At 43.0% G+C, this 70329-nt stretch overlaps 5 protein-coding genes across 8 annotated transcripts in view; 2 read left to right on the top strand and 3 right to left on the bottom strand.

The window, feature by feature from the left end:
* samhd1 (SAM domain and HD domain 1) overlaps positions 1–15177 on the bottom strand; it is a 19829-nt gene extending 4652 nt beyond the window's left edge. Inside the window, exons 1-12 of one of the 2 annotated variants that reach the window (XM_062540676.1) lie at positions 14839–15177; positions 13561–13627; positions 13294–13366; positions 12783–12943; positions 12323–12438; positions 11876–11946; positions 9154–9348; positions 8932–9032; positions 8608–8716; positions 8049–8140; positions 7370–7485; positions 6819–6958 (exon numbers count right to left, since the gene is read on the bottom strand). In XM_062540676.1, the coding sequence (XP_062396660.1) occupies positions 6819–6958; positions 7370–7485; positions 8049–8140; positions 8608–8716; positions 8932–9032; positions 9154–9348; positions 11876–11946; positions 12323–12438; positions 12783–12943; positions 13294–13366; positions 13561–13627; positions 14839–15043 (1446 nt within the window). In that variant the 5' untranslated portion in view covers positions 15044–15177. The remainder of the gene's footprint in view (positions 1–6818; positions 6959–7369; positions 7486–8048; positions 8141–8607; positions 8717–8931; positions 9033–9153; positions 9349–11875; positions 11947–12322; positions 12439–12782; positions 12944–13293; positions 13367–13560; positions 13628–14838) is intronic. The other variant, XM_062540677.1, reaches the window with a different exon arrangement.
* Positions 15178–15981: 804 nt separating this feature from the next.
* Positions 15982–21358, bottom strand: gss (glutathione synthetase). Its single transcript, XM_062540675.1, has 13 exons — positions 21145–21358; positions 20619–20830; positions 19969–20114; positions 19547–19622; positions 19183–19322; positions 18966–19082; positions 18741–18821; positions 18460–18537; positions 18271–18340; positions 17798–17992; positions 17393–17474; positions 17039–17228; positions 15982–16794 (listed from the first exon to the last, which is right to left on the bottom strand). Exons 2-13 carry the CDS (start codon positions 20751–20753, stop codon positions 16671–16673), a joined length of 1434 nt encoding a protein of 477 aa, XP_062396659.1. The 5' UTR covers positions 20754–20830; positions 21145–21358; the 3' UTR covers positions 15982–16670.
* Positions 21359–26247: 4889 nt separating this feature from the next.
* LOC134087273 (myosin-7-like) lies at positions 26248–47813 on the top strand. Of its 3 annotated transcripts, XM_062540672.1 has the most exons (43): positions 26248–26365; positions 26639–26775; positions 26901–27004; positions 27488–27631; positions 28468–28624; positions 29033–29060; positions 29275–29371; positions 30485–30577; positions 30675–30738; positions 30884–30982; positions 31095–31198; positions 31922–32060; positions 32423–32541; positions 32961–33110; positions 33368–33538; positions 33643–33822; positions 33974–34106; positions 34225–34295; positions 34771–34858; positions 34968–35085; positions 35340–35463; positions 35739–35875; positions 37550–37805; positions 38104–38346; positions 38655–38831; positions 39113–39258; positions 39404–39494; positions 39823–40212; positions 40656–40782; positions 41079–41197; positions 41746–41942; positions 42245–42428; positions 42730–42895; positions 43212–43336; positions 43632–43747; positions 44004–44196; positions 44631–44834; positions 45237–45362; positions 45658–45828; positions 46030–46134; positions 46243–46338; positions 46569–46703; positions 47228–47813. In XM_062540672.1, the coding sequence occupies exons 2-43, from the start codon at positions 26676–26678 to the stop codon at positions 47237–47239; spliced, it is 5799 nt and encodes a 1932-aa protein (XP_062396656.1). In that variant the 5' UTR covers positions 26248–26365; positions 26639–26675; the 3' UTR covers positions 47240–47813. The 3 variants fall into 3 exon arrangements, 2 of the variants coding, with proteins under 2 accessions (XP_062396656.1, XP_062396657.1); XM_062540673.1 differs by lacking the exons at positions 26248–26365; positions 26639–26775; positions 26901–27004; positions 27488–27631; positions 29275–29371 and having other exon boundaries at positions 28562–28624; XR_009939811.1 differs by lacking the exons at positions 44631–44834; positions 45237–45362; positions 45658–45828; ... (2 more) ...; positions 46569–46703; positions 47228–47813 and having other exon boundaries at positions 43637–43747; positions 44004–44143.
* A 475-nt stretch (positions 47814–48288) lies between these two features.
* LOC134087274 (short transient receptor potential channel 4-associated protein-like) lies at positions 48289–62548 on the bottom strand. Its single transcript, XM_062540674.1, has 19 exons — positions 62405–62548; positions 60888–61016; positions 60570–60686; positions 60023–60080; positions 59845–59900; positions 59483–59611; positions 58667–58868; positions 58025–58213; positions 57384–57526; positions 56797–56925; positions 56336–56394; positions 55037–55138; positions 54858–54941; positions 54610–54700; positions 54234–54374; positions 53982–54093; positions 53709–53821; positions 52666–52872; positions 48289–49269 (listed from the first exon to the last, which is right to left on the bottom strand). The coding sequence occupies exons 1-19, from the start codon at positions 62528–62530 to the stop codon at positions 49132–49134; spliced, it is 2325 nt and encodes a 774-aa protein (XP_062396658.1). The 5' UTR covers positions 62531–62548; the 3' UTR covers positions 48289–49131.
* Positions 62549–65655: 3107 nt separating this feature from the next.
* On the top strand, positions 65656–67176 carry LOC134087000 (amphoterin-induced protein 3). The gene has a single exon (XM_062540199.1). The coding sequence runs from the start codon at positions 65656–65658 to the stop codon at positions 67174–67176; it is 1521 nt and encodes a 506-aa protein (XP_062396183.1).
* The last annotated feature ends 3153 nt before the right edge of the window (positions 67177–70329 follow it).

Here is a 70329-nt window from a genome sequence, read left to right as displayed (position 1 = left end):
TACTTGGTTTTAGCTAGCTCGCATTACTAGTTTCAACAGCTAGAGCAGCCAAGCAGCTACAGCGCTACATGCCCCCAGAGTGCAGCACTGTAGCAGCCTGGCTACTTTAGCTGTTGGAAGTAGCAATTCAAGCTAGCTAAAACCAATTAAACACACAAATACAGAGAGACAGAAAGATGTCTTTACTGTTTGCATGTGGTCATGAAGTTAATTACGTTTGGAATCTTGGATCAGGTGGAGATGTGTGTGTGTGTGTGTGTTTCTTCTAGGTGTGACCCTGTTAGCAGCTCATCTGAGATAATGACAGGGTTAAGGGAGGACATAATGATCTGTGTGGTGAATAAGGACAGTGTGTGCCTGCCACTCTGAGATACTACTGTATGCTCATGCTGTTTGGGTTGGCAAGTGTCTAGGACACTTTGGCATGCTGCTGGCCATCGCTATAAACCTCTAAGCCTTTCTGGTCACAAGAAGACACATGCCCCTGATCATCTCCTGCCCAACACTTGGTACTTAGGGGTGTTTGTTTCCCCACACTAGCCACAAACATCCGTCCCTCCAACACGCCATCTTATGGTGCTGCAAGACCCACAGAGAAGGTGACTAGAACCGGCACTGCAGAGCTTGACAGGCGACACAAATCCACAGAAGACAAAAGCAGGGCTTGTAGCCATAAACAACATTTCCCATGAGTCTATCAAAACGCATCATCCCATAATCTCCATTGTTATTGTTTATTGTTATTTGTGGATCCCCATTAGTTGACGCAAAAGCGGCAGACTAGTCTTCCTGGGGTCCAATTAAAATCAGAGCATAAAAATAATAGATTATCAATCACATGTTGTACATTCAAATACATTCATAGTCACAGTGACATTAGATCAAAAAATAAAAACTCAATTCAATACAGTGAGTGGGAGTCTAGAGTTCATAACTAACATGCATAAAAATATGATTTAATTAGCCTTTTGAATTCTTTCTGTCCAGTTACAACACGAGTTTGCAAAGGGAGTGAATTCCATAAAGACAAGGATCTATAGAAGGCTGTTTTCTTCATTGCATTCGATCTACAGTGAGGAAGTAAAACTCGTCCTGCTGTTGCAGATCTAGTCCCATATGAATGAGCATCAGAGCAGAAACCTATTTCATTAGATAGAGTTCTAGGAACACGAGTGGAAATCACATTCTTAATAAATATCAAGGACCTGATGGATAACCTATCAAGAACTTTAGGCCACTTCAGATCAGAGTGCATTCTGTCAACATTAGATCTGTAAGGTCTATCAAGAGCAAGTCTCGCAGCCCTGTTTTGTACAATTTGAAGTTTGTTTAAATCAATCTTCGAGACAGAGGCCCAGATTATAGTGCAGTAGTCAAGATGACATAAGACTAATGTTTGAACAACCTGTCTCCGTAGATTAGCTGGTAAATAGATGGCACATTTCCGGACTGTAGCAATGCTTCTACTCATCTTGGCAGCTATCTGCCTAACGTGATGAGTCCAGTTTAGATTGTTACAAATGGTCAGTCCTAGAAGCTTTAACTTACTCTCCTGCTTGACTGGTTGACCAGAAATCTGCAGATCAAGCCTAGGCTCACTGGCTAGACCATGCCGTGATCCAAAGACAATGCTCAAAGTTTTTGATAAGTTTAAAACAAGTCTATTTGCTGTGACCCACTTAACTACTGCATTCAGATCCTGTGACAGAACAGATTTAAGTTTACAGCATGTGGATGCAGAATGATACAGTGTAGAATCATCAGCATATAAAACCAATGTGGATTCTTGAATAACAAGAGGTAGGTCATTTGAAAAAATTTAAAATAAAAGCGGACCCAAACAACTTCCTTGAGGCAAGCCACAGTGAGTGGTAATGCTATCGGACATAGTACCATTAAAAAAAACCTGTTGAGTTCTGAATGATAAGTAACTCTCAAACCAAGAGATTGCCATAGGTCCAAAACCATAGTGTGTAAGTTTATCAATCAACAACTTATGGTCAATAAGGTCAAAAGCGGCACTGAAGTCCAACATGACAGCACCAGATAACAATGAATTGTCAGTCCCCCTTAACCAATCATCTGTCATTTTTACCAAGGCTGTGCAGGTGGAATGACCCTTTCTGTAGGCATGTTGTGCATTACTTATCAAATCAGTTTTAGACATATAATCATGGATTTGGTTATATACAATTCTTTCTAAAATTTTACTCAGAACAGGTAGGATTGTTATAGGTCTACAGTTAGGACCACTGAAAGTAGATTTTAGGTCTTTTGGTATAGGAACAATTTTTCCTTCCTTCCATCGTTTGGGACAGGTTCCATTTGATAGACAAGAATTAAATATATGACAGACAGGAAGAGCTATATAATCAACAGCTATTCTAAATAATTTACCATCAATATTATCTGTACCAGCAGAGTTGTCTCTATCAATGGACCTTAAGAGTGTTTCAACCTCCTTGATTTCAACCAAGTTGAACTCAAAAGTACAATGTTTGCCTCTCATTATGATATCATCAATGAGCCTACATGATTCATTGTTTATTTGTACATAAGCCCCCCCTTAATTTTCCCACTTTTTCCACAAAATAATTATTAAGGTAATGCGACATATCCCCAGGCTTGGAAATAAATACACCATTATCAGTTTCAATAAAGGATGCTGACGTATTAGTACTCTTCCCCATAATGTCATTCATCACCTTCCATAATTTCTTGCTATCATGTTGGGCTCTATCAATCCTTTGCCGATAAAAATCTTTCTTTTTTACTCTGTTCACTTTCGTGACTTGATTTCTAATTTTACAATATGCTCTTTTATCATTAACTGAACCAGAAGCAATATAACATCTTTTAACCTCATCTCTTGATGTCATTAATTTCTTTAACTCATTGTCAATCCAGGGAGCTCCATTAGGCTTGACAGTGAATTTCCGAAGTGGTGCATGTTTGTTTACAATAGGTGTAAACAAATCCATGAAAATACTTAAAGATTTTTCAGCATCATGTTCATCACAAACTTTAGACCATTGAGCATACTTGATATCTTCTAAAAAAGCTTCGTCACTGAAATTCTTATAAGACCTAGCACAAATTATCTTTGATTTTGCTTTTGGGATTTTTGACTTTCTGGATACAGCAATCAAGTCATGGTCACTGAAGCCAACTGGCAGCAACAATACCTTGGAACATATGTCTGGCACATTTGTATAAATATGATCTATACAGGAGGATGAACGAACTCCGTCTCTATATAGAACATTCCTAGTAGGTACAGAAACTATTTGACTCAGATGACAAGTATTGGTCATAAAAAGCAATCTTTTCTTCATAGAGCAGCCATCTTCAAGCCAGTTCACATTAAAATCACCTAGACAGTACATTTCCCTATTTTCATCTGTAACTCTGTCAAACATGTCACAAATTACATTAAGATATTCTATTCTAGAGTTGGGTGGTTTATAGCAACAACCAATCAGTATTGGGCTGATTTGGGGTAAATGCACCTGCAACCACAACGCCTCAATGTTGTCGTTCATCAAATCAGATCTTAGTTTTACTGGTATATTATGTTTCAAGTAAATTGCCACACCCCCACCAAATCTATTTCTGTCTTTTCTGAACATGGAAAAACCTTCAATTGATACCAATGAATCATCAAACGTGCTATCCAGATGAGTTTCAGTTATAGCCATGACATGAATTCCATTGTCCATTAGAGCTGAAAGTTCATGTGTTTTATTCCTCAAGCTGCAGATGTTTAAATGAGCCAATGCCAGGCCCTTAGGAAGATCCAGCTTGGAGCAAGACCCATTAATGCTTGAACTAGCCATTAAAGTCAAGCATGCCAATACACAGGCTTACTGGAATTATGACATTAAAATAACCAGGGAGTAATGCTGGAGTCTCTGAACAGTTGGTTATTGATGTATAATTTGTCAACTACCAGGGCAACGTGTCTGTTTTGGTTCCGATGTTCTTTCATGATTGGGAACAATACTTTACGCCTGTCATGTATCTCAGGAGGGAATTGGTCATTCATGCCAAAGGTGGTGTTCCTCAGCTCTCTGCCCCTCCTCTTGACAAGCTCCTTATGCTGATAGTATTCGAAACGAGCCAGTATTACACGGGGTCTGTCCTTTGAGGTTCTACCCATTCTGTGCACATGTGAGAATGTAATATCCTGAACCGTTTCACTAGGCATGTTAAGCTGGTCTGACATAAACTCCCTAATGACTGTTTCGCAGTCCTTACCCTCCATCTCTGGTATCCCAGTAAACACAATGTTTTCTCTCATAGAGTGACACTGTTCATGCAGACGTGATTCCTTTAATTTCTTGTGTTCTGTTTCAATAGTGTCAACCCTGGCTTCCATGAGTTCCATCTTGCCCTTTAGCTCTGCATTATCTTTAACTAACTCTGAAATCTGTTCTTGACTGAACTCTAAGCTCTCTTTGAGGCTCTTTATCTCCTCCATCATTGAGTTCAACATATCCAGTTTGTCAAGTTTCTTGTTGATGGACTGTAATGTTATCGTGCTGTCCCCCTCACTAATTGCCAGTGAAACTAATTGTCTAACATCTGTTGGATAGTCCTCATCCCTCTCCGCATCGGAGCGTATCCTTTTACGTGGAGACGGCTTAACATAGTCAGTGATCTTCAGTGACTTGGTACCTTGTTTCTTCTTCTGTTTGTGAGGCCTTGCAGCACTCATCTGTGATATACTCATGTTGTCGTAGTGATACACTATAAAGTTCTCAAGCTCACTTATCTGTTCTGCCAGATCCAGTGTACCTCTGGTAACCCTGGTAGTACCAAGGAAGTTGCAGTTCAGATGGTTTGAGGCTAGTGGCTGGAGCACCAGGCTAGCTTGGTAGTAGAAGGCTGTATACTCAAGCTTGGGGCTGGCTGCTGAATACTCAAGCCTGGGGCTAGGTGCTGGAGAATGTAGGTGTCCAGTGGAGCTTGGAGATAGCACTAGCTCCAGGAGCCTTTTGCTGTGATGGTAGATCTTCCGTCCAGGGGTGCGTTTCCCGATAACGATGGATAGACACTCTTACGAGGGTTTTCTACGATTCATCTTAAGATCGATCGTTAGGATTTGCCGACTGTTTCCCGAACATGCTCGTAGCGTGAACGCGCGTGCACTGATCTTACGATGCTCTTAAGGGAGCTGTCCACGAGATAGGTTCTGAAATATCCCCTAATTTGATTGATGGTGATGTCAGGTGACTGCACGTCACAGCTAAGCCTACCGTCTGAACTTCGGATCTATACATTAATTCACATCAATACGAGAATAGAAAACCTTTGACATCTTGTAAGCATTCCAAGTAGCCTAGGCCATTATACCACACACAGGCATAGCCTACATACTTTTTATTATTTAACATTAGGTTGTTGCCCCGTTTTTATGTTTGTTAGATAGGATATGTAACATATTAGGCTTCGGCTAGCTTACTCCTACATCGTTCATGCCAGTTTTTTGCTAACCTACTTGTGAGAGCACGGTGTGCTGCCTGTGCATAATGTTTCGAGGTGTCACGTTTGAATAAAGAGGTTGATAAGAAAATGAGGAAATGTGTAGGCTTAAATAACATAGCCTAGGCTTAGATTTTGACGCAGCACAGACTATATAGCCACATATTCCTTTCTCTGTTTTTACCTCATAAGCCTAATAAAACTTAGCCTAACTTGTTTGTAGGCTATTTTTGTCCGGTTTTGATAACATCATTATGTCCATTGAATGAATGCTATTTTGCATGCTAAAATCTGAATCATCACAAGTAAATACAATAAAGAATGGTAAATTGCATTATAATCTTAGTTGTAATCCCCCTGCATATCCTGCTGGTGACTCCACTGAGGCTATACGTTACGACGCTCTTAGTCAGCAACGAGAACTCTGGAACACTCGTAGATCTACGAGTGTTTTCACGATGCTCTTAAGTTACAATGGCTTCGGGAAACAGTCGGCAAACCTTAAGACGGTCGTAAGAGGGACTTTACGATCATCGTAGGCTTACGATGCTTTCGGGAAACGCACCCCAGGCCTGTCTAACAGGCCTGAAAACTCCCACTCAGACAATCACACCAAATCTTCATAATTAGTTGGTCATAATCCACCATATCCAGACAGAAAACAGATAATGGACCAATGATTACTGTAGCTGGCAGTGAGTTAAAAACTTGCAAGGATTTCAAAGATCTAAACTGGATTCAAAAGAGCTAGATTTTCAGAGCCTCTGCGTGGCAGCCATCTTGTAACTGTAGTAGATAGTCCATCTAAAGACTTCATAACATCAGGCATGTAAGATAGCCCAAAGAGTATAGATTACCACAGAACATGTGCAACAGTCAACAGAGGACAGGATTCTGATACAGTCATCTCTTCCTCTTTCTTAGAAACCCTGTCCTTTAAAGAGAACACTCAGTGTCTTCATACCAACCATACACTTCGTGGTTTAGAGTTCTTTTTACCCCCTCTCTAACCACGAACATGCAGACCACACAGGAAGAAGACCACACGCTCGAAACGTCATTATGCTGTGCTAAAGAAAATAAAATAAAACTAAAAAGAAGGATTTCAAGTGTGCAAACCTTTTTCCATTTTATTTTCCAAATGTATGACAACCTAGGAAGAAGAAGGCAGGCGGAGGTAGCTGCGCTCTCTGAGTGCTTTTCTAGTTATATAAGTTTTTAGTTAGTATTATAAACTTTTACTAACTCCAGAGATGAGTGTACACGGTGATCCTTCAATAATAAATAACCCTGTGCACGAGCGCAGGCATCTCTTTCTCGAGGTGTGTGTTTACCTGGGACACGTCCATGTGATTGGTGGGGTGTGTCTGACCCACACACTTGTACAGCCGCCGGCAGATGATGTTCTGGAGGATCTCTCGGGCTTCTGCCAACTCCTCAGTAGACGAATAGAGGATCTGCTCAAACACGTTGTCTGAAAGACAGACACAGAGAGAGAGAGAGAGAGAGAGAGAGCTGCTTTAGGACAGTAAAGTAAAACGAACCTCTGTATATCAGTACACATGTAAATCAAGGCAGGAGCATGATGAACGATGACACTGAAAGTGCATTCAATGCCAAATGATCAAAGTTCACCAATGAACAGAATGACAAGCTCCAATATATTAATTACATCTATCTAGCATCTATGCTATCTACAACATAATCTGCAATACGTCATTACAGGGTTTCTTAGGTAAGCATAATCTACCAATATGTAGGAATGTAATCAGTGAAATGGTAGTCTATAGATCACAACTCAAGATAAGGGTACAAATTAATCTCAAGAAACATTTTGAGCAAGTCATTGCCAGGCTTGTTTGGCTGAGGGGTGGTGCCATCTTACCTGTGAGTTTAGTGTAGGCATCCATGTCATCTATGGCTGTGGAGAGAGTGAACATCTTCCCTCCTGAGCCCTGGATCTGGATGTAGGGATCTGCCTTTACCAGAGCCTCTGTAATCCTGGAGAAATGCATCACAAGAACACAAAACTTACAAGACAAGGAGTGTTTCCAGGTGCTGCAGAATTTTTTTTACACAGATACATGTATATGTATGCAACAATTAGGGCAATTAAATGAATCGCCAACTTGTTTTGGTAATCAATTTTTTCAGGAAACCACCTCAAAGTTCTGATTGTACATCTTTAAACTTAAATATGATCTGGTTTACTTACTGCTCTGTTACAGTTTGAGGACAGATTCATCGACTGAAAATAGCTGTTAGTTGCAGTACTATTATTTAAAATAATATATGCCTGCAAACAATTGCTTGTAAAACTATGCTGCTTGGTATTCTAACTGTTAGATGAACACACTTAGCAAAATGCTTGTTTCAAGTAGGCTTTCTTCCTAATCTGTGACTCGACCTCTGCGCCCACTGGCAGTGGAATGGGGCCATGCGATTGTTTACCCTGATGGCTGCCCTTGGTACGCTACCATGCCATTGTTTACCCTGATGGCTGCCCTTGGTACGCTACCATGCCATTGTTTACCCTGATGGCTGATGGCCCTTCATGCACTCACATGGTCTCAACGATGTTGCCAACCTTGTGCTGGTAGGCTCTGCGATGGAGGCAGTTCCGTGTGTGGAACATGTCATACAGGTTCCCCACTTCCTGCAGAACAAACAGAACACAATAAGTTGCCTTGGAGATCCCGGTTTAGTTGGCAACAAATGTGTTTACACCTGCTAGGAACAGGCGTTTAGAGCTACACCAAAGACAATAACACATCAATGCAAATATGAAGAGGGTGTAACATTTTTAGGTGGAGTAACATCTAATACAGATGACTAATGACAGAAACTTGAAGGTATGGCTACTTTGTACGTTTTGATCTCTCATCTCAAACATAAATCAACAACAGAACAGGTTAGGAGTTCAGCATAAGATAGTGTTCCTCCGTTAAAAGAGAATCACATTCGCATCACTGAAAATCCAGGGTGAAACCTGAAGTTACTCTGATAACCCTCAAATTCTGCTTCATAGCACAGGCCTCAGATCTTATACAGGCTCATTTGATCTGATGATCGTGTGACATCCAACTGTGAGCAACTCTGAGAATAGGAAGTGACAACAGGAACCTTTTCTCTCGTGCAAATGTGCTTCGTCCCCTTGACGTCGCACACGCGGGCAAACTTCAGGAAGCGCCGATAGTCAAAGTTGTTCTGGATACCAAGGTGGTAACAGTCCCTACACACACATTCACAAACATTCACACACACACACACACACACATACAAACACGCACAAAGTGTCAATCAGAGCTTCAGAACATCTGATCCACAGAGACAACATCCCCAATGAAGACAAAAAAATGCCACAGATAGAGGCACTCCACTGCAATTACTTTTCTGTTTTCAAAAACACAGATTAGAAGACAGGGACTGTCAAGTATGCTGAATCACCTCGCAAAGTAGTCCCACTTGTCCACGTCGATGCCGTTCCTTTTGTTGGCCACGATTTCGTACAAGAAGGACTTCTCCTCAGGTCTGCCTTTGTAGGGCCACTGGGTAAAAATGCATGTGTCACTTACAAAGCAAACACACACCTTGACATGTAGTCTGCACGCAAACAAGCACAGGTCAATTTAAAGCCCAAATGAATACATCAAATAAAGCATTCCATACCGCCATAGGGTTGCCATGGCAACTTACAGGGGCCTGGCCTTTGCGAGCCGGGGCGTGGTTCTCCAGGGGTCCAGCGATCTGCTCCTTAATGAACACCAGGTCATCGGGGAGGGTCAGGCCGTGCTCCCGCATCACTGGCTCCAGACCGTTCTCCTTCACCAAGTGGTCAAACATCTTTACAGAGGCCATCTCGTGCTGCAGAGAGGGCACATACATGTAAACATGTTCATACAACATACATGCATGCACACACACACGCATGCACACACACACACCATGATGCCATGCTAAAACAGGAATATAAAATCATCATTCGACAATTGATCTTAATGCCCAAATTGGCATGGTGCTTTTTCCAGTAGGCCTATAGCCTGTTTGATTTGCATTGCATTGAGCTCAATAGAGCTCCCCAGTCCCGCCCACAGCCTTGTCCGGAAGTAAAAATCCAATACAATTTCTCCATTGACAATTGGAGAATAAGCCATAACATCGTAACCGTCCATGGTAGACTTAAAACCAGCTACGATGTGACTAAGCGATTATACCTGCTCATATAGATGTCAAAAGTTAATGGGGGCATCAACCTTGTTTTGAGAAAACAATGCTTTATTCACGATTTAACGAGAGAGTACTACACTACCCGACACCCTAACGTGTAAAACTGGTGAAAGCAGAGCCTTTGATTGGTAGAGATCGCCGTTGCCATGGCAATGCCAAACAAACTGTACTCAGCTTTTCCCGCGCCTATCGTCCAGCTTCGTCTCGCTGGAACTTCAAAACTTAAAATGGCTGCAGGGCTGATCAGGACCGATGTGTGGTCTTCCGAAAAATAACGGTTTTCTCATCTTGAAGGTTGAATTTACTCAATGGAAACGGTAGGAAGTAATCATCTTCTTTTCTCAGATTAATATGGAACCATGTTAAACTATCTTTAGGCTGCAAATGTTGGAAATGTGTGTACGTTTGCAAAGCATCCTGGGATTTGAGTTCTCTATCTCGGAATTTAAGATATGTACACAGTCTTGTACCTTTCGCTTTTTTTACATTTTCTGTTCATTTTTTCACTCGAAATTATAAGTTATATGCTTATGAGTCACATCGTATCTGGTTAGCCTAAGGCATGGTCTAAAACTCTTTATATCCGAATTTTTCCAGAAGTCAATGGGAGAAATGAATGAGAATTTTACTTCCGGACAAGCACCTCTCTCGGAGGAGGGGCGGGACTGGGGAGCTCTATGAGCATCAAACAGGCTAATGGTTATGGTTATGGTTATGATTATGGTTATTTAGCAGACGCCTTTGTCCAAAGCGAACTTCCCAGCCTACTGGGGAAAAGCACCATGCCAATCTCTAGCTATGGTGAAGGGTATGTGATGATGTGGGGCTATTTTAACTCCAACGGCCAAGGAAACTTTATCATGATGCATAATATCCTGGATCCATGAAATAGCTGGCCTTAAAAAATAAAAATCTGCCTGCCCCTATGTTAACCCTATGTGTTAAATTCCCATAGGGTTACATAGGGGGTCAAATACTTCATTCCACCTAGCATTTAGGAAGAACATTTATTTATTTACGATACATTCTTTGTATTTTTATTTATTTTTACTCATTTTTTTTAATTAAGACATTAAGATCAATTTTCAAATGATGATTTTATATTCCTTTTTTTAGGTAACTTTAGCATGGTATCAAATACATTTTCTCCCCACTGTACATGGGAACACACCAGGATGCCCACTCGCACATGCACACACATTTTACAGCAGTGTGATTACCTCAGCAAGTGTGTTTATCTTCCCAGAAGCGGTCATAAAACCTCCACTGTTAATCAAGTGACCCTTCACCTGAGGATTCCTGTGTGAGACGTGCCTGGTACAGGACGGGTTTCAGTGGAGCCTCCTCACACGCTCATCCTCCTCAACATCTGACTCTTAAGACTCTGAGATCCAAGCCTCTGGCACTAATAGCACTAACAGTACACTCGTTTTTCCATTTCAGTCCATTCCATTTTGTGGATAATCTACCATTATCGAAAAAATCTGCGTATCTGAGTATGAGACTTAAATTCTGAAAGCCTGGGTACATTGGCATCACCAAACACATCTTGAATTTCCCCTTGGGGATCAATAAAGTATCTATCTACCTATCTATCTATCTATCTATCACCAATGGCTTTAGTTTGGGGTACCATCTATGGTCAAGCTGACGTGATCATCTTATGACTTATTACAAAAGTAAGTAAAATACATCAACACTGGTGGTGCCTTCTTCAGTTGTAGATATTTTCTTTCATTCAAACAGAAAAAAAGTCTTGCATGTGTTGCAAAGGGCTTCATGTCATGTGACAACTGCAATAACTTGTCTTCTAGATCTCTTAAAGCAACAACTTTTACCTGACATCTGTTCTACGTACATAATGGTTGAAGTATGACTCTGCTTTCATCTACTCAGAACGAAACCCACTGGTGGGAAGTAACCTCAGATCCATGTCAATGTGTTTGCATGTCTGTTTTATGACGCACACATTATCACCACTCTCTCAAGGAGAATACGCTCATAACCACAGTCTGCCCAAGGCCAGTGGACACCTGCTCCCACCAATGCCCTTACAGTACTGGGCTATCAGTATGTGTGCGACTTCAGAGTGAAACTTACAACCTAGATGTTGTTAGTGATTTGTGCCACGCTTCCAGCTGAAGGGGTACTTTCGTTCATTTACCTTCCACTTGCAATCAGGCCGAACTTTGGGGATGAACATTCCATCATACATGTGTGAGAAAGGCCCATGTCCTGCATAAAATAAAATAAAATAATAGTGATAAAATGAATAAAGTACCTAGTAAGTATAAACTAAATTTGCTATATAGTCAAAGTAAATAGAGTGTCTGTAGCACTGTCTGTGCTGGAACTGACTAGCAGTGAAAGAAAGACTGTATCCTAGCTTCAGGATAGACTTAAGTCTGATCCCCACCCAATCCTGCTCCTTTCTCCACAGTCAACAGAGAGAAGCCCTCTTTAAAAAGCCCTCTCATCCAACAAAAGCTGAAGACCTGTAAAGCATCTCAGAAGGGAAGTCTGGTTCTTCTGGAAGTCTGAGTGGAGGTGTACTTTACGTGGTGGTACATGTCAGCTTCTCCCTAGCTTTCTGAGTTTGTGTCATACTAACCCAAGTCATGGCACAGGCCTGCAATCTGCACACATAGGATGTCCTGTTTGGTTATGAGCAGCTCCGGTTGTCGTTCGTTTAGGGCTTGGACCAGCCGGCCAGCCAGATAGCCAACCCTGTGAGGCACATACGCAATGCCATGTGAGCAGGGGAAGGAAATACTTACGTTAGCATTGTCGTGCCCTATCATACTTCTTTAGGACAAAACATGAGCCAGGCTGTTCTGCTTCCAAGGTGACACAGATATGGTTTAAGGTCTGAGTTCAGGGTATAGACTGACTGAGGTTTCAGTTTCATAAGAGAAGCATTTACTGCATCTCCATCTCTCCTACAGACACACCCACAAGAACACTTATACACACAAACACACACACACACACACACACACACACACACACACGCAGTATTCAAAATGGTTAGGATGTCCTTCTCTCTCTCTCTCGCTCGCTCGCTCTCTCACCCGACAGAGTGTTCAAAGCGGTTGTGGGACGCCCCAGGGAACACCATGTAGGTCCCACCCAGCTGTTTGATGTAGCGGAGCCTCTGGAACTGAGGTGTGTCGATGATGCACACCAGGAGTGGGTGCAGTTCAATGTGGCCATGGATGGGGTCGTTGAAGACCTGTAGGGGACAATACACTACTGTGTCATATATGCAACAAATCCGCTAGAGAGAAAGACTCAAAGGATTCAGAGATTCAGCTAAGAAAAAGTCTCTCATAATGAGAAACACTCCAGTCAAATTAAACTCTGCCTGAGAGAGAGAGAGAGAGAGAGAGAGAGAGACACAGACAGACAGAGACAGTTTGGAACCATAAAATCTAAAAACATTATGCATCAGTCAAAGAGAAAGATAGAGTCATAAAATTGCTGTGCTGAATCTGATATATTATTTTAGATTGTCCCCCATCCTTTTCTCTTTGGACTGAGAATGTAATACAGTAGCCTACATTACAAATCTCCCTAACGTACCTTCATAGGCACGCTTGTGATCTGCCATAGTTTCTGCAGGCTGTGGAGTATCTGAAGGCGTTTTCCCAAAGGTCTAAAAGAAAAGAGGACTATTATTCACAACACAATCACAAATGATTTCATCCATTCTCTGATTCTCATTCATCTCTTGTTCGCCTTTGTAATAAGCTAAAACTGAACTGGAAGAACCAGTAAAGAGTAACGTGTGCCACCTGTCCAATCTGAAAAGGGCATCTGCAGTTCATGCCCCGACAAGAGAACACTCACCCAATGCCAATCTTCTCCAGTTGGGCCTCTGTGAGGTACCGCAGACCCACCCCAGTGATCTGATGCTCTGGAGAGGAACAACGTGAGTGCATTAGAGGCTAATTAATAATGGAGGAGTAGTTCATCTGGTTTGGCAGCACACTGTAAGGCCAAGGCAATGACAGGAACAATGTGTCTCACAGCAGTCAAAGCAGTGTGTGGTAAACAAAACATATGCAGAAAGTCACAATGCAGTTATTTATTAGTGAATCGAACAGAGATGGTCCTACAGCTCAGAAGTTTCAGGTTGGCATGCATGTTACGTAACCGTCCAAGTAAATGGATCCCATTTGTGCAGTGTGAGCATCACCAGAGGCAGACATGTTTAGGTCAGCCAAATCTACTCCGAGTTCAAACATTATTGAGCTAACGCCAGATGGGAAAGCCACTATCTGCTGCCTGGGTGTTGTGTCTGCACCTTCCAAAACCATCTGTGTTAATACTAGCCCGAAGTGCACTTCAAATGATCAGGGCAGCCATCAACTATCTAATTATTATACAACAGTTAGGTCCGGTTGAACGATTTAGCAATATCTGATTGGACGAGACGCGTTCTATCAGTGGTGATATTAACCGATATCACCACTGGTGACTCTTCACAGCTAATAATCACTCCGCGACGTTGATTCTTCGCTTTGATTTAACCAGAGACGGCATTCCATGTTCTTTGACTTAGCAGTTGCATAGCAACCACAAGCGTTCTGAGCTAGGCCTACTTCGCATAGCGGAGGAACTGGGCTAAATAAAACATTGGCAAATAATAATTATCCTTCCTAAAAATGCACTCGGGTATCTTTTTTTTGTTGGCAATGGAACTGTTGTATAAAAGCATTATCACACTCGTGGTCGTGGTGTTGTTGGCCAATATCGCCACGGCTGTAGTTACCTACGGCACTCAGCCTTCGGCTTCGTGCCTGCGGCGAACCACAGCCGTGGCGATATTGGCCAACAACACCACTCCCACTCGTGCGATAATGCTTAAACAACATATCATCTAGGTTGAATAATGAATTTCTAATTAAACACGCTCAGAATAATGTTAGCCACACTTGAAACCTTGACTTCTGACAAAAAAGTTTGAAAAAGAACTGCTGGCTAATGGCTAGTTAGTTCATTCATACCACAGTTAATGCCACAAGTTAGCTTTGCTCAATACTACAGAGTAGCCTAACCGTGTAGGCTATATCTGCAGATCCATGGTAGCTTAAACATTGTTGTACTGTTTGTAAGGTCTCTCACCTTTAAATTTGCCCTCCCATTCTTCAAGTCCTTCACGACGAAGATAACTACAAGTTGTATCAATGTCCCAGTTTCTGAAATCTACATCCGACTGCGTGGAGCTCTTACCCCGGCGTGGGACCACTGACACCCGCTTCTCTGGGGTTTTGAAATTATCGGTTGAATTGCGTGCTAAATCCTCTCTGGGACGTTTCCGACTATCCATGATTTAATCGGTCACTCACCACACAGTAAACAGGTTTCGTGTTGGCTACGATACACAGATACGTTGTGTCTAACGGTGAAATTGGCAGGCGGTGTTTACTGACACCCTCGTCGGCTGCAGAGCCAGCACTGAAAACTCAGTTTATATGCTAGGTTGAGCCTTTTGCTTTCCCATCTATTTTTGTCTTTGGCGGCTTGAAAACCGCAAAACTACACCACATTAGCGCCGCCTTGTGTAAAGGAGTATAGGCCCATACACAAAATAATTCTGCATGTAGGGGCCTACAACATGGCTCAAACTTATAAGAAATCCATGTACAATATAACAGGTGCAATAAACATTCAGAACAAACAAAACAAAAAAAGAAAAATAAAACACACAAATACATAGGCCTTCTAGGGCTTAGAAAGTAAATCAGATTCTGTTACTCTGTTTCAGAGTTGAATAGCATTCTTAGAAATCATGACTTTCAGGGCTTTTGAAGAAAGGAAATTATTGTGAAACCCACTAAGAGTTGATGTTTTGGGATTGTTGTGATTAGTCAGTTAGCTGATGATGATACAACTGGGGCAGCCTTGGCTTCAAGCTTGTAATGGGAGGGTTACCGGTTCCCCGACCAGTCCACGGCTGAAGTGTCCTTGAGCAAGGCACCTAACCCCTCACTAATCAATGGAATGGAATAGAAGTGTTCATGTAAACGGGGTAGCTCCTCGAGCGCCGCTGGTTGGGCAGGCAGCTCACTGCTCTGGGTTAGTGTGTGCTTCACCTCACTATTTAATGCAAATCTTCAGTTAAATATTTAGGTATACAAATGTATATTTCGAGTGACCCAACTGACAGAGAGAATATGAATGTGTGGAAGATAACCAAGTGTCTTTCTATACCAAACAGACTTTTTACCGGTGCATTTTTAGACATATTAGACAAGCACAAATATCTCAACAAATTTCTGCTCATGATGGTTTAATAGTATTTTTCAACATGTATGCATCCTAACATAGCCTATATCATGTTCTCTTTACAGTTTGCTTGTTAACCCTTTCAGCATGATACTTTATTTATATTAAAATCACAATAGGCTATTACACATGTTAATACACAAACTGAAAAATATAAATTTTTTTCATTTAATATTTTTTTTCAATTCAATTATTCATTTCTTTGGCGACATAGTATAGGCCTTGGTCTATTTACCACAGAAACAGCGAATTTCATTTAAAAATAACTGAAAATGTAATGTGCATTTAAGCACATACAAACTCAGGGAGGTCTGGGAGCCTTCTGTTACCTACAGTATTTCCAAATACAAGTGCACTTCTGGCAGCCAAGCTCCTTGTCTGCAAATGCACCGATACATAAATTAACCATTTGCTTGTATTAGAAAAATATTGTGACTACACCTATATAAGAAAATACCACATCTTTGGATGACCACTTCAGTTCATTTCTCAAAGAAGAAGAAAGAGCATATCAATCAGTCCATGTGAGAGGCTACTCTTTTTTGAAGGCCTCTTTGCCCATCCCCTCATCTTCCTGTGTGTGTGTGTGTGTGTGTGTGTGTGTGTGTGCGCTTGTGTGGGTGGGAGGTGCTGCAAGCCTCGCCAGCTGGCTCCAGCAGGGGGCGCCCTCACACCAGCAGAGGGTTGTCCAGCACGGCCACTCCAGCAGCCACCCCTCCATCGTCGTGCTCAGAGCTCTTGGTCCTCAGTAGGTGACCCACACACTCGTTCATCACCATCTCCTTCCCCTGTCTGCAGAAAAAAAACAGATGAAACATGACCCAGTTAGGAGTCTCTAGGAGGGCATGGCCTCGAGGACTGAGGCCATAATACTTGTCTATATTCAGCAGTTGTCTGAAAAGTTGTCTGAGGTATAGAGATGGCAATGAGGTAAAGAGACAGCACTGCTAATGACTAAAAAAAGAATAAAGCTTAAACCAAACCTATAAAATACATTTAACCTCTTCATGGAGTTTCCCTGTTGTGGTGTGTTTACCTGACATACACCCCAAAGACACCCAGTTCACTCAGGCATGTGCTGAGCTTGAGGTCCGCACCAGGCCTGAGCAGGTAATTCTGAACCGGACAGGGTCGGATCTTGTCCATCAGGATGTAGGCTGTCCTCTCAGAGCCCTCAGTCATGCCCTCCAACACCTGGCATATGTCTTGGCCATAAATGTTGTTCCCTTAGAATGACAAAGAGACCCACCCCGGGACATTCAAAATCTGGATATACACATTAACACAGTTGAGGTACAAAGGTATGGTGGTCATGAGGGACCAAACTTAGGATACATGTGCTTTTTCTAGATGTGTGGAGAAATCTGGAGAAATCTGTGGAGTCTCTCACCTCCTCCTTCTCTTTGGGGTTTCAAGACATAATTGTCAGGTTTGGCCAAAGCCATGGCAACAGTCTTGTCTCCTTCAGCTCCCTGGAGGGGGTTTCAAGGAGGAAAACAATGCACTTTAATCACAAACTAGACCTGTTTAGGTGAAACATGTTAGGTGAGGTAAACGTGTCTGGTATCTCAGTCTATAGCCCCAAGAGCTCTGAGCTAAAGTAGTCAAACTAGTGTTTAAATCCACTTAAAAACAGCCCCAAAAGTCCCACAGGCATTTCCCCACCCCATTACAATGATACATTCTTCTAAAAAAAAACACCTTATTTTAAAAAACAAAACCTTAAGGCCAAGGCGTACACTAATCACACATGCACAGACCGATACACACACTTTTGAGAGAGGGGTTTCCTGACCATATCAAGAGTGTAGAGTCCAGCAAAGGTGGCTCTGATCTGGGCCACGACATCCGGCTGGTCTGGAAAGAAGCGCTCCAGCACACCGGACCGGGCCAGTTCCTGCTGCACCTTCTTGGTGCCGGCCAGATGGGTGCCAATGTCAGGACACTTCACCGCCAGCGACCTCTCCATCATCAGACGCACGTCCCAGCTCTGCAGGACAGTGGAGCAGGATGCATGAGTACACCACCAGCAAGCAACCAGGAATCCCATATAACAAAAGCTATTGACATCTATAATATCTATTATATGACATTACAAAGTCTATAAAGATAGTTATATGTGTCATTAAATCAGACACAGTAGCATATTGTTTACTGTTAACTGTTGAGTAACTCGAATGACATCATAGACAACCAAAAAGCTTTGCTCATCGATATGCTCAGCTCTCTGTGAGTAACTAACAATGGAGCAAAAGTTTTTATCCAGACCTGTGGATGAGTGTAGTTCTGAGGCATGTATCCATTCCGGAAGTACACAACCGCCACTTCTTTTCCATCACTAAGAGTATAAATGGGTTAACAATTGGTTGCAATTGGTTACAACTGGTTAATAATTAGTTAACAATAGATTTAAGCAGTGAAGGCAAAACACTCTGTGGATATCACATGAATACTTACACAAATAATCTCTTATTCTGATCCAAAGACCCAGTTCGGGAGACGTCCTCAAACTGTCGTCGGATGACTGGGATATTTCTATGCAATAGATCAGCAGCAGATGTATACAAAAATCAACAGCAATTCAATGTTGTCACCAATTTAGAAATGTTCACTTTATTGTTTACTAAATGTAGAGATGTCTACTCTAATGGTTACTAAATTACAGCATCATACTGAATGAAATAAGCTCTTAGTGATAAAAAAAGCATAGGCTACTATGATGACGAAACCTTATTTACCTGCTCCAAAGTTCGTTCTCTACATAACGATGATCAAAGATGTTCCTCTGGACATCTTCCACTAAAAACATGACAACGGCTCTGTAATGAAATATTCATACATCACACCAAATCATTTACCATCCCAAATCAGCTGATTTTACTGGAGCATGGCAGTAACGCCTTTCATTTCTGAAAACTGGACAGAGTTTCATCTGATAAATGACACCTTTCATTCAAACTCACTTCTCAGATCCATAAAGCTCCCAGGCTTTGGCCAACCCCTTGGCTAGTCCTGCTGCAGGGTTATTGTCAAGGATTTTCTCCTGCTCCTCCAGTCGATCTGCCACCTTCAGAATGTGCCTAGAAAAATAACACATACAAGCATTATATTTAAAACTGAGAAAGAGAAACAGCATAAAGAGCTTTCCAGAAAACTTTCTAAATAACTGCATGACCATACCGATGGACATCTGGCGTGCGTGAGGAGAGACCACCGAAGCTTGCAGCAATAGTGTTGATCTCTATCTGTTTCAGGGATGTCCCACCATCTTCACCTTGATCCAACATGTAGTCTGAGCGATTAAGACCAAGGACAATTGACTTGTGGAGAAAAAAAACAATAGATCTTTACGTTCATAATAGAGATCATTCAACAGCATTGGACTATTAATAGTACAGTTGACATGAAAACAACTGAAAACTGAAAACAACTGAAGCACCTGTTCAGCACTATTAAATCGCTAATAATACACATGTACACGCAGTACAAGTTTAGAAATACTATGAATTCAGCATTTAAAACAATATTTTGTTCTCTTTTTTACCTGAGCATGGCCCTCCTTAAGAACCTGTCTGTGTATGTTGAATAGCTTTGCGGTAAATTCATCCACTTTGATTGTACTGTTTTAAAAAAAAAATGGAAAAGAAAAAGCAATGTAAGAACTAACCTTATCAACATCTAATGTATAACCGCATATCATCGTAAACCAATGAAATAATTAATTTTATTTCAGTGTCACATGCATTAATTTTATAGAAGTTACATAGATCAATGATTATGTGAGACCAGAGTCATAGACCCTCCACCTTTGCACAGATCTGTGATTGACCACCATTGCTGATTTAGTGTCTTTCTCTGCTGTGGTAAAAATTGCCATCACCACCTTTAGCTGTCCTCTCCAGTAATAAGCTCTCACAAGATCCATTCGGTCTGTATAGTGGGCCTACAGAATGTATAGTTCTGTACCTTGTGAGAGCCTCCTCCAGGAAGGCTGGGTCCTGGCTGATCTTGTCCACCAAGAGATTGTAATGCACCTGCACCGCCAGGGCCTGCTGGAAGAGCGCTCTGGGCACTGGAGAGGGGAAGAGTGTGAAAGGAGCAAAACCTACTACCTGCAACCCGACATTTACAGAGAGAGAGAGAGAGAGAGAGAGAGAGAGAGAGAGGGAAAGTTTATTTGAAATAATTGATTTGCATTAATAAAAACATGCACACACACATACACATGGTTTTAGGCTCTCAGCAGACAGAGCATGTTCCAGCTGCCCATCGGGATGGAATAAATGGCCCTTAATCCAGGGACAAAACAGTGGCGTAAAATTCCAAGCGTGTCTGTGTATTCATAACGCCTGCATGGGTTGCAGAGGGCTAGTCCACTGCTTCTCCTAATTTGTTGTTTTGTTGTTACTGGAGCTAAAATCCAGAAACATACTTTGTGTCAGAGGATATGTTTCTATGGCTTTTTATGTGGAAATGTTTTTCACTCATTTCTATTCCAATGGCCTACTTAATAAAAAATAGCCCACCATCGTTGCAATATTCTGCTGAGTGACAGCACATGCAATTCTTCCACTGAAACCAGAAAGGATTAGATGTGGAGGCTTTTCCAAACATACCTCCGAGGCATTGGGTGTTTCTTTCGTCCGCATTAAGATTCCATTCATGAGAGCAGCATCTTTTGCGATCTCCTCGAGTTTCTTAATTAGAACTTCATTCCTCAGTACGTCCTCGGGAATCCCTAGGGTGGCCATGGTCCCGAAATGGAGACAAAATGAGCTGATCTCCCCCTTGCAAATGTGTTCGCAGGAATTAGTGCTACCGGCCAGTTCTGCAACGGACGAAATGCATGTTAGAACTGGAGCCTTCCAGACAAAAAGTTGACAGGTGAGCCGCAGATTTGAGTCTGAAACACACAGTCACCATGACAAGGCACTAACACGAGAGCACTTGTATTAAGTTATACATTATGGCGAATGGCTATGCATGATCCATACAAACGTTGCAGTTTCACTGTAACCACTGACTGTCTAACGTCTGATCTCTTGAGGCTTTGAACGTCAAGATTTAATCATGTCAAAGTTGCTTAAACATCTCAGTTGTATCCAATGAAAACAGACAAGTATCACATGAAGCATTTCTTACCTGGCTCCTGTCTCGTGCAAGTTGTGCTTTCTCCTCGACCCTTAGTTGTGTTTTGTATTGCCACAGAACAATGTTTAATTACTCTGAAGTGAACTAACCTAAGTTCCACTCTTTGAAAATATATTTGCAGTGCAGGAGTACAGTATGGTCCCAGAGATTTCAATGCAACTGCACTTGTGAATGAAGGTTTAGGTTTACACGACAGCCAATGAATGGCAAGACATTCGAACCCGGAAACAGGAAGAATACTGACGCAATTTTAAAGGGCCAAGTCTTATTTATTCTAGTGTAAAATTTACTGAGCAGGTTAAAAAGTGACGTCTTAACTGCGAGAAAAATACAACAGAAGCTCCTTGTGACAACACGTGAGCACTAAATCAGTCATTCAGACGTCATTTGAAATTATAGCTATCACTGGCATACAGGTTAGCTTTGTATTCTTATTAATGTTGTGTGTGAGAACCTATCTTTTACTGTCTATGGCGAGAACCAACAGGTAAGGACTCTGTATCTAACCATTCATTCAGTAGCCTAATATAAACTCCACATACCATAGCCTTTAATCGTGCACAATAGGTCTGATCAGCATGGCAAACACACACTTATATGTCCACAACCTGCATTGGCATCCATGTCATCCATCCCTTCATCTGATTTTATGGAGGTATATTCACTAAGGACATTTTTTGTTTCGCAAAATAATAGACCATATGATAATGAAAGTGTAGTGGGATGTAGGCCTAGGCTATGATAAATAAAAAAACACTTTTGGTGTCCGTCTGCATTGCGCTGGCAGGCCTAATTCACAAATTATTGAAGTTGGCCTGTAGATGGCGACAGAGGGACAGATGCGTCTCCTACTTAAATTCTCTGTCAGACATCAGCATTGCTGTAGCCTTTACCATAACCCTGTCCCTGACCCTCAAGAAGGCACCCCAGAGTTAATGTGTATGATTATCAGTGGTTTTCTTGAAATTGTTTACTTCTCAAATTCCGTCTATGATAAATCTGTACAAACACTCTAATGCATCATAAATAAAATGCGGTTTTAGAGTAAAACCAGCCACTACCCAGGTCTTTCACAAATCCCCCTCAGGGCAGTGACCTCCGTTGCCATTATTCCAAAACAACGCTATAGAGATCTGACACGTGGCACTGAGCGTTGAGTCATGATGTCCTCTTAGAGGGGCCTGTGACCAGGCCACCGCAACACGGTGAGGCAGGACACCGAAAGGTTGCTCAAGTGCTTGGCCTGATGCCAGTAGGGGCACTTGTCAGGATTCTCGAGTATCTCTTATTGCCAAGCACAACACAAACGGTTTCAACCCCACTGACCCCTGTAGGTCATATATGGGGATCCGGGTTGTGGGAGGGGAAAGAGGAAGAAACAAGGAGCTGCCGAGAGTTGGCATCTTAAGCCAGCTGGACGTCTCCAAAGCCGCCGCCAAGCAGCCAGACTATTAAGTCATCAGCTGGCATGGGTCTCTTGGCGCGAAAGATCTTGTCGAAGGATATCTCATACTGATGGCTTTTATTGTGATCCTATGAATGCAGTAATAAACAGACACAAGTAGGCCTACAAGTGTTATAATGAAGGAAAGCTCCCCAATTTAAGCTACTTTATCTTTTGCACTTGGTTTATGTGTCAGGCTTACGTTCAAGGATTTCATTGTTTTGGATTGCACAGCCATCCAGTCTTTTTTATGTGTGTGTACAGTTGTTGTTTTCACAAATGCACACCGGTTCAGTTAAAGTGCTTGACTAGTGCGCGCGTCCAAGAGAGATGTGTCTGCCGGCCCGGCCAGTTGCCACGTGAGACAGGTGTGGGCCTGTCCCATGGGGCCGTTGGAGCGAGCCGGAGACAGAGGCTCAAACAATCCCAGAATTTCCTGGCTCTTTGATGCGGTGTCCCTGTGGAATGCTGGTCATGGTTAACAGAGGTTTTATATTGGAGCACTTCAAGCCGACCCCTTGGCTGGCACAAGCCAGACTGACCCCACTCTGCTCCAAATCTCTCCTCCTGGTCAGAGCTCCAGTTGCTTTCCCTGTTGCTTTTTCCCCTCCATGTGCATCCATGGAAGGACAATGGCTGTTAACACTGTCAGAGCCAGAAGGGAGGGTTACAGCCACGGCACAAGCATGTGTGACCTTATCAAATACTGTATAAGCCTAAAGAAATTACTAATTACAATTTTGTGAGGCACATAAGGACAACATTTAGTGTATTGTTATAGGCAATGTGTAGTGGTTAATGGCAAACAGAGTAGTATTTAGGAAAAACTGCCTTTCTGCTCAGTCAAAAACGTAATATATATAATATATGAAATAGATTAATTCTGGCTGAAAGTACAATGAAGCCACCATTATACTAAATACTTTTTATCCATCTATAAATGAAGACATTAAATTAAAGGGGGTGATAAAACATGCAAGCAGCTCTGAATAAAAAAAAAAAACACACACACAATTCAGGACCATCATTAATGTTGAGGAGATCGATCCAGCTTGTGTTTGTTTAGCTGGTGTGGGCCCAAGGCCTTGTTAACCCTGTCCGTCTTCCCTGAGCTTACCAAGTGGCAACAGTGGGATTGTGGAGGCATGGCGGTAGTGTCTGCTTGGTTTCTAAGTTTAAAATGTTTACGTGAGCATGTGGCTATTGTTCTGGTTCAGGCGTCAGGGTTTGGGGAGGGGGGTTGGAGAGATATGTCGCTGTCAAAACGTGCTCTAAAATAGAAAGACAGCTGTAGGTGCTCATATCAGTGTGTGTATGTGTGTGTTCGTGTGTGAGAGAGAGAGAGAGAGAGAGAGAGAGAGGGGGAGAGGGAGAGAGTGTGTGTGTGTGTGTGTGTGTGTGTGTGTGTGTGCACATGTGGGTGGGGGGACACTGGGAGAGCTCGGACTAAAGAGACTGAGATCAGATCTGACACAACGCAGGCAAGACAGCGTCTGGAGCCAGGGGAGTAATACAACTGGTATTTCACTTCAACAAGTTGCTAAATGACTGATTATCTTTGTTTTGTTCACTTGTTGAGTTTGCTGACAGGGAGGAGTACGGCGTAGATTTGACGGAGTGTGAAGAAGTGTGGCATGCACCAAAATTGGCCCCAGTAGTCTGTTTCATATCAGTCACAGTGAGTTGTCTGTCATGAAAGACAAGACAAATTACTGCCAAAGTATGCTGGAATTAAGCCTAATCTTAGATTCATCTACGTATGTACATAACAGCAGGGTGGTCTTTCCATTCAAACAAATCTCTCCATACAGAAGGTTTTATATCTGGCCACTGTTTAACAAACTGAACATAATCATGTGATTGGGTTGAGGTGGCAAGAGTATGTGGAAAGATTTGATAAGTCCGGCACTACTGTATTTTAATCCCATCCCATGGCTATGCAAATATGGGGTTAAATAATTCTGGGTCTCTGTTTTAGGAGATAAGCCCGCTGGCATTCAGAACGCTGAATGTGCCAAAATTGTGACACAGGTTGGTGATTCCTATAACTGGAGCATGAGATGATGAGATCACCTGTCCTGTACATCAGTGGCTGGATGAGCACAAGTATTGTGTCTTATGGAGCATGCGGTGTCAGATCAGCTAATGCATTGTGCAAAATGTAGCCAGTTAGATCATCAGTTGTGCCCCTAACCCGAACAATAAAAGCATAGGAGTTAGATAAAACTGCGATTCATCTCAGCTGCTAAACTAATAACCAGATTTACTAGGATTCTAAATAGTGTTTCGAACATCTTCTTATAGTTTATTAGGATTCTGATAATGTTCCTAACTTATTATTCGAATCATATGCTTTCAATTCCCTTTACATTTTACCCTAACATGTTCCTTGTGCATATCTATAAAGATCCTCACTTTTTGTTTGAAATGTGTTTCACATGTCTTTGTCATAACCGATGTGATAGATTTAAAAGTGTTCTGCATCATCCACCATAGAAATCTGATGTCCCATGTATAGACATGTAATAAACGAGCGCCTTTAGGAGGGCGGCCATTTTCTGTTGTTCCTAGAGGTTCTAAGGCTCGGGCTCTTAACCCATAGGCCCGTGGCAGACACCGTGTCTACCTCTGATCGGAATGTGGGCTATTAGGAATGGGAGTTGTATTCTCATCTATTTTGGGCGACTCTGGTAGGTCTGGTCTCTACACAAGGACACTTATCTCCACTTTGACTCTCAAGGTCGTGATGTATTGGGGTCGCCAGTCAAACCACGAATACCTTCCGAAGGTTATCATTCACCAAAAAAATATAATATTGTTATTTGGCATGTTGCATCATGAATAAAATATGCACCATGACAAGAGAATTAGGAAAGTCACACCAAGCCATATAATGAACATAGACATCTGTCATAACTACAGATGTAGGCTACAAGGGACATGTGCGTGTAGGGGGCTATTTTAAATAAGATACTAAATGCAGCACATGGAAATAGGATGAGCAGTTTCAGCAGTACTTCATAACTGTAGACCTTTTTGGATGGGCGTCTATTGTGTCCTACACCAGCCCAAGTGGTCATCTAGTCTATTTTCTTCATGCTATTTTCACACTGCTGTGTTGTGAGACAACATTATCTGAGCCCATTACATGCTGAATTTACATTTTGACATTCCAACATGGAAAAACCTTCAGAGGCTTTGAGTCATGAGCCAATATCATACAGGTCGGCCATATTTAAACAGCTGAAACATACACTTCATTAATGCAGGCCCACATTATGCTATGGAAACCTTAGAACAACCATGTTGCTCCACTATGTTTCAATTATAATTTGGAAATAAGATTAGATATTAGGAATTCAGAATTATGATCTACAAAATCTAATTGACAAACATTCACATGCTGAATGTCCTGGGTTATGAAAAGTTAATATATTGCCTTGCATTAAAACATTTCCTCACACTGCAAATCACATCCTTTAGGTAATGCTTGCCTGCATCTCTTCATTTGATCACAATATAAATCTTAGATGGACACAAGAGTGTTTTAAAAATAACCAGCTTACAGTGGGTTTGTGCTCCGAGACAGAAATGCCGCTTGCCTTTTGTGACGGTCTGTGGTAGGCATACGGGAACGACCAATGAAGCATCGAGGACTGAAGACACATGGAGATTTCTGACATATCTCCACTAACCCTGACCTTGAGTGAGACAATAAAAGGGGATCAGTCCCAAATGCTCGGGCCAAACTGGTGTGTGCGCTCTAAGGTTAGTACGGCGATACTTGCGCTTTGCGTCTTGCGCCTTTTGAGGCATTATCACAACTGTTTCTTACCTGGAGTTTTGAATTCTTTAAAAATGCAAGAGATCCTGCAAGAAATAAGAGATTGTCTAAAAAAACTCCTTTGAAGACTTTTGTGTCAGTCATTTCTTATTTTTAAATACAATAGCCTACTTTCTGGACAGGTGCACATTTTTTGACAGATCCTTCTGTTTCAACTGGAGCGCTTTCACTATAACATCTACTCTGAACATTTGCAGGTGCGTCGATACTGGTTCGGGGCCCGGAACTATAACCATGTCCCTCTTTTTGGAAATGAGAGAGTTCGGGGAGGCGGCCCCATTCCTCCGCAAAACTAACTTGGAACAACTGGCTGCTCAGACGCAGGCATTTGACGGTACAGTGAATTGATTTTCCCAATCTGAATTCAGTGCGCGCAGACAGTGTAACTGGCAAGATGTTTAGCGGAAGTTGTCTGTGTTATTATGAGCTTTTTGTGATACACTCGCACGTTATATTCAGGCAAAAAGCGTGTGTTCATTCCCGATGAGAGGGAGGCGTACGCGGAGGTGGAACTGAGGGATGTAGACGGGGATAAAGCCACCGTTGAAACTAAGGATGGAAGGGTAAGTGACTAATACATTCTCAATGAGGTTACGGTGTCTCTGGATTCGTTGGACATTGCCAGGAATCACCGCAACATTTTCAGTCATGATGACATCAAAACAGTCCTTGCTACTTTTTGGTCCAAAATAACCTTCAAATTACATTGATGATGCCGATTTTAATTCGAAGATTATTTAAGGATGACTATTATTTCAGTCATTTTAAAGTTGTGCTATACTATACAAATCATATAAAAAATTTTCTATTTTGGGAATCAAGAACAGTTACCCTTATTTGCAAGCAGGAAAGATATTAATGAATTAACTTTGCCTATTAGCATTTTTCATTTCGTTAAATCTCAGTTTATACTCAGGCTATGCAAGTCTGTGGACTGTTCTTAAAATTGTGTTGAGGAATTGCACTTTTTTATTTTGCTTTGTCAACAGAGACTAGAATGTTTTTTAATTAGGATAACTCTGAGTATATTGTGTTCTTTATTTTAGCTGTTGATTGTGAAAGAGGAGGACATTCAGCAGATGAACCCCCCAAAGTTTGACATGATAGAGGACATGGCTATGCTTACACACCTCAATGAGGCCTCGGTCCTCTTCAATCTCAGGAGGCGATACAGCAACTGGATGATCTATGTGAGTACTGCTGCAAACCTTAAGGCCGCCTTGTAAGATTTTGGTCTGTTTTCACAGTCGGACTGAAATCATGGGAGTTAGTCTACTGGAATATCAAATATATCTCAAGTCTTTTTAGTCGTGGCTCATGCAAATAGTGACGTGAACATCAAAAAACAACAGTGACTTCGCTCCAACACCAGCAGGAAGGGGCAAAGTAGGCGACTGCTGTGGCCTATATGATTATTTGTTATTTCATTCATTTCTTATAAATTGTTAGTTCAGTTGGCTATTCTATGTGACAGATCAACTCTATATTTGTTAGGTATATGTCACACATGAAACAATGCTGCAGAAACACTAAAAATACTGATATGAGTATAGGCTATGGTATATGAGTTCCTGCTGATATGTACAGTAGTGCACAATGGAAATAATTTAAAGATATCTCTAGTAGCAGTCTTGTAAATAGTGACCCTTACCCTGATCCCTAGTTCCAAAATCATAGTCTGTGACTAAACTGTGACTCAACAACTCTATGACTTGTCTTAAGACTAGTCTTTCAAATATCTTTTCCAAATCTTTGCAAAGTCTGTCAGTGTAAGGACTAAGGAGGGCTTTAGATGAAATCAGACTCTTGTCTGACACAGAGCTCAGATTCCCCTGTTTTCAATTTCAACAAATGTTACATTTGTTTTTGAGTTGATCTAGAGTGTAGGCTTATGTGTGACTTGCCTTTATGATCACCTGACATGATTGCAATAATGGTTGAGTAACACTCTTCCTCTCTCTCTCTCTCTTCCTCGCTCTCTCTCTCTCTCTCTCTCTCTGATGTGTGTGTGTGTGTGTGTGTGTAGACGTACTCTGGTCTGTTCTGTGTCACAGTGAACCCGTATAAGTGGTTGCCAGTCTACACGGCTCCAGTGGTCGCCGTTTACAAGGGCAAGCGGCGCAACGAGACCCCTCCCCACATCTATGCCATCGCTGATAATGCCTACAATGACATGCTGCGAAGTGAGTCCCCTCCTACCATACTGCACTGCATCTCTGAGTGTGTTCAGGGACTACACATTTTGTGTCAATATCAACAGCATTCAATATTCTCTATTCAACAAACATAGCAATTGTGTGGCTGGCTGGGTGAAAAAGAGAGTTCAACTATCTCAAATAACCAAACACATGTGTATCTGCAAAAAGGTGTACCTTTTGTTTGTTTGTTTGCTTGTTTTTGTTGTTTTCTTGCTGCCCAACATTAACTCAAAATCACACAAAATCGTGTTGTCTCTGAACTCACTCATAATGAGTCATTTTGACACATCCCTTTTTGCACTTCAAGCCGGTGCCACATTGGAATGCCTGTTGTAAAAAGACTGTCTTCTAGTCCATCTAAAATTCTAAATCTGTTGTGTTCTATTTCTCCAGATCGTGAGAACCAGTCTCTGCTCATCACGTAAGTGGACTTAAGTGGACTTTCTGTAGGCCCCATATTTTTTTTTTGCCGATAAATCACATTTTCTGTTCTTCATACCCTGAGTTTACATCTGAAAAGAAGCGAACAGTATTTTTTGATTTGTCGCTTTGGTCCTTGTTTTATCTCTTATCCGAACTTTTACACACTTTGGCTATCATGTCATCCACGCTAATGCTTTTTCTACCACTCCTAGCGGTGAATCCGGTGCTGGCAAAACTGTCAACACGAAACGCGTAATTCAGTATTTTGCCATTGTAGCTGCGCTTGGTGAAGCAGGTGGAAAAAAAGGAGTAAGGGCAGATATTTTTTCCCTTTTGTGCCATTTTTCCTCCATCATCCATTGTTTTGTTTTTTTTTTTAAATCTCATTTTTGTTGAATTCTTTTTTTTGGTTTTGTCTTTTGTGTTTTTTACCTTTTGAAATTTTGACTTTGTCATTAATTGTTTTATGCATCACACCTTTTGGTAATACCCTTCAAATATACCCTACTTTGAAATAACCAATAGATTCCTTTGTCCGTCGCTAGATGCTCAGGTTTTGTTGCCCTTCTCCACCACAGTCCTCCTGTTTTTGTTTTGTTTTGTTTTTCACCATCATTTCCCTCATCCCTTAATGTAGGCTAGTTGTTTTTGGAAACACAGTTTGAATTTTTGGATTTCTTTTGTTTTTCATCCCAATCCTCTGTCCCTGTCTTTTAACCTCATGTGTTTTTCCTCGACCAATCATCCTCCCTCAGAAACATATTTTTTTCCATCTTGTTTTACACTTCCGAATTCAAACAAACAAACAGTTTGTTTACAAAAACAGATATCTCCAGTCATAGCAAATATTCATAAATCAATGTGGTGGCCACTACTGTAATAGGCCTATACAGTAGATAGATAGATAGATAGATAGATAGATAGATAGATAGGAAGATGGACAGACAGACAGACAGACAGACAGACAGATCCACTAGTTTATATGACTCATACAGAACAAGAAAAACTCTCACAACAACACCATGAGGAGGGAAAAATTCAATTGTGGGGTGATAGTCTATCCACTAAATTTCAAATTCCAGGCAGGGAACTGACATTGTGATGCAATATGCACAAGTACGAGGTGGTAATGCGACCACGACGCACATGGAACAGGAAGTGTCAGAAGTAGCAAAGAAGTGAACAGTGCAAGAACACACTTACAATCTCTCTCTAATATAAAAAACAAAATGTGAAAAACAACAGAAACTATACCATTTTTTAAACTATATAATTTTGTAAAATTATATGAACATAATGCACAATAGAAAATCATGATTTATGAGTATTGGAAAGAATAGAGATGATCTGTTTTTGCAAATTTACTCTATTAATGGATAAGGCACTGCGACAAATTTGGCCCTATTTTTTAACCTCCTTCAGGGTACTCTAGAGGACCAGATCATTGAGGCCAACCCTGCTATGGAGGCTTTTGGTAACGCCAAAACTGTGAGGAATGACAACTCATCACGCTTTGTAAGTGCACATTGGGATTGTAGAAAAGTATGAAGACTAGACTGTTATGACAAAAAGGTGTCATTAACATCATATTCTTTCTCTTGTGATCTGGCAGGGCAAGTTCATCAGAATTCATTTTGGTGCGTCAGGGAAACTGGCCTCTGCTGATATTGACATCTGTAAGAGATTTCACTTTTTACTGTACATAGCCTATTCATATGTCATGTTCAGTATTATATACTCTCTTGTGTAGAAGTGGTTTTTTTGTCACCTTTTTGTCTATTGGTATATGCTCACTCTGTTTTAATGTTTCACAAACCACAGACCTTCTAGAAAAATCCAGAGTGATATTTCAGCAGCCTGGAGAGAGGAGCTACCACATCTATTATCAAATCATGTCGCAGCGCAAGCTTGAGATGCTGGGTAAGCCTGAGTATTGCTACTGCGCACCCTATTCTCTCCAAAATCTGGATGGAATCCTCAGTGTGTTGGCTAATCTCTAAACAATGGGCTCTTCATTCGCACACATTCACAGACATGCTGCTGGTGTCCTCCAATCCGTTCGATTACCACTACTGTTCCCAGGGAGTGATCACAGTGGAAAACATGGACGACGGGGACGAGCTGATGGCCACAGATGTAAGAACAGACAGGGGCGTAGCGGTGACCACTGAGGGAGTGTGGGGACCCTGAACACCGGACAAGGACCTTGGAACATGCCAGGGCCTGTACATGTTTGAGATTTAGGATCCTAATTTAATTGACTGGAAACTGGCTATGAACAAGCAACAAGCAAAGTCTGCCACACGTGAATTAAAGCGTTTTAATACCTTGGCAAGATCACTTACAGTAACTCTTAGAATTAGTACCAGAAGCACAAATACGGGTGGGTCAACGCAATGCTCCCACATGTCCCATGGTATCCTTGTGCAGTGTACTTTGCTCATTGCTTAGCTCTTAACCCATACAGTGAAATTAAGGGCATTGGACTGCAGAGATTAGATAGTTTCAAGGGCCCATCATTTCTAGATATATCCTTAAAAAAACAGTGTGTTGAAGAGAGGCTAATGTTCAAGGTGAACACATTTTCTTTTAAGAGATCACAAATATTTGCCCATTTGCTAAGTTGAAAAGACGTCAGATAGCAGCCAGCTCTGAGCCACATGCAGTCCAGCCCTAGTGTCTGTCTTGGCCGTGTTATTTATACTTGCATTAACACTGAGGGTCTCATGGGGCCCTGTTGCATATCTGGTTGCAGTCACTTTGTTATTTCTGTTTATCCTCTGCCCCTCACGTTGTTTTTTTTTGTTTTGTTTTCTGTCGCCTCGTCATCGCCATATCATCTGACTCGGGCTGCCACAGCATGCCATGGACACGCTGGGCTTCACGCCTGAGGAGAAGAACGGCTGCTACAAGATCGTGGGCGCCATCATGCACTTTGGCAATATGAAGTTCAAGACCAGGCCGAGAGAGGAGCAGGCGGAGGCTGATGGGACTGATAGTGAGGGCGGCAACCACACACACACACACACACACACACACACACACACACACACACACACACACACACTGTAGCATAGACACTTCAGGCACACACGCACACACACACACACACACACACACACACACACACACACACACACACACCTGTATGATTCCATGACATCTTCCATGAAATCATATAGCTCACTGTAGCAGCTTTTTATCTCATAATGATATGTATGATGAAAATATGCCAGGTATATATCCATGGTGTTCCCATCCACCTTTGTAAAAACTGTGGGGGAGCAATTATTCCTTTTATAACGCGGACCTTTTTAATGTTGTTATTTTATGTTGTTTGTGTTTGTGTAAATACACCAGGTGTGGATAAAGCCTCCTACCTGATGGGCATTAATTCAGCAGATTTCATCAAGGGTTTACTGAATCCCAGAGTGAAGGTGGGGAATGAGTATATCATCAGGGGCCAGACTGTTGAACAGGTGAGAATATACACATATGGTGCGTATGCGCAAGTGCATCGGACTGATGACAGATCACACCTCATATTAGCAGGCCCCTGTGACATTGGAGCTATACTGTATAGTGTTAGAAATGAAGCTAAAAGCTAATGTAACATGAATAACATTAAACAGCTAGTGTAACAACACTGCTTTGTGCTTAGATACAGAGGAGTTAAGATTTATAAGATCAAAGTTCAGAATCATATAAGCAAACCTACTGATGTTCTGTTTTTCACTGATATTTCGTCTGTTACACTTAATGGGACAGTATTAGGTGATGGAGGCATACAATCAATCATCAATATAAATAAATATGGTTTATGAGCAATATGCTGTTCATGAATATTGGCAATTGCAATATTGTTTATTAACATCTCTTAATATGTGTATCTGTATAGGTGTACTATTCTGTTGGTGCATTGGCCAAAGCCACCTACGATCGCATGTTCAAGTGGATAGTGGAACGTATCAACAAGACTCTGTACACAGCCCTTCCACGCCAGTTCTTCATTGGAGTCCTGGATATAGCGGGATTTGAAATCTTTGACGTATGCACTGCAATGACATTTTTCCCCTCTTCACGTTCCATGGATTTATGAAGGAGTAGACTGCTATTTACAGTAGTTATTCTGAAGTAGTGCCTTGTTCATCAAGCTGCACACAAGTAGAGTAGAGGAGAGCATAGAATCTTGCATGCAACTAATAAGTCACATTGTCAGATTGTCAAATAAATTAGTGGTTGTTATAATAACCCTGTTCATGTATTTCCCCTTTTCTTCCATCATGTCCTCCTTACTCCAACTAGTTCAACAGCTTTGAGCAGCTGTGCATCAACTACACTAACGAGAAGCTGCAGCAGTTCTTCAACCACCACATGTTCATCCTGGAGCAGGAGGAGTACAAGAGAGAGGGCATTGAATGGACCTTCATAGACTTTGGCTTAGACCTGCAAGCATGCATTGACCTCATTGAGAAGGTGTGCAAGGATTCCTAATTTGATTGATTGATTGATTGATTGATTGACTGATTGAATGATTGGGAGATAAATCTCTGTTAAACCTATTTTTGTTTTGTCTGCAGCCTATGGGTATATTATCAATCATGGAGGAGGAGTGCATGTTCCCCAAAGCAACAGACAACAGCTTTAAGGCTAAGCTCTATGACAACCACATTGGCAAGTCACCAAACTTTGTGAAGCCAAAACCCGACAAGAAACGCAAATATGAGAGTCACTTTGAGGTGGTGCACTATGCTGGAGTGGTATGTATGTTGGAGATTATTGTAACACATGAAATACAAACATAAAGTGTGTAGTGGTGTCACTAAACAAATACACTGACTGAACTGAACATATTTATGATATCTAGAAGGTACTGAACCATTAGTCTATTCCTTATACTCTTTCTCCAAGGTGCCGTACAATATTTCCGGCTGGCTTGAAAAGAACAGAGATCCTCTGAATGAAACCGTGGTGATCTGCTTCCAGAAGGCCTCTAACAAGTTAATGGCGAGCATTTTTGAGAACTTCATAGGGGCTGATTCAGGTAGGTTCCAGGTTCCAGACTTCAAGTACCTAGGTTCCATTACAAATAAAGCATGTCGATGGCACCCAGAACTACACCCAAACCTATTCATCTTTGTCTATCGCTCAATTATTTGCAGCTGGCGAGCTCAAAACTAAAGAGAAAAGGAGAAAAGGAGCATCTTTCCAAACAGTCTCACAGTTGCACAAGGTAGGCCAATCACTGCGCTGGATAGTCCAAGTAATAGCATGACTGTGTCAATGTTTTAGAAGAAGCTATGTTAGTTTAAACATACTCTACAAAGGGCTTGTCATTGCATCTCAGTATGGTGGCTGTTGTGTGATTACGTTAATGGTGCGGCTTCACTTTGGACTGGAGAGGGAGTTAGTTAAGACTTGCAGTGATGTTTAGGGAAATGAACTCATGAACATCACTTTAAGTCTGTGCTATCTCCACTCTCCCTGGCATCTGCATTTCACATGGTACAGGTAAGTCTGCAGTCACTAAGAGCTTGAGGTTAAAGCTATTCAAAGTTTGTATTCAAGACATACAGTATTCAAAGATTTAAGGTTGAGCATACTCTTGGGATTTCTTTTCTCTGTTATTTGAACTTAGACGACTGGGCTTTTGAAAAGCACGTTGAAGTGGGTGATTCTCATCATTACATCTCTCTTTCCTCTTCTAGGAGAACCTGAACAAGCTCATGAACAACTTGAGGAGCACTCAGCCTCACTTTGTGCGTTGCATCATTCCAAACGAAACAAAGACCCCAGGTAAGAAGGCTCAGATTTCCTGCATTTTGGTGTTCATATGTTGTGCATAAAGAACCGAGTTGTCCATGAGCCGTAGCGGTCTGATGTGAGATCTCTGCTCTGTCTCCAGGGGAGATGGAGCCCTTCTTGGTGCTGCACCAGCTGCGTTGCAACGGCGTGCTGGAGGGCATCAGGATCTGCAGGAAGGGATTTCCCAACCGCCTTCTCTACGCCGAGTTCAAACAGCGGTGAGCAGGACAACTCACACAAATAATATAATCCCATGCTCAGTACATTACAGTACCACCCGCAGTGCAAAATGATGCTCAATACAATAATATGACATCTGAAAGCACACTGTAGCTTCCTGTTTCTATTTTCATCTAAATACCCTGCTTGTCTCTCAATATTGACTGTTCCTTCTCCGTCATATCTAACATTCAAGTCAGTGTTTTTCTTCATAAAGAGTTTAACATTCATGAGTGTTTTCTGTGGTTTCCAGCTACCGCATCCTGAACCCTCTGGCTATCCCAGAAGGCACTTTTGTGGACAGCAAGAAGGCCGCTGAGAAACTGCTCAGTTCCCTCGACATCGACCACACCCAGTACAGATTTGGCTACACTAAGGTATGGAAGGCACCGAAATCTTCCATATTTTAATAAAATTATATAAGTAAGCGAGAGCACTTTTCAACTCATTGTTATAAAATGCTTCACAGAGACAGAATAGAACAGACATTAATACATTCATCAGGTTTTAAAATATTTAGGGTAATAAAAAATACTATAGTGTAGGAAAAGGCAAATGACAATTGTTCTGTGTGAGTCTGTCAGCCCGACCCCACAAAATAAAAATGTTGACACGTGAAGACCTTGTACCTGTTTTGTTCTTCCCTCTCTAGGTGTTCTTCAAGGCTGGACTTCTGGGACTGCTGGAGGACATGAGAGATGAGCGTCTGGCCGAAATCATCACGATGATCCAGGCCGTGTGTCGAGGCAAGATCATGAGGATGCAACGCCAGAGGGTCCTGATGGAGAAGTGAGAACCGGCACCACCAAACATGATTAGCTTAGCTTAGCTTAGAACCTTATGCCTGACAGCACTGCAGTGATGCAGCAGCTAACAGTCCAATGCTGTTGTGTTAGGGAGTCAGAGAATATGATATGTTTACCAAGAAAATGTATCAAAATTACTAACTAAATTAAGGAGCCATATAAGGACAAACCATATATGTGCCATATACATTACTAAAGCTCTTATTAAAACCAGCTGCAGCGCAGTGCATGTATGTATATCATTTTAGCCCACACTCATCCCACCTAAGGAGATCTTTAACACAGTGCTTATGGCGAGGTGGTTGTCTAAGCTGTTAAAGCATCTCGGCACAGGCACGGCTGGTTTAAAGCACTCTGGTATTTATCACGTTCAAGTGTGTCTCTGAGGCTGCTCCATGCTGTCTCTTAATTTAATGCTTAATTTAATGATAATTCCCTGGCACTTGACGAATGTGTGAGGATTTGACCATAGGCATGTATGTGTGTGCATAAGAGCACATTTAAGAAGGCTGTCGCGCACGCCAGAAATGTCTGGGGCCGTGGCGCAGCTGTGGCCTGGCGTGTGCCAGGCGGTCAGTCCACACGTACATGTATGGGCTTGTGTGGTCCCCGAGGGGAACGCTTGTTAAACACACACACACACACACACACACACACACACACACACACACACTCACTCCACAAGACCCCGCCTGGGCTGTACTTACAACAGGAGCAGGTGTGGATGTAGAAGGTGGGGGGGTTGTATGGGGGTCGTATCACCCAGTGCTCTTATGCCAGTTGTCCAAACTTCATCACCCCCCCACCCAACCACACACACACACACACACACAGTCCCACCTCCCCCCACTGCCCCGTATACAAAAATAAACCCCATTCTTCTCCTGACTCCTTTGTCCAGACTGGCCAGGGCTATGAACAACCGCATCCCTGGAATACCAGTCCAGGTGACAGGGGATTAAGTCCTCCTGTTTCATGGAGCTCTTGGGTTTCAGATAATCAACGACCTCTACCCAACCTCCCACTGGCCCAGTGGGTGACACCATGCCGGCAATCCGGAATTGATTTACCCCACTGGGCCCGGCGCGTTGCTCGTCACGCACATACACACACACACACACACACACACTGCTGGACAGCACGGGCCACATGACACAAAGGGCCACGTTCTCCTGGCCGTATTTGGTGTTTGGAGCACTGGGCTAATTTAGAACAATGGAGCGTTAAAGGGCGGCGGTGGCGGTGGTGGGGTTGCACTGTCAGAATGCGCAGCATGTCACACATAAACCCAGGGCAAGGATGGGTCACACAAGGAAAGGGGAGAAGGGAGAGAATGTCAAAAGAGTGGAAAGAGTTTTTGGATAATGTATGGTGAACCTTGTGTAGTGTTAACAGTTAAGAGTCTACCATTACCTATGCTGTAACTCAAAAGCAAATCTTTTACAATAGTGTGACTTCAGTGGAAAGATACTACCCCTCTCCTCACACAAGATTAAAATTCTCTCCGAATTGCTCAGAAATCATCTGGAAATTAAATATCACACACAAAATTAAAATATTGAATTCTTTTTTAATGTATGGGAGCAACTACGCACAGATCTCTTTCCTTCTTATTTTTCGCCTTGTAATGATCAATTCCATCTCCTGTGCTCTACAGGGAGGCCATCATGATCATCCAGTGGAACCTCCGTGCCTTCTACACGGTCAAGAACTGGCCCTGGATGACCCTCTTCTTCAAGATCAAGCCCCTGCTGAAGAGTGCGGCCACCGAGAAGGAGCTCGCCGCTCTCAAGGAGGAGTACCAGAAACTGAAGGAGGCCTACGAGAGGTCTGAGGCCAAGCGCAAGGAGCTGGAGGAGAAGCAGGTGTCCCTGGTGCAGGAGAAGAATGACCTCTCCCTGCAGATCCAGTCAGTGAGTATCCATGCTGATGAGTGATGGGACACAGAATCCAAAGGGGATCCATACTGTATAGAATAATATAGATACTGAATATATAGGATAACATCAGTCGATATAAAACACTAACTTTCAAATGAGTCTATGAGATGATTGAGAAGAAAATCTTTGTGATACACTTATGAGCATATTGTTAGGCATGTTTAAAACAATATAAGAAGCCCAACAACAATGTGCAATATGGAAGAGTGATTGATTATTTATTGTATTAATTGACTGTACTCACTGTGCTAATTGTGTCCTGTGCCCTCAGGAACAAGACAACCTGGCGGACGCGGAGGACCGCTGCAACCTGCTGATCAAAGCCAAGCTGGCGCTGGAGAGCAAGGTGAAGGAGCTGACGGAGCGGCTGGAGGACGAGGAGGAGGTCAGCTCCAACATCCTCAGCAAGAAGCGCAAGCTGGAGGACGAGTGCGTCGAGCTCAAGAAGGACATCGATGACCTGGAGATCACCCTGGCCAAGGTGGAGAAGGAGAAGCATGCCGTCGAGAACAAGGTAAGAGGTTTCATGACTTTGTGCTTTTCAGATTTGTTAGGTTTCTCATTTGTACAACATCAGCTACTCTTCCATTATTCCATATGACATATGACAACAGATATGTCACTTACAGGTGTAACAAACACATTTTGAAATTAAAATGAAGAAAACCACAAGGTGTTCTGACTTCTGAAACCTATAAGGGTATAAAGTAATATTGGCACAATGAGTTTGGAGATATGAAAGGCAAATTGAATGTAGGCAAACATCTCTGTAAGTTCTTGGAGCAATCTTGTTGACCGAGTGCGTCTCTGACATGACCGCAGGTGAAGAACCTGACTGAGGAGATGGCTGTCCTGGACGAGTCCATCCTCAAGCTGACCAATGAGAAGAAGGCCTTCCAGGAGGCTCACATGCAGGCCCTGGAGGACCTGCAAGCTGAGGAGGACAAGGTCAACATGCTGACCAAGACCAAGATCAAGCTGGAGCAGCAAGTGGATGATGTGAGTGTTTGGTGATTGGACAGGGTCGCCGGTGTCCTCTGAGAAGTGTCTTCATGTCGTCTTATGGCATCATGCTTTGTCTAAAAAAATACTAACACTAGAAATTATTAGCACTAGAGCTTTGATTTGATGATCTTTGTTCTTATTAAGGAAAACTGATAGAATTTACTGTGAGCTTGAGGGAAGCCATAGAAAAAAAACATTTGCTGGAATAAACTGAATTAGTTTATCTCACCGATTTGGCGATTTGTTTATGAACTGCATGTTGATGTTGTCTGCAGTTGGAGGGTTCTCTGGAGCAGGAGAAGAAGGTCCGCATGGACCTTGAGCGGATCAAGCGTAAGCTGGAAGGGGATCTCAAGATCGCCCTGGGATCTGCTGCAGACCTGGAGAATGACAAACAGCAGATGGACGAGAGACTCAGAAAGTGAGTGTCTACAATATACAAAGACCATTGTATCCTTGACTATGTTTTGAGATAACCATAACCATGAAATGAACATGTTATTGCAGATGTCTAAGATTAAGTTCCATTAAGTTTCTCACAGGTTGCTCTCTTTGCTTTCATTCAGGAAAGACTATGAAATGACTCAGCTGGGCTCTAAACTGGAGGATGGGCAATCCCTGATCATTCAGCTACAGAAGAAGATTAAAGAGCTGCAGGTATGTACTGCACTGTTTCCAACTCCCAACCAGACCCCATCATGCCTGTCAATGCACTGCAGTGGAAATAGATGTGGAAGATCTGTATGTTGCCATTCTGTTTCTGTTGATCAACATCTACTTCAGAAGCAGCTATATCTCACTGGCTGTTAGGATAGATTCAAGTAATAATGATTCAGTCCCAACAAGAATGAAAAAAATACTGTCAAATGCTTTGTGCTTCAATTCCAACTTATTGTTGAGTTGCTTATCAAACTATTTTCCGAGTAGTTCCACTTTATCAACATTATGATTCCATCTCCACTTTCTGTTTCTGCTCTGCCTCCAGTCACGTATCGAGCAGCTGGAAGAGGAGTTGGGCGCGGAGCGCGTGGCGCGGTCCAAGGCGGACAAGCAGCGCGGCGAGCTGTCCCAGGAGCTGGGCGAGCTGAGCGAGCGGCTGGAGGAGGCCGGCGGCGCCACGGCCGCGCAGATCGAGATGAACAAGAAGCGCGAGGCCGACTTCCTGAAGATGCGGCGCGACCTGGAGGAGGTGTCGCTCCACCATGAGGCCACCACCGCCATGCTGCGCAAGAAGCACGGCGACAGCGTGCTGGAGCTGGGCGAGCAGCTGGACAACCTGCAGCGCGTCAAGCAGAAGCTGGAGAAGGAGAAGTGCGAGGCCAAGATGGAGGCCGACGACCTGGCATCCAACCTGGAGCACATGGCCAAGTCCAAGGTGAGAGAGGGCGAGGTGTGGAGCGGGACATGGCCACATAATCACTTCTAATCAGAGGCCACCGGAATGTGTCGAGCGGTTTAGCACTGCCAAGGGGGAATATGGCAGCCAGCTCAAGAGATAATAGAGGCTGCCATTTTTCATGAAGTACAGTTTGTAGCAGCTCCCCTGATCTTAGAGATACAGTCGTAGATACAGGATTAGTACACTTTAGAGATACAGTCGTAGATACAGGATTACCGTAGTATACACTTTATAGATACAGTAGTAGATACAGGATTAGTATACACTTTTCTCCATCTGTTGGAATGAAGGAAGGACAGCAACAAATTACTTCAATCTTTTGTTATTGCTTCAGTATTATGACTCAAAAAAAGCACTCCAGACAGCTGAATGCCTTCCTTCTCTCCTTCTCTCCTTCTCTCTGACCCTTCTTCTCCCAGGCGGCCATTGAGAAGATGTGCAGGCTGGTTGAGGATCAGCTGACCGAGGCCAAGGTCAAGATTGATGAACTGCAGAGGCAGCTTAATGATGCCACATCCCATAAAGCCCGATCCCAGACCGAGTGTGGTAGGTCATACGAGGCTCACTTGTGAATGAACAGAAATGGTGGCCTGTAGAATACAATTTAACTTTTACAGTAAATTGATTGAATACAATTCTGTTGAATACAAAGATAAGTTAGAACCTTGGAATGTGAAGATTTTTAGATGTGAAGTTACATGAAGTTTTACTATTCAAATGGTAAAAGGAGTACATTTGTAAAGCATTTTTATCCAAAGTGCTTTATAGTTTACCCATGCATACACACCTTCAGACATGTAAGCTTTAGAGTTAGTATTGACTGTCTGTCTCTCTCTGCTCAGCTGAGGCGACGCGTAGGTTGGAGGAGAGGGAGGTGCTGGTCCTCCAGCTGCAGCGCACCAAGCACAACTTCACCCACACCGTGGAGGAGATGAAGAAACACATGGAGGAGGAGAGCAAGGTCAGAGGTCAACTCGGGTTCTGTTCACATTCTGAGTAGTTCTGGGATATTGAGCTTCAAAGTGTTAGGATTCCATAGAGTTATACAGATAAGAGGAACAAAGATATAATGTCCAAAAATGCATACAACTACAAGAATCACCTCACCTCGCCTTTTGAAGTTGTCACACAATAAGAATATGTCACTAACTCAATTTTGACAAAAATGTCAGATAGAACCTTATCATTCTAAGGGGACGACCTATATGAGAAACACACAGACTCTCATAAACACTGACCAACACTGAGTTTTAACACACGCAGCTGGCTTGTGATTGTCCTTTCATATGGAGATTAAATAAAATACCAATTATAACTCACTGTTTTTCATCATTGTGAGATACTGTATTTGTACACCCAAAGATTGATAAATCATATGGAACGGCTATATATCCTATAGCTATATTTATCCTGATTAATCTAATTTGTCAGGTATTTGGCACATCTTGCATACAGTACAGTAGGACAGTGTGAGTTACACTTCTTCACATTGTCCTGTGTATCCATCAGGCAAAGAATGCCCTGGCCCACGCGCTGCAGTCCTCGCGCCACGACTGCGACCTGATGAGGGAGCAGCTGGAGGAGGAGCAGGAGGCCAAGTCCGAGCTGCAGCGCGCCCTGTCCAAGGCCAACACCGAGGTGGCCCAGTGGAGGGTCAAGTACGAGACCGACGCCATCCAGAGGACCGAGGAGCTGGAGGAGGCCAAGTAAGGAGAGGCGCTACTGCATCTGCTGCATTAGAATTGGTCTTATTGGTGATAATGTTTATTGCAGTCATTTAATCCACACAAAAAAGAAGTTGATAGTCAACAGGACTAAGTCTTTGGAAATGTATTCATATGACATTGCTGTGCAGGAGCAATATGCCAATTCTAAACACTGATAAGAAAATCTCTCATCTCAATGTTTTACCAGCATTTGTTGCTTGTAAGCTTTAAATACATACCTCATCTAGCGTCAGACTTATCTCCTGAAGCAACCCATTTTCAAAGCCTGGCTTTGTCCACAGGAAGAAGCTGGTGGCTCGCCTGCAGTTCACAGAGGAGACAGTGGAGGCCTCCCATGCCAAGTGTGCCTCTCTTGAGAAGACCAAGCAGAGGCTCCAGATTGAGATCGAAGACGTGATGGTGGACCTGGAGCGCTCCAACGCTGTGGCCACCGCCCTGGACAAGAAGCAACGCAACTTTGACAAGGTCAGTGCAGGAGCGTGTGAATAGACAACAAGCTTATTAGTATTTTATGACTTTACACATATTTCCGAAAGAGTTCATTGTGATTCTCTGCATTCTAAGTAAGGTCATACAGTGGTGTTCATCCAGTCTGAAAATGACTCATTTTTATCCAACCCCAAAAAAGCGTAACATCTACATACTGCCTTCATAGTTGCCCATGGTCATACAAACAGCTGGCATGTCCATTTTGATCTTGCCACCAAACGTACCTTGCCTCACCGTACGTTGCCGTGGTGACTGAAGAGTGTGTTACCTGCCCCAGGTGCTGTCGGAGTGGAAGCAGAAGTACGAGGAGGAGCACACGGAGCTGGAGGCGTCCCAGCGGGAGGCGCGCAGCCTCAGCACCGAGCTCTTCAAGCTCAAGAACTGCTACGAGGAGGCGCTCGACCACCTGGAGACCGTCAAGCGGGAGAACCATAACCTGCAGGGTAAACAGGGCTGCTCTTCCCATCTCACCCACTGCACACGGCTATTTCATATGATTGGTTTGAGAATTGGACAAAACATAATAGAGGTGGTTTTTTTTGTCACTACTAGTTTCTGTTAAACAACATTTCTAGACTTATAAGAATGGTGTTCCTTTATATTAAAATGACTCTTATATTAGAACTGGTATTCCATTAGCATTACTCGATTATTTGCCCCCCATTCAAGGTTTTCTCAAAATTCTACTATCTTTCCCAAATTGTGTCAAAGTCTTCTGGTGTAAGGATGGCTTTAGTGACATGATATTTGTGCCCACAGAGGAAATAGCGGACCTTGCTGACCAAATCAGTCATGGTGGAAAGACCATCCATGAGCTGGAAAAGACGAAGAAGATTCTTGATGTTGAGAAGAGCGACATACAAGCAGCACTGGAGGAAGTAGAGGTACATTCTGACTTCCTTCATGTCTCATATGAAAAACATATCCTGCCATTAACATGTATTATATCGTACTTTACACATTTGTGATGCTATCTGGGAAAAAACATCACATGGTGAAATTTTACCAACTTCAACAAATTTCACCATGTTTACCATATCCCATCACATGTATTTAATGGGTTGGTTAGTATCCAGGCAAGTAGATTGTGGCAGATGTTCACAACTCTGTGACTGATTGTTTTCCAATCTGTCTAAGTTTTTGTGTAAATTCAGCCTTTTTATTTTTCTGTTGATCCAGGGTAGCTTGGAGCATGAGGAGAGTAAGACCCTGAAGATGCAGTTTGAGCTCACTCAGTTCAAGACTGAGATTGAAAAGAAGTTGGCTGAAAGGGAGGAAGAAATCGACAACCTGCGGTATAAGACACAAAATGATAAAAAAAAAATACATTGCACAAGCGTCCAAGCACTGTTTACACATTAAAGCAGCAAACTGCTGTCAGTTTATTTCAAAAAACAAACAGGCATCTGAATATGATATGATGATTTAACATTAACTAAATCACCAAATTATCTTATTCTCTTCATCACTTTATATTAAAATGCTTATACTAGCTAAACGTGTCCACCAAATGATAAACACATGGTTACATGTATCTGTTTGGCCTTGCAGACGCACCCATCAGCGCATAGTGGAGTCTATGCAGCTCTCCCTGGACGCCGAGCTCAGGTCTCGCAATGAAGCACTGAGGCTTAAGAAGAAGATGGAGGGAGACCTGAACGAGATGGAGCTCCAGCTTTGCAACGCCAACCGCCAGGCTGCCGAGTCCCAGAAGGTGGTGCACCACCTCCAGACCCAGATCAAGGTGAGAGTGGCAGGCTTACAGCCAGGCACGACTACTCACAGAGACGGGATGGTGAGAGTGACCAACAGAGCTGGAGAACTATTTTTGTGAGGCAAATCATATGGAATTACAACTTCTGTAGTTACAGCTGTTAAACGAGACTGCAGAACTTCTCCATCATTGAATTCACCTATTGAATTGGAGGAGATCACAAGGATAATGAAAGCATATTTTCATAATACAGTAATTTCCTGTGCATTAGCCACATTGTGTATAAGCCACAGGGCAGTGTTTTAAGCAAGTTAAAATAAACAAAGCCAAATTAATACCATATTAACTGACCCAATGTATTAATCTCATATCTGAAGAAATTTTGCAAAATCAATGTATAAGCCGAGGCCAATAGTTATGATACGGGCCTAAAGATTCACTCTTCTTGACCTTTGACCCATCAGGAGCTGCACATAGAGCTGGACTCAACCGCCCACCACAACTCAGAGCTCAGAGAGCAGGTGGTTCTGACAGAACGCAGGAGCAACCTGCTAGCCGCTGAGGTGGAGGAACTACGTTCTGTCATAGAACAAACGGAACGTGGGCGGCGTTTGGCAGAACATGAGCTCATAGAAACCACAGAGAGAGTCAACCTGCTGCACACACAGGTAAGCTCACCTGCTCAGCCTCTTGTGCAATACATTCATACAGTAGCTACTACTTACTATTTTTATCAACTATCTATATTTTATCATACAATATTAATATATACTATATATATATATATACTATAATTATGTGGCCAGTTTCCCATTCATGGATCACGCCAAGTCCTACAGTAAATGCTTTTTTCAATTACGATTTTCATTCTTTTAGTCTAGGACTAGGCACGTACGGGACACTAGCTCATAATCTGATTAAAGACATGTTTTAATGGCTTTTGTACAGTAGATAGTGCACATTTGTAAAAGACAATTCCCACTCTTACTGTTGTTTGTTGAGAGCTGAACTGATTCAGGGGCCTTCAGATACTGAGATAATACATTACTTACTTGTCTTTGGTTCTTCAGAACACCGCCGTGTTGAACCAGAAGAAGAAGCTGGAGACTGACCTCAAAGTGCTGGTGGGAGAGGCGGACGATGCCAACCAGGAGTGCAGGAATGCCGAGGAGAAAGCCAAGAAGGCCATCTCAGATGTGAGCACTGGTCTCAATGCACAGCACTAGTGGATGGCACGTGGCTGCCACCATCAGGGCAAAGTGTGGAAAGACACCACTGTTGGGAACATCCCGATTGCTCTGATTCGATTTGATTCAATTTGAGCCAATTCAGTTCAATCTTTATTTCAGACTCAAAAGAAAGTCCATAGCATAGAAAAATAGAGTCAATTTGAAATGATAATAGTGATGATCACATGTACCGTATAAATGCATGCTTTACATATTGAGAAACACAATTTTTCTTACTTTCTTCCGACTGTCCCAAACCCAGGCAGCCATGATGGCTGAGGAGCTGAAGAAGGAGCAGGACACCAACTCTCACCTGGAGAGGATGAAGAAGAACATGGAGCAGACCGTTAAAGACCTGCAGATGCGTCTGGATGAGTCTGAGGAGATCGCCCTCAAGGGAGGCAAGAAGCAGATGCAGAAGATGGAGTTTCGGGTGAGGAACCAGTCGGATGCCTGACTTCACTTTTATAGATAGATAGATAGATAGATAGATAGATAGATAGATAGATTGATCTCCCAGGGGGAATTATATATTACAAGATATATTCAAGATGCATTCAATTGAATAATAATGAAGGTTAGAAGGTGGATCCCAGGCTAATTCCTGTTGTGTGTGAACTGCTGTTTCTCCTAGATGAGAGAGCTAGAGAGTGAGCTGGATTGTGAACAGAGGAAGTCCTCTGAGTACCAGAAGGGCATACGCAAGTACGAGAGGAGGATCAAGGAGCTCACTCATCAGGTACACAGCTACACAAACATGTAATGAGACGAAGTTAAATTTAAGTGTGTTCATCATTCATGTATGGATGACAATTCATTACCTGACACTTTGGCATCCTTTCTGCAGACAGATGAAGACAGGAAGACCCTGCTGAGGATGCAGGACCTCATCGAAAAGCTGCAAACCAAAGTGAAGTCCTACAAGAGGCAGGCTGTGGATGCAGTAAGTGTCCACTGTACAAACACTGACAGGACACTAAAAAGCAAAGGATTTTCTCTTCTTGTACTCCTTCAGTGACCAGAGAGGTATCCTTTTAGACAGTCACAGAGAACTCCATAAAACATAGACAAAAGGAACCTCCACACAAGTCCTCCTCACCACTTTGTCTGTGGTCTTCTACACATGGTATACTGATTTCTCCATTAACATGCATGTCCATCTGTGACCACCAGGAGGAGAACATGAGCAGCAACATGACCAGGTTCAGGAAAATTCAGCACGAGCTGGATGACGCGGAGGAGAGGGCCGAGATGGCCGAGACTCAGGTCACCAAGCTGCGTGTGCGCAAGGAGCAGGTCATAGTGAAGGTAAGCTTCAAGCACAGGGTGCGGCCACTAGCTGCCTAAGACTAGCGAGGGGTGAGAACCAGAGACATTGAGATATTCACATCAAATGAAAGCTGTAGATCAGCTCTTTCTACTGTCAAAAGAAGTTTTAGAATTATTAGTAAAAAAACAAAGAACTTAACATTGAATGCAATGATCCAATTGGTTTTGTTTTGAAGTTGGTGAAATGTGACCAACGCCCCTCTTGTTCAAAGCCCTCGTAGAGCACCACAATCTCTAGGTCACAATTTACTTGGATGATCTCCTGTAGACTATCTACAGATGCTCATATTATTAATAAACTCTGACATTCTGTTGACAACAATTTCTGGTGATGGTCAGTTACTGTTTAAGAGCAATTTTAAAGACTGAACTTGTATGTCAACAAACCCTCTGTAAAGTATCTTTAGGCAGAGTATCCAAGTAAAGTGTTAGTCTTGGTGATGGTGTCTTTGTTCACTCAGATGACCAAAGATCGGGTGAACTGATATGATTTCTCTTTGCAGATAACAGAGTGAACTGAAGCAGGGAGTGAACGCCCTGAAGAAGTGATGTAACATCCCTGCAAATGTATTTAACAGTGCTTCTTAATTTGTAAAATCTTAAAACAGCACACTTTGTGAAGATGTCTTGAGTGTACTTTTTTTGTCAGTGTAGATTTTTGCCTTTGCGTAACTGCAGTGAAAGAATAGAGCAAGCACTCCACTTAAGACTTGTTAAGACGTAGAGGTGCCTCTTGAAATGTACTTTTGAGGAATTGCAACCACAGTGTTCCATTGGACTTTGATCTTGTGTAGTGTAACTGACGTAGATATCAAAGTTGCCGTTGCAGTAGTTGCAGTTTCATTTATGGCAAAAGTGAAACTTAGTGCATGTTAAAGTCACTGAGCTGCTTAAAAACATACAGAGAAACTGAACCCAAGGTGTGATTCTGAAGGTAGCACATGGGTAGTGTTATGTGGTACGAACGGCTACCAAAGTCTGTCTTGTGCTGTGGGAGATATCTTGCAGGCACAAACACAGAGTGCAAATATTTACCCCTCCCCCTCCCAAGCTGTCCTTGAACAAACAATAAACCCTGTATTCACCATCTGACTATTTATCATTTTTGGTTCACATGAGAAATCTCAGGCACTGTAACAAGTATCTCAATATCATTACAATACACAGCAGAGAAGAGGTGTGAGTTAACACAAGTAGACTGACTAGCTCTCTAAGGGCCATTTGCACCAAGAAGGAAAACTAGAACAATAAGCGTCCACACTGACCAACGATAAGGAGTCTCGCTAAAGCTTGATGGATTCTGATTGGCTGTCAGCTTTTTATCGTTTTCGAAATTGCTCTGGCTGATTCCCCAACGATACTGTTCATGTCGTTATCATTATAGTTTATGTGTGGGCCGCGTCGGTCATATTAGCTAGAACGATTGGAGTTATTGCCACACAGTTATTGTTGGTGTGAATGGCCTTTCAAGAGTCACTTAAAACACCAGTCAGAGACACGCATACACATGCAAACCCGTGCACACACACACACACACACACACGCACGCACATTGTGACAGATGTTTGTGACAACTGCATCATCTTTATTAACTTTTAAGATCTTTTGCTTTTTTAATAATCTGTCCATCTGTGAATGAGCTGCATATATAAGATATTTTAAATATAGGCTGTACTCAATCTAAGCAAACCAACAATAAAACAACCAAGAGTGTCCCTGAAATCATTCTTTTTTTGTGTGTGTTGTTCTTTTCAAAAGGAGGGAGGGTTGTGGTGGTGGTGGAGGTGGTGGTGGTGATGGGGGTCTTAGGACGGTAGGCTTCTTTTAGTCCTTCTTGCTCCCCAGCCCCACCCCAACACCATGGGGTGGAGCCCAGGGGGCGCTAGTGAGAGGAATCTTCCACGCTCGCTCGCTCTCTTGGTGGAGGGTTAGATGCACAGTATCTCTACTGCAGATTCGCACAGCTGCTGCGAATTCACATACGCACGCACGCACGCACGCACACACACACAGTCATCTACAGCACACCCAGATTTACAAAGCCTCACATGCTGTGCACCACACCTTCGCAAGCACCACAGCACTTGACACGCACTCACACACACAAACACACATACTGTACATACACACACACTTGCATAAGCAGTTGCTCAACATTTTCACAAACACACACAGATCATTCACACCCACACATCCACGCCCACTCGCTATACAGCAATAAATCCCTGAAGAGCATCCCCCAGAGTCTTGGCCTCAGAGCTGTAGTATGTGAGGGCCCGGCGCAAAAAGCCCTCTCTTCCGACCGCTCGGTCCTGTCCAGTCTGCCTGGCAACAACACATCTCTCTCTCTCGCTCTCCCTCTCCTCCTGAACAGCCCAGGGAGGGAGCCGGGGGGCTGCGGGTGAGGCTAGACCTCCAGGAAGTCTCTGTCCAAGTCCATGTAGGCCTCGTCGATGTAGCTGGCGATGGCACAGGCGGAGGAGCGCTCGGCGGTGAGCAGTACCGACACCGTCTCCTTCCAGTAGGTGAACGGGATGCAGGAGCTCTGCAGGGACAGGGAGGGGAGGGTTACAACACATACGGAAGGCTATAGGTATAGAGTCTAGGTCGTTTGGGAATCATTGATTCATCGTTTATCAAAATAGTTGGGAACAGATGTTCCGATTATTTCACGACGGATTGATTAAATTCGATTAATTATAGCAGTGGTATTACAGTATGTATGGTCCTGCTAGTCTAGTCTTACTATCAAGCATCTCGGCACCAGGACTCGATATTAATGGTTGCCCAGTTGCCCTTGGCTACTAAATTGTTGCAAGTGGCAGACCAGATTTGGTTGGCTTCGGCAACCAAAACCTCATGCCTGGTTGCCAAGCTGGCAGCCAGCTTTATCCACTTTATAGAGTTAACATTGAGCCCTGCTCTGGACCCCCTCTGCTTTTCCCTCTGAGGCCCAGTGCTACATTCTGTCACGCCCATCTGTGCCACATTGCTGGAGCTGAGAGCAACGCAACACACACACAGTCACACACACACACACAGTCACACACACACACACACACACACACACACAGTCACACACACACACAGTCACACACACACACAGTCACACACACACACACACACACACACACACACACACACACACACACACACCTGAAAGCAGTGTCGCAACCAGAGCATTACAGAGACAAGAGGAAATGGTAGAAAGAGGCAATAACCCTGAAGCTGTGGACTGGCAGCGTGTTTATGTGTAGATGTCACTTTGTGTATAGCTACAAACATGTAAACATTAGCCATTGTTATCAGTGTTTGTTGCCCGCCAGTAGTCACGTAACTTAAAAGTATGAATTGAAACACTGTATGAAAACGGGTCAGGGGTGAAAAAGGTGAGAAGACTCTTGATTTGTATATTTTTCTGTTCTGGCTGTCATGAAATTAAATTACAGCTTAAATATGAAATGGCTGGGTTATATATATGAAATATGTATGCTTGTTTTTGTTTGTGTACTTTTTTTAAATTTTATTTTGCTTGTTTATTTGTTTTGTCTGTTGTTGTTTTGTTTGTTTTCCTTATTCCTGTTTACATTGTCTTGTCTATGGTGTTGTAAAGTAATAAAAAAAAAAAGAAAAAAAAAAAAACACTGACAGTTCCTTAAGACAAGTAAACATGTTAAGCCCTATTTTCTAAATACACTACAAACATATGTTGGTGTTGTGATTGCAACATGCCTGTCAGGTTGATCAACAGGGACTAACCCATCCTTTAAAAAAACAAACAAAGAAACAAAATAATTAAAAACAATTTCATGCACAAAAAAAAAAAAAAAAAAAAAAAAAAAAAGTAACAGGGCCCACGTTTCTTAAAGACAGCATTATCATGTCAATCAACTACATCTCTGGACAATATGAGCATTTAATTCAACTGTCACACTAGCCTTTGATATACTGATAAAGTCTGCCTATTTGCTTCACCTATTGCCGATGTAGATGGTTCAAACTGCACGTATTCTTCATCAAAATAACTCGTTATGTCTACATGTTTGTCTAATTTCGCTAACTTTCAGAACATTAGAGGAAAACATCCTGCTACGTTGCTACACTAGTCTCAGCGTCTTTTTCTAATAGAAGTTGAAAGTTTCAACTAGCCCACCTGTGAAATCCCTCGGCATCTCTCCTCGCCAGGATCACTATTCCACCTGACATCTCAGACGCGTCTATCTGCGCTCACAACAGGGAGGCTATACTTGGCTTGCGCGTTCTGTTCGCGTTGCGTCTATGTAGGGATGGGTATTGATACGTTTTTATCAATATCGATGGCATTATCGATTCTGCCTATCAATCTAATTCCTTATCAATTTTCTTATCGATTCCCAAGAAATGTAGGTGCACCCACATTTTTCATAGCATCGCCTTTAACGCCAAAAGGTCACCTTTTATCGCTCTCCTTTCATATTATGTGAATGATTTTTTAACAATAAGGCGTAGAAAAAGCTTGTCTTTATTTAAAACACAATAAGGAATATACATATTCTTTATAAAGAACTATAAAGATGTATAGCCTACAGTATATATATAATATAATATAATTCTTTATATATTCTAATCTATACTACTGACATTTCTGATATTCATGACATTCTTGACTATTCATATTACAACTCTGCCTCTTTAATTCAGCTGTCGGCTTGAAGCCTCAAATTGTAAACAAAGTAGCATAGTTGGCTAGCTTATTATAGTCTACTGGTTGGACTGTTCAGTTTCCCCACGTGTGTTTAAGTTGCAAGGTAAGCTAATACTTTTTCTCCTTGGGACAGGCCCTTTTGAGTCTTAGAGTTGGAAAACATTGAGATGATCAGTCAACTTGAATGCAAGAGTTTGAATCAAATTTGTGCAGTAGCCACGCTATGATGCTAACCGAAATTAATTATAATGTCGCTAGTTGTCTTCTATGCGTCATTGCTTTCACGATTGTGAATGTGCATGTCGAGGGGCGGGTGTCCATTGAGTGCGCACGAGAGAGGGAGAGGGAGAGAGAGCGGGCCAAAGGGGTTACTTCTATACAGTTTGGCAAAGTTGCACGCATAGTCTACAATTAAAACTTGTGAAGGAAACATATGCTTTCACCCGAGCAGCGTCAGGTGCACCAGTGCGACCTAGAATTATTTTCAGGCGCACTCTTAAACATTTTGGGCGCATATAATAGGCTACTCTGGAGCCCTGGACCGGGCAATGTTAGCACCCCTCCGTAGGCTGTCGAACACATGACACTCTTGGAGCTTAATCCCATGCTTCACGGACAAATGTTTTAACATATTGCTGGTATTACTACCGATAACAATACTGTACTGGTTGCAGACGGCAGAATATTCATCACGTTTAGTGAAATGGGGCCAGGCTTTGGATCTCTTCCTCCTCTCGGGGTTGACTTGTAGTATGAGTCGTCGCAGAGGGCGTGTAGTAACACAACATTTCAGGAAAACCGGAAAAAGTCCGACGTCATGCAGGCTGAGGGAATCGTTAAGGGAATCGATAACAAAAAAGATGTACGATGTCGATGGAATGGATAAGTTAAACCTGGTTCCAAGACGGAACCGGTTATCGATGCCCAACCCTACGTCTATGTCAACAATTAGCTTCCACTAATGTTTATTAAACGCATAGGGCAGGGGCTACATTCACGCATCCCTTGCTGATCAGACACGTTTTAAATGCGGCTCTGGAAACACCTCAAGATGCGTTAGTGTCTGCGCATGACTCAGTTATAAATTCAATTCACCTTGACCCCCCCCCCCCCCCCCCCCCCCCCCAAATATTTTCTCGGCGAATTTCGCCGAAAGGTGAGGAGTTTTCATGCCTGTACAACAAGCCAGGGTCCCTATAAGACCCAGGACACACATACTGTACATGCCCCCAACACATGCCCCCTTGGCCCACTCACGTTCTCCAGACAGGTGCTGTCCTTGTCCTTGTTGAGGTAGTGGTGCTGCCAGAAGCGCAGCAGGTGGTGGAAGTTGTTGAGCAGGAAGCCGGGGTACTTGTCGGCGTACTCCTTCTCGCGGAAGGCGCCCAGGTAGAAGGGCAGCTTGCCCCGCCGGCGCGCCAGCATCAAGATCACCAGGCTGGTGTTCAGACAGCTCACGTTCTCCTGCGGGCAGCGCACACAGGAAGAGGAAGAGAAGGACGTGTGAGTGCTGCTGGACAGTGTAGTGTGTAAAACAGCACCAAACACTCGGTGTGAGAGTGCTTATAGTGATGTGTATAGTAGTAAGATCCACTACAATCAGAAGTAGTGCTAAGGTTAGTGTTAATCTTTTATTTGTAAACATGACAATACAACGTTTGAATCCAACTGAAATATGAATATGTTTACCGCTGCTAATGTATCCATTGAGAGGAGAGCGGTGAGTAAGTTTGAGATTTCTGTAACTCAAAACGAGTGACACTCTGAATTGCAGAGGTAGTTATTGTTACAGACGAATATGATATCACAGCAGAGGGCTTTAAATAGAAACCTCTACCTGCCACATGAGTAGAGCAGTTGACCATTGGACTCCCAATAAGCACATACTATCCAATATCCAACTTAGACATGAAAGCGCACTGCAACTCCATGTAGTGGCTCATGGAAAGTGAACCCATAGTTCTAGCAGCTAAAGCAGTGTAAGGACAGGACACCCATTCAAATGTAATATGGAGCACTGGACCAAACATGGACCAATAAGCACATTAATGACAATATGTGCCTGCGTGCAAATATTGTCATTAATGTCTTTGTTTAGTCCATCTCTATGTTTTGTCCTTTAAGCATTTAATGTTCTTTGAATGCCTGCCGCACACCAAATTTCCTTTTTTAAAGGATAAATAAAGTAATCTTGAACTTGAACTTGAACTTGGAATAATGCATAATGCAACTGCCCAAAGACCAGCAGGGAATCAAGGTGAACAGGTAAGGGCAAGGCTGACTGAGGTGGGGGTGGTCACCTGAGTGAGGGTCTGCACGTTGATGATGTTGACCAGTCTGAAGAGGAAGAGGAGTCTGTTCTCCACGCGGGCCATATAGGAGAGCAGCAAACATTCGGACAACACCTCCACCACTGGAGAGTCGTGGGAAGAAAAACAGTTACGTGTAAGAGAGAACAGGCTTCAGTCGACGCTTTTACAGTTTCAAAAACAAACTCATTACGCTGTTACCACAAAACAAACAAAAGAAATTCTTCAGTGTAATGCTTCACATGCAATGAATAGATGGCATACCTTTCATGTCATCGGTCTGGCTCTCAAAGCGGTCTAGCGAGAGAACTATACACCTCACCAGCATGTTGGAGTCCACTAAGGAGCTGTTGATCTGGTTCAAGAACATTTGAAACTGGAAAACAAACAAACGCCAGTCAACACCAATCACCCCAGAACAAATGTGGAGGGTTTGCCAAGAACTGAACTAATTGTACTGAGAAATGTAACGCTTCCTCATCCACAAAGCAAGTCCAAGATCAAGGCAGAGCTTACCTTTTCCTCCGTGTTGACATATTTGTTGAAGCGCTTGAAGGCGTCCAGGTTGAACTTCATGAGTTCCCCGAGAAGGTCAAAGTAGCTCTGCAGCACGTCGCGAGACTTACAACCACTGTCAATGATGCAGTACAGTATGTGCTGGAGACGGAGAGAGAGATAGAAAGAGAGGAGAGAAAGAAAGAAAGAAAGAGCAGAAAGAAAGGAAGGTAGGAAGGAGAGCAGGGTACATAAACAAGACACAATAAATAAGAGTGTGTAGCATCAGGTAGCGAGCAGATGGCTGGTGTTATGTGATGGCTGCCAGCCTGCGGAGCACAGAGAGCATGGAGTGGAGTGGAGGGGAGAGGAGAGAGGAGGGCCAGTGTGGGCTTACCTCCAGCAGCCCCCGCTTCAGCAGGAACACCTGGTCAGCATACGAGGTGGCCCCTCGCAGGAAACTCTCCACCGCTCTCGCCTGCCAGAACCTACACACACAGTCGGGTGGGGAAAAGAGGAAAGGCCCATTAAAATGTGTGAATATGAGAGAGTGTGTGCGTGTCTTATACACATGAGAAAAATAATGTATGAATACAATTCTGCACCTATATAAACAGCATAATGATTGAATTCAAAGAAAGAGACCTGAAAGAGGAATCGGCTGGTTCTTTCTTCATGACAGAAATCAAACGTGTTAATAAGCCCTTCTTTCCGTCACAAACCAGATTCCTGGCAAAGCAGACAGGGCAAATTGATATTAATGACACAGAAACATTAAACACAGACGCATCTTCTGAGAAAACTGTATGCAAATTGTTCTGTACCTGTCAGTGTTGACGAGCGCCTCGACCTCCGGAATATTTGCCTTGAGCGAGATGGCGCTGAGCTCATTCAACTCCTGATTGTTGAGGAGCAGGTACTTGTTTCTAAAGGAGGTCAAACAGCAGATATTAACACGGGGGGGCATGCCAGGACACACACAGGCTCGTAGAATATGCCGAGACACTTCCAAAGCTCTGAGTAACTGTTTTGACCTTAACAGCAGTCAAAACTGTGATCTTTACAAGTAGGTCAGTAGCACAATTAGCTGTAAATGAACACTGAAACTCGATGGGCTACGTGACAAACTTGTCTGAGACTGAGGCTACGTTTACACGCTCAGTTAAAAGTGACCCAATTCCAATGTTTTGCTCACATGTGGACCAGTTCTCATGTGCAGCATAAAGGTGTAAACAGGGAAAAAAGCACATGGACTCCGATATTTTCAGATCAGTTCCAGGTCTAAAACATAATTCTGATAGGAAACGGATACGTGCCAATGTGACTGCCATCTAAACGGGCAGATTGGATAGGCCCTGTCATTTTCAACATACACATCGCTTGAAAATGCCTTTTCACATTTACATTACACATAATATAATTTTCATGTGCACAGCAGGCAGAACTGTGAAATTAAAATGATGGAAAAGCTGCAATAAGGCCTATGCACCTTTTAAAATAAAACCAGTAGTCCATTTTGTAGACTTCAAGACACTTTGGATATGCGCCACTGAAATGCACTGCACTAATAATGCAAGCTTGTGTTACTTTGTGCATTTGCAGTGCCGTCTGTATGTTTGCCTTCAGTGACCAAAATCCCACTGGTGCACATGTGGGTTCTCTCAAGTGTTAATTATGGTTATGGTTGCTTAGCAGACGCCTTTGCCCAAAGTGAACCATGTAAACACATATCTAATATGGGCCACTCTGAGACGGAGATGTAAACATGCAGTCCAAAACATTGGATACAGGCAAAAAATCTGAACTTCCTTCCAGTGTAAATGCAGCCTTGAGTGCCTTGAGACTACACGCACTGCAGGTGCACTGCACTACACAGTACATAGGAAAATTTCCTCACTGTGGCAAATCAATAGAAAGCAAAATTTAAGGCATGATTAACATTATGACTACGAACACTAAAATCAGCATGATTACAATTATTCTAACATGAGTATTATACTGTTATAACAACAAAAAACACAAAGCTTAGTTGGAACGAAACAATATTTAGCTGCGGAGCAAAGTGACTCCTCCTCATTCAGATCAATTTCATGGGTGGCATAAAAACCCGACTCCATACTCACTCGTGATGATCACTGAAGCTCTGGAGCAACCTGAGGAACTGGATCTTGAAGGAGATTTCCTGATGAGAAAGGTGGGGCAGGCAACATATTTAATAAGACTTCATTCACACCACTCCTTATTATGACTCAGGCTGGCTATTGTTACCCTCTCCATAATACAATGCACATCGTATTACATAGTCTCCACAGTACTACTGACCACAAATGATGCCTTCCAATGTAACGAAAACATTTCATCAACCTTTTACAAAAACAAATAAAGGGCACTTTCACAATGATAGCCCTTAAATGAGGTATACAGTACAGATACCGGTGATAAATATGCTTGTGAAAGGATCATTAAATCATGTTATCATAGATCATTTACCAATACACCTGCACCATTTAGTCTTAGTTACGGTATCAGTGAACAATTGTGAAGAGTTGTTCTCATGACAGGATGGGTCAAAGAGGTGACTTACTGGGCTGCAGTCGCAGTTCTGGTTCTGGGCGTGCAGGACATGGTTGGACGTGTGTTTCCTCCAGATGAGTTTGTCGAACAGGTTATTAAGCCCAGGAATCAACTTGAACTCGGCGAGCATTCTGTGAACCTGTTCAACAGAAGCACAATGTTCACAAGGTCAGGACTAGATATTGACAGGCAGACTACCTCCTCATTTCCACGGGTTCCGTTTGCGCGGTGTTTTCAGATGCGTCCAAATGTGTAAAAACAGACTTGGTGCGTATCTGAAGCAAAGCAAGAGCACAGATTGTGCTGCGCTTCTGAAACGCGCTGCTGAGCAGCTGGTAGAAGAGGAAACACTGATGAGAGCTGTGGCCATCAGCTCCGACAACATGTTGGAGATTAGAGAACAGAATGGAGGGAACAGACGGAACGTTGGTTGATTCTCCATCACCAAACAGAACAAAGATCATCTAGAACATACCGAAGTCACAATACACAACTGACAATGATCTGGTGACGGACCATCTAAATCATCATGGTCACTAGTCTGATCTCCGATTGAACAAGCTGACCGATGGTCACTGTGACGTCGGTTCCCCTCACCTGATTCCTCTGTCTGCCCATGAGCATGACGCACAGCACGTAGAGCACCTCCACCTTGTACATGATCTCATGGACGATCTTCATGGACTGAGGCAACCGGTGGCCCAGCGGGCTGGCCGTCAGCGAGCTCTCGTCGGACGACTCTGGACAGAACGACAGGAACACAGAGACACGGGTCAGCACCATTACTACAACAGGAGTCAGTGAGACACGCTGATGAACTGCCCAAGTCTTTGAAAAGGGGTGTACTGCCGTTAGCAATTGGGTGAAGACATACAGCTATCTTCTACAATAACTTAAATATTTTAGCTCAGATGTTCACCATATAGCTACCTAGAATACATAGGCCATGATCAAACGGTCAAGTCAGAAATATCTCGGTAGTGGAATTACCCACTTAGTGCTGTCTGTTTCTTGGTGCCTCCAAGAATTATTTAATAAATCATCTTTTGGAAATGTCACTCTGGTTCATGCAACATGTTGTGACAGTCATACAATCTCTTTTATTTTCATATGTGCGTGTATGTGTATGTAATGTATGCAAACATACATTTTTAACATGTAAATTAAAATGCAAATGAAAATAAAACATTAAATATATATATGTGTGAGTGTGGCTTTAAGCTGAAGCAGCCCCTCACCCGTGCTGCTCTGCTCGGCCTCCTCCGTGGCCATCTGCATGAGTGCGTCCAGCACCAGGGCATTGTCCAGCCAGGCGTGCCAGTCCTCCAGGTCCTGCAGGAAGGTGGCCGTGCCCGTGGCCTCCGACACCTTCCTGGTGGCCAGCTTACACAGGCGCTCAATGAAGCCCGGGATGTTCAACAAGGTCACTGCCAAAGGGCACAACCGACAGGAAGAAGTCATTAGAATATGCAAACGGCAATATTAAAATGTGTTGGCATACACACAATCGGACTTAGAAACACCATCACAAGCCATTACTGCAATAAACTTCCCTATCAAACATGACTATGATAAATTTCCCTTTGAAAATCGCGACTATGATTACCCTAATATCCTAAAACACTAATTCAACTGGCCACACATCAAGTATTCACGTGTTTATCTAACAAGCGAGGCTACCTTCGACCAGGGACCAAGTGTGCTACTCTTATCTACCTTTTTAATCATATCCTTGCAGCAGACTACTTTGCCTGATGTTATAGTATACAAACTACATAACATATTATAGCTGCTACCCAAAGTGACATAACACAAAACAAGACAGACAATGCCAAGTCAACCATTTGGTCTGGGGAATGCCCATGGAGGTGGTGATCTACCTTGATTAACTTCGGCGCGGGACGGGCACGCATTGGCCTTCTGCTGGGCGTTCCTGGCCAGTAGCGTGTGCTTGTCGTCGGCACCCACGTCCGGCTCGGAGATGGTGACGGACAGGATGCGGCAGAAGTTGGCCAGCTGCTGCTGGTTGAAGCTCTGCACCAAGTTGGCCAGGTTGGGGATGTCCTCCAGCTGGATCATCTCCTAACGTGCAGGGAAGAGGGCGCAGGAGGCCCAGAGTGTGTTAAATTAGAGCGCCACTAAAATGGAGTTATGGCCCAAGCTATCTACCAGCGAGAGAGTTGCAAAACCTTGCAAACACCACCAACAGCACCGTTGGCATTGAAACACACGACTATCACAAGACTATAGTGTCAAAATCCATTTGAAGGTGACCATAAAACTAGTAGTTGCCTGTAACTAACTTTTATCTTGTAGCCCATTTCTTCACATTATGTTGCATTCTACCACTGCTAATTACAGGGTCTTCCCATTATCACAGCATTAATTGTATGTTTTGTTGTATCTATCTCCTTACCATCTTGTGAATTCTCATTTTTACTCTGGTGTTTTATTTACTGTTTTGTTTGTTTGTTTTAATTATTTAAAAAAAAATCTATTATTGTGTTAAATGTTCCAAATGTAATGCAATTTGAGCTGCATGCTGTTAATGAAAGGTGCTATACAAATAAATCTTGATATTATTATTAGTATTACACAAATCTTGGCTTGAGAATGAAGAAATTACTGAAGTAATTACTGTAGGAAGGGCAGCATCCATCATTTGCCAAAAAAGCACCTTAGTGACATGCCCTCACCTTTCGGACTCCAAGGATGTCCTCGATCAGCGTTGCCGTTTGCAAGAAGGTCTTTTTGTTGGACGTGAGCGTGAAGAGGAACATGATGAAGTCGTCCCGTGACGCAAGGCTTTTTGTGATCCCATCTGTCTGCAGTGGACAAAAATAAAAAAAGCCATTCTGGGATAAGCACCAAAAGTAACGAGTCCGCTCAAGCCAAGGCAGATGTTTAATCAGAAAATCTTATTGCTAAAGGCCAAGGAGCTCTAAAGGAATTCAGGTCTGATCTTAATCTTGTCCTTAGTAACTAAGGCTTAAAACCACAGTTATGCAAAGGAAAGGAAAATTCACTTCTCTGCACTGGAGCTTGAACGTGTACTTACGCAAATGCAGCAATTGTAGAGAACACTCAGGCAATCTTTGACAAGGTCGTCACTCACTGTAATGTTAAAAAAAGCATATGGATGTTACAAATCAGGACCTGTCAAATTCTAAAGGCACTTTCAACAAGCAATTTGAAACTATACATTTAAGGAGAAGAAATAAACAACTAGTACTTACTCTTAGGGGTATCTTTCTGAGTGGTAAGCGTAGGCCTCATAAGGACCTCCACCAACAACTATGTAAAAAGACAACCAAAAACACTTGGTCAACAGTCAATGACTTGTCATCATCATGAAAAGATCAACTTTCCAATCACCACAAGCAACATCTGTGGCATAATATCCTAATAAATAACAGACTTCTTATGACAACATTTGTACAAAAAATGTCTGACGCAAAACACTTTAATTTAATAATTTCAAGCGTAAGGTCAGTGGTCAGTGCCTTTACAAGATTAGGTGAGTTATTGAGGAGGATCGACTAAAACCTCCCTTGTTCCATCTTGCAGTACCGTTTCCCCATCATAATGTGAAATGGTGGTAATGTGCATCTAATCTACTTGATCTGGGGCTACTTTTCATAGTATAGTCAGGCTTATGTTGCATGCCATATGGTTTTGTGCCTATTATAGTCAGGACCATATATTAGACAAACTTTTCACAACACATACAAGTAACGTTTCTGGCAATAAATACGGCGAAGCAATAAAGTGAAAAATACTCACATCAACTCCACCAAAAAGGTCAAATGTGTAAGTGTTGGGATATGTGGACTCCTGAGAGGTCTTCCTGTCCTCAGTGACGAAAGACATGGCCTCCATGGATAGCAGTGATGACATTTCCTGTAAATCCAGTAACATGTTAAAACATAACCGCTGAGCACATCTTACATAAACAATACATGAGTCTTGCCCTACATGAGAAGCAATTACATTCATTTCTAAAATAAACATTTTGTATCTTGGAGCAGATTGTAATGGTGGAAGATTGCAGAATGTTAGCGCAGAAAATAATTAGTATAGAAAGGCTAGACCATATAGTACCTTGACCACATTGTGAATCTGGGACATGTCACTGTTAGGGCGGCTGTTGTCGTACAGTTTCCGCAGTAGGATGGGGATGCCCTGCCATCGAGCCTGCTTGTCCCTCTCCAGAAGGAGCGCCTCCGGGATCTATGGAAAGCAACCATGATGGGCCATGCCAATGTTTTGGATAAGAAGCAAGCATTGAAATGCATTGAAACAATGTCAGTGACCAAATGTTTCATAAGCATTGGTCTGAACAAATGCTTATTCAATTATTTTATGACAGCACAGTTTACATTTTGCTTAGATCAGTGGAATATTTCTCTGCCCTTCCTTGACTGAAAATCAACAACTTGTTTAAGTAACAAATTCTGAGGCCTCAGAGTCATGTAAATATTCTTAGTAGGCTTCTTCTAATAAGCACAGACGTGAAACAATATCAGGGCAAATTATTTACGATAAAGGAACCACAAAAGTTGATCCTAATTCGATTACAGGTTATACGAGTTGACTGGCTGTGGTATCTGGAGTCAGCTGTCACTGTCAATCCAGACGATAGAACACTACAGCAGTGGCCAAAAATCATCAGTGTCAAAATACATGTCTGGGGCAAGAGCTCAGTAACAAGCAACATTTACTTTGTTGCGAAATAGACATTATATTTAGCCGTTATTACGTTAACTTTAAAATCCATATGCAATGCATAGCTAACATATCATGGCATAAACATAACGTCAATGATACATGAGCCACCTAGCAGGGTGAGAGAGGAGACAACCGAGAGATTTCCTTGACTGCTGAATGTCAGTTGAGAGGCTAAATCATTAGAAATATTGCAATGACGATTAAGCTTTGATTAACAGGCTACCTGTATTTTGCTATTCAGCGTCAATATTAATGTGCCTGTCGCCAAGCCTACCGTTCACGTTACTATTGTTTCAATGAGGTAATGCATCAAAAAAATGTGAATAGCGTTCAATCAAAATGCCTTTTTTCGCACCTTTGTCTACTGACGAACACAATTAAGTAGGCTTGATGTGGGATAAAGTGTAATACTCGACTAACGGCAGCGTCAACAAACACATACCAATGAACTAGCAGGCCTATAAACTTCACTACCTACTAGCTATCTACAGCCGACAAAACAATGTTTGCAAGGGTTAGCCAGATTGCTATGTTAGCCTTAGCAAAAGTTAGCTTACTATGTCCCATTAGGTTAATCCTTAAAGTTACATAACTAATTTTCGTAAATAAATCGCTTTAAGGGTGACATCTTTTCGGCATATGATTATTTGTTTGTTATCGCTACCCGTTGTTTTCATTGTATACTTTCTATGCTCACCAGACGGTTCGTAATGGCATTAGCTGACAGTTAGCAACCGATACTACACAATCTACATAGCTTGCCAGCTATGTAAGGTTAAAGGCTGGCACAAAAACTAGCTAGCTAGCTAGCTTGCTAACTACATTAGCTGGTGGCCTTCACATCTGGAGAAATTATGCCACCAAGACAGAGAAATGTACGATGTCTTTACCTGTGTTCCTCGTTTCATTCCATGGCCTGTAACCTGTCCATGTCTGATCCTCGTAAGGATATTCTTACTTCGGTTTTTTCGACTTACAAATGTACGGGGGGACTCCAACCCCACTGGCGTCGCCATTACTTCTCTTCCCTGAACTCCTCGATAAAACAGGAAGCTGAGGTGGTCGCTGGGATACATCTATTTATCAAGGTAAAACAGCGTCATCTAACGGTCAAGTCAACCCGAGTCAACCTCAGCCGAGTTATAAAGCAGGCTGTAGGCCCATATGCAAACTAAAAGAAATAAAGAATTCCAGACAGAAAGAAAAAAAGTAGCCTGTCATTTAAACCCGCGTCTGGAAAGCACAGTTAACTACATAAAAATAATAAAATAATAAAGAAAACCTATAGGCTTAGGCATGTGATTCTAAATAGGCTACTGATTGTCTACTCTTAAATTTGACTGTAACTGACATTATAGCTGACCATCAAAACACGCTCAAAGCAAATAGGATTGCACAGGCTGAACACTTATCATCGAGGAGACGCGTAGCAGCTATATTAGAACTACTTTCTGTAGTTTACAGTGTAAAGACTGTAATTCCTGGACAGTCATGCATGTCTCAAGATAACAGCTCATGCCTGGGATTACTGTCTGAGACAATAAGAGGAAGTGCAGTTTAGAATTGATCTGTCTCCATTTCCTTGCAACAGATGGTTGCAATGGCAGGCAGTAACAGAGGAAGCAGTGAGGTCAAGTTTAAGCCATCTGGGGACAGTGATGGGAATGTTTACATCGGGAGCATTAAATCTGAGTGACCACGATGTCCTAACATGCATGCATGTTTGTCGTGCAATTTTACAAGGGATTGCGTTGTGAGAGGAGACCTACACAAATCCCTAACCCCTTAAGTCTTGTGTAATTGGTATTGGAAATTGTGACTTGTGCATGAGAGGAAACCACTCACTCCAGACCTCACAAAACAGCCAAAACCCCATATAAACCCTACAACACACACTGTTTTTTTATTCACATATATCTTAAATTATGAACTTTCATTGTTCTAATAAAAAAAAATGCATGAAATGGAAGTTATAGTCTCTGTAAACGGCAGTGGGTGGTAGAACAGTCAGAGAGCTTGCTGTGCATTTGTTGATGTGGAATAGTTTATTGATCCCTGAGTCAGCGCTTCAAGTTAAAGAAACACAACCACAGCAGATTACAAAACTGTATTTCCAAAACCTATCTAGCACCAAGCTGTACATGTTCAATCAACTTCTCTACTGGAATGTTATATTTTTAAAAAGTATCTAGTCAGAAAGAGAGAGAGAGAGAGAGAGGGAGAGTGAGAGAGAGAGAGAGAGAGAGAGAGAGAGAGAGAATAGTAATGAATCATGGTTTAAAATCCTGTTTTCCATATCTCTTTGGGAACATCAGAAGCCTTCTTCAAAATATGTGTGGCGTGTGGGAGTGTGTCGCTATTCTGTTGGTTTGTGCCAACCTGCCAAGATTAGTGTTGGCAGCTTCGTATGGATAGGACTGCCATTCCCCCCTTCTCGCCCACCCCCACATTCTCTCTCCCGCGCTATATGGCACTGGTACAGATCTATATTAAAAACAGTATTTTTAATTTCACGCTTCACAGTTGTTGTGACTTCTCAGCTGGCACAATCTTCTGATATCCCTGTGTAAATAAAGAACTCGTATTACACCAATTTTAAAGTCCCAATTACATAACATATTTCACTCTTAAGCCCTCCTCCCTGTGACAACAATAGGAAACATGTCTTAAAGCCATGCACAACCAGTTGGCTTAGCTCTGAACTGGCCCCATATAACATTTTTTCAATTTTTTTTATAAAACAAATGTTTTATCTATCGTTTTTTTCCAGGATGGCATGTACCTGTTTCGGGATGATTATCCAATTACATGCAAGGGTATAATGACTCCGGATGCTGGTGTCATTATTCCCTGTACAGCTAATTGCTATGGGAATGAAGAGGCCCCCCAGTGGCCTATTGCGTCACTTTAAGTGAACAAGGCCAATGCAGTGTGAAAGCAATCTGAGCCGTCAGCCTCACCATGACCAAAACACGCTGACAGCAGCGAAACCCACTCACAGGAACGGGAGTGAACAGCAGGAGGAAAGAAATGGGAATGAGGGAATTTCTCACTATCACACAAGAATTGCGCATCCACTAAATACAAAAATCACTCCAAACATATGACCTATACACATTTTGGAGTGTAATTGAGACATAATAAGCAATTCATAGATATATTTGTGGTTCAGCTACAGCTGGTTCATATGCAAAACTGTTAGAAGAAGAAATAGACAGCAACAGACCAGATCAGGGGAAAATGTCCAGCTAGGGAATAGCCATTGAGAGACCAGAGCAGGCTGTATCAGTCAGTGGAGAGGCAGGGCTGAGCCCTGAATGGGGGACGGAAGGGGAGGAAAGGAGGGAGGGAGGGAGGAGAGAGAGAGAGAGAGAGACGGAGAGGGAGAGGGAGAGGGAGGAGGGGATTGGGGGGAGATTACAGGAGCTCGGGTGGTGGTGTCAGCCAAGCTCAGCACTCAGTCGGAGGATGGACACACATCGCGAGCACACGGGTCCTGATGCTGCTGAAAAGAGTCGGCATGGAAAAAAATGACATCTCGTGAAAGACCTGAGCCAGAGGACAGAAGGTGCCTGAGCCCATGAGAGGGATTTTCAACCCAGAGGAAACGAGGCTGCCGTTTCTGCTTACATGGGCAATTCTCTTGTGTAAGGATTCTTGAGAGTCAAGTCCTTTGGGAAAAACAAATGCAAAGGCAGAGGGGGAATGGAACTAGCAGAGCATGCAGTGAGTGAGTGGGGATCCTTTTTTGGGTGAGCATGCAGGGGAAGCTGTCTCTCTGAATATTTCATCACTTATTTTTGAAACTCCACATGGGGGTTGTGTGACAGGAAAACTTTGTCTTTGTTTTGTTTTTTTATTTTGTTTCTATTAATAAGCTGTGACTGCTCAGATAATGGGATGCAGTAAGCCATATCTTAGTCATATCTCTTGTTTATAAATGTCTTTTTCAGTATTATTTTGATGATTTCAGCTGGTCTATGAATGTTCAAATAAGTAAGGATCAAACAGGGTGAAAATGCTGTGATAAGACAGAGGTCACTTTGTTTATTTACAATACCTGAAAAAGAAGATAACAGGAGCTGTGTGTTTTCCGAAGACCTTCGTTTTGTATGCGGTTTGTAAATCTCTGTCGTTGATCATGGGCTTGATGCTGTGTATAGCCTTCGTCTTCCTCCTGGCTCAAGTCTCCGAGAGTACCTGTCCCGCTGGGTGCTTATGTCCCTCTTACATTGTGAGCTGCGGAGCCCTCGGTCTGGAAAAATTGCCTCACCCTGTTCCCGCCACCACCTGGACTCTGGATCTCAGCCACAACCGGCTGACGTGGCTCGGGGTGGGCAGTTTCTACGGTCTGCCCAGGCTGGTCCGCCTGCGCCTGGCCCACAACCTGATCTCGCAGCTCAGCCCCGGCGCCTTCCAGAATGCCAGCGCCCTGCGCCACCTGGACCTCTCGTCCAATAAGCTGCAGGTGGTGGGGCGCCACCACTTCCTGGAGCTGACGGGCCTGGAGGAGCTGCTGCTCTTCAACAACCGGATCACGCGCGTGGAGAGCACCGCCCTGATGGGCCTGAGCCGCCTCCGCCGCCTCTACCTCAGCTTCAACCACATCTCCGACTTCCCCTTCTTCTCCATCCGCAAGCACACCCACCCGCAGCTGCTCACCGTGGACCTGTCCTCCAACCACATGGCCCGGCTGCCCGTGGAGGACATCGCCCTGTGGCCGGCCTCGCACCAGAGGGGCCTGTTTCTGTTCAACAACTCGCTGCTGTGCGACTGCGCCGTGTACACCATGTTCCGCCACTGGGAGCAGAAGGGCTTCGAGTCGGTGAGCGACTTCAAGGACGAGTACCGGTGCCTGCTGTACGGCGACCCGCGGGCGCCCGTGCGCTTCTTCCGCCAGGGCCGCTTCTTCGAGAACTGCACGGTGGGGCGGACGCTGTCCCTGGTGGCGCCCAAGGCCAACCTGGTGGTGTACGAGGGCGAGCTGGTGAGGCTGGACTGCACCAGCTCGGCCAGCAGCGGCGAGAACGTCTCCTTCGTCTGGACCTCGCCGCACCCGGAGGGCATCGGCACGCTGCTCCAGAACGGCACCCTGCGCCTGAACCAGGACGGCAGCCTGGAGATCCCCTACGCCAAGCTGGACGACGCGGGCGTCTACCAGTGCACGTCCATGGACAGGGTCCAGATGCTCAACGAGTCGCGGGAGGTGAACGTCACCGTGGCCACACGGCAGGCCTCCGACGAGCCCTTCAACACGGGCTACACGACCCTGCTGGGCTGCGTGGTGACCCTGGTGCTGATCCTCATGTACCTGTACCTGACCCCGTGCAGGTGCAGCTGCTGCAGGTCCCCCGGCTCGCCGTCGCCCGGCGAAGGGTCCGGCTCGCGCGAGGACCACTGCACGCTGGCGTCCATCTTCGGGGCCCCGTCCTCCCTGGTCGGCGGTGGCAGTGAGCAGCTGCCGCGGAAGGCCCCTCCTCCTCCGTCGTCGTCGTCGTCGGTGCCAGCGATGGACCGGCGTGTGGTGTTCCTGGAGCCGCTGCTGGAGGAGCAGAACGGCCACCTGAAGGCCACCTTCACGCCGGAGCAGCTGGCCCAGTTCCAGTGGGAGACGGAGCGGCTGAATCCAGCCTCCGGCACCGAGCGCAATGCGGCTCTGTAGCCAGGTCCACAGGGACAGCTGTCGGGGACTCTGTGAAAGTAATGCATCTTTTGGTCTGGATGAAGACACAAGACCAAACGCCTGACACTAGCAGCCACTCAGTGGATCGCTACAGTGCAGCATGGTCTACAGGGACTGACTAGCTCCTTCTGTTACTAATGCACCTTCTGAATTGACAGGACACCCGAACAATGTTTTTTGAGCCGTCCAGTGAAAGTAGGCCGAGTTGTTGTTCAAGACATTGAAGGAATTACTGACACTTTTGCGGAAGGTACCAAAATTAAGTGGGGCACTGACAAACTTTCTTTCTACACAATTTGTGAACAACATGAATGCTGATTCTTGCATGTGGTGATATCCACTCATCTAAAATTATTGAGACTTGAGGATGACAATAGAGACTTAAGGATGACAATTGCAGCTATTAAGGCCAACATTAGATGGATTATGAGCAAAGATTAATTCATTTGTGAAATATAGTTCATGCCGTGACTGAATCTGGTACACATTTTGAAAGTGTTCTTGGTCTTATGTAAAGTAGTACTAATCTGTAAATAGTTTTGATCCCATAAAAAAATAAGAGTACTGTGATTCATTCAATAATACTACATAATATATGAGTTATTAAAAAACATATTCACAACCATTTTGATGGCTGAAAAGGAATAAGCAGTTATATAACCACCTTATAATGCATCCATTTTACATCCTAACTGAACAGAGCTGTGTCAGGTCTTACGCAAGCTTTTAGCTTAACATGACAAAAACTATACCCAGTGGCAGTGCATTTGGTGGTATTGGTTTTGACACAGAATTTAAACGATGAGTTAAATAGCTGAGTAGAGAGGGGTCTTGGTGAGAAGCTGTGTCTTAGAATTTAAACTTAGAATTACATGGATTAAAGTTGATGGAAAAACATTCATGCTCTTTGGTGTGGCCTTTCACAATAGTTCAAACGTCACGTTAAATATTAGTGTTGCACACTCAGATGGTGGACTCCCTGTCGAGAGGAGGCCTGTGTAATGATCTGAGCCGTGTTGACAACTAACGCTGACATTCTAGAACTTCAAAAAGCACCCGAGTCATTAGAGATGGAGAGCATTGTTTATGCATAAGCTCGTGTCCGTGGAGTGCCTGGTTGCTTGATGCTGCAACAGTTCAATAATTTTAACACTCCAGTCGATGTCTCTTCATTTTTTTTTATGTGTAGATGTGCAAAAGGCAGATAAAGACTTCCAGACAAAACAACACGAATACACTGGCAAATGCAGAGGCTGTGTTGGCTTTGATCACACAGGCCACTTTGAAAGAATCCGGGTAGGAGAACATCACAGAAATGCAAAGCGACAAAAAATTGCCAGGATGGCATTCTGCCACCGACTCCAGGCACACTCAGGACAAAAGGATTCGGAGAACCGTAGGTGGGGCGAGCAAATACCCTTCACATGAGATTAAGGTTCCAACGAAGAAGGGACAGACGTGAAAAAAAAAACATATTTATCAACACTTGGCTGCAAGGCAGAAAGCGTATGGTTCAAGCATCCTGTATTGGAGCAGGGTGGGTTTCTTAGCAGAGACTCCTACATTTTCCCAAAAGGCACAGAATGGGGTGGAAGAAAGAAGGAAAGAAAGAAAGAAAGAAAGAAAAAAGAAAAGTCTCCTGATGTTAAGCTTCTAAAGACACAGTCTTGTACTATATGAATTTCACTTAATCTAGATGATGGCCTGAGATTAAACCTCTTACATAAGAAAGGCTTCTAGAATACTTAACAACATGAAATGATCGTGCACATGCACTACTACAGGGAGATATATTTGATTATATGGACAGGGTTTCATCACATGCTGTCGTAGATCAATCAATATAAGCACTGTATATCCAGAGTTAGTGCTTAATCTATACTGCACATGGCAAAGTCAACCAGGCAGGGCGAGCAGCTCAGCCATAGTACAGCTCAACATGGACATTCCGGTGTAAAAAGAGAAGGAAAGTTGTTGAAACAAGATCAAAGATGGGGATGAAAGCGGTGAAAAAAACAAGAAAACAATGTTTTATTTCCCCATGCAGTGCCTGAAGTCCTGTTCATTTCCTCCCCTTGTTCTGCTGCATTCTGAGGATTAAAGCATCAAAACATGAGACCCCGTCGCACAGCACCACATCACGCCACCGGAGCAAAGGAATTAATCCACAGTAGCCTAATTCTCCAAACATGAATTAAAAAAAAAGGACATTTGCTTACTATGCTTATTCTCTTTCTGTGTGTGTGAAGACAAAGAATTGGGTCATTTCCACAGAATCACATTCACTCAGTATGAATGTGATTCAGATGATTCATTTATCATTCTTAATATGCATAATTGTATGCTTGAGTGACACAAGCATTTCCAAGCCTGTAAAGTGAGCTGACTATCCATTCTGTATCAGCTGAATTTGGGGAACAGCTCATACTGTAGGCTGCTTGCCAAAAACATAATTGTACTGTGCCTGTCATAAGAGAGAAAGCAACCATAATGACAGCACCTCAATTATTTAACGATGATTATGCCACAATGAAGCGTTTGAAAAATGCTGAACTGACTTCGCTTAATGGAAACTTCAATGACTCCAAACTGTCTCACCTTCATAAACCTTTCAAGGTGAGTGCTAGTTGCGTGACAACATTTTACTGTTATGCCTTTTAGGAGGATATATCTAATGTCCCATACAGTATTTTAAAAGGATCTAAGTGTGTGCAGGCATTTGAGCAGTTTGGAGCCCTGCCAATGGTAAAAAGCATATGTGGCATCTTTTCCAACTAACATGAAGCCAGCATGAGTCCTGCGAAAGCTCTCCGTCTGACCATGACCGTCTGCGTTATGCCACAGGCCACGTTAAATAGGAGGAGAGATGAACGGGTCAGGTTTTAGCAGATTACCCTCAGGATAAAACAAGGTGCTTTTTTTTACAATTGTTCAGCATTTTCTCAATCCCTTAATCTTTGTCAATCCATTCAAATGAGGAAAATATAAAGACAGAGGGAAAGTGATCTAACCACGCATTTTAGCTCGCCATTTTAGAATGTCGTGAACGCATACACATTAAAAAACATGAGCTCCCTTTTCCTTAGCGTTTATAATTTTTTATGACTAAAATGAAAAGCTTCAAAGCAGCAC

The sequence above is a fragment of the Sardina pilchardus genome, chromosome 7 (assembly GCF_963854185.1).
Source record: "Sardina pilchardus chromosome 7, fSarPil1.1, whole genome shotgun sequence".
Taxonomy (NCBI): domain Eukaryota; kingdom Metazoa; phylum Chordata; class Actinopteri; order Clupeiformes; family Clupeidae; genus Sardina; species Sardina pilchardus.
Note: the sequence above shows the minus strand (reverse complement) of the source record. Positions and strands in the feature narration are given on the sequence as shown.

Excerpts from the sequence above, each read along its gene's own strand:
- LOC134087274 (XM_062540674.1), bottom strand. The coding sequence starts at position 62,530 with ATGGCGACGCCAGTGGGGTTGGAGTCCCCCCGTACATTTGTAAGTCGA. Across the intron at positions 60,687-60,887 it reads AGATTCACAATGTGGTCAAG|GAAATGTCATCACTGCTATC; the intron begins GTACTATATGGT and ends CTGGATTTACAG. Across the intron at positions 60,081-60,569 it reads ACCTTTTTGGTGGAGTTGAT|TTGTTGGTGGAGGTCCTTAT; the intron begins GTGAGTATTTTT and ends CTTTTTACATAG.
- LOC134087273 (XM_062540672.1), top strand. The coding sequence starts at position 26,676 with ATGTCCCTCTTTTTGGAAATGAGAGAGTTCGGGGAGGCGGCCCCATTC. Across the intron at positions 40,783-41,078 it reads CCGATCCCAGACCGAGTGTG|CTGAGGCGACGCGTAGGTTG; the intron begins GTAGGTCATACG and ends CTCTCTGCTCAG. Across the intron at positions 46,135-46,242 it reads TCAAGGAGCTCACTCATCAG|ACAGATGAAGACAGGAAGAC; the intron begins GTACACAGCTAC and ends TCCTTTCTGCAG.
- gss (XM_062540675.1), bottom strand. The coding sequence starts at position 20,753 with ATGGCCACCCTAGGGATTCCCGAGGACGTACTGAGGAATGAAGTTCTA. Across the intron at positions 19,323-19,546 it reads TTAAGGAGGGCCATGCTCAG|TCAATTGTCCTTGGTCTTAA; the intron begins GTAAAAAAGAGA and ends TTTCTCCACAAG. Across the intron at positions 17,475-17,797 it reads GACTCTACACTCTTGATATG|GGAGCTGAAGGAGACAAGAC; the intron begins GTCAGGAAACCC and ends AACCCCCTCCAG.
- LOC134087000 (XM_062540199.1), top strand. The coding sequence starts at position 65,656 with ATGGGCTTGATGCTGTGTATAGCCTTCGTCTTCCTCCTGGCTCAAGTC.